At 47.5% G+C, this 71,808-nt stretch overlaps 1 protein-coding gene and 1 pseudogene across 1 annotated transcript; one reads left to right on the top strand and one right to left on the bottom strand.

The window, feature by feature from the left end:
- Positions 1 to 48,048: 48,048 nt before the first annotated feature.
- On the top strand, positions 48,049 to 53,213 carry Rtl6 (retrotransposon Gag like 6). The gene has a single exon (XM_048444968.3). The coding sequence runs from the start codon at positions 48,836 to 48,838 to the stop codon at positions 49,553 to 49,555; it is 720 nt and encodes a 239-aa protein (XP_048300925.3). The 5' UTR covers positions 48,049 to 48,835; the 3' UTR covers positions 49,556 to 53,213.
- Positions 53,214 to 55,816: 2,603 nt separating this feature from the next.
- Positions 55,817 to 56,066, bottom strand: LOC125407194 (NADH dehydrogenase [ubiquinone] 1 alpha subcomplex subunit 3 pseudogene; annotated as a pseudogene).
- Between the last annotated feature and the right edge of the window lie 15,742 nt (positions 56,067 to 71,808).

Raw genomic sequence — 71,808 nt, 5'->3', positions numbered from 1 at the left:
CAGGACGTAGATTATTTGGACTTGGACAACTATGTTGGGGTCAGTTCATGTGGTCTTCCTGTCAGGCTTGGGGTTGTGAAAATCTAAATTCTCCTGAGCTTGGATGTGGCAGCTTGGGGTGGAGGCCCAAGTGTAGGGATCACATCTAGCTACCTGTCCTGAGACCCCCAAGCCATTGCAGGAGCAGAATGGAAAGTCTGGGGTGTGGGGAGATCCTAGGGGCAGAAGGGGAGGGTCCAGAAGATGGGGAGGTCCCAGGGGCAGAAGGGGAGGGCCCAGAAGATGGGGAGGTCCCAGGGGCAGAAGGAGAGGCCCCAGGGGCAGAAGGGGAGGTTCCAGAGGTAGAAGGGGGAGGTCCCAGGGGCAGAAGGGGAGGTCCCAGGGGCAGAAGGGGAGGTTCCAGAGGTAGAAGGGGGAGGTCCCAGGGGCAGAAGGGGAGGTTCCAGAGGTAGGAGGGGGAGGTCCCAGGGGCAGAAGGGGAGGTCCCAGAAGATGGGGAGGTCCCAGGGGCAGAAGGGGAGGTCCCAGAAGATGGGGAGGTTCCAGGGACAGAAGGGGAGGCCCCAGGGGTAGAAGGGGAGGTTCCAGAGGTAGAAGGGGGAGGTCCCAGGGGCAGAAGGGGAGGTCCCAGGGGCAGAAGGGGAGGTCCCAGGCACAGGGAGAAAATTCCTAGCAGACCTTTGCTGGGCAGACTCTGAGGGAGCAGCATCTTTTCTTGCTAACAGTTTCCCCTTTCATTCTAAGTTTTTGAAGGATTCTGTTCCCATGAAATTCATTCAACTTTTCGGAGTTATGAGGTTTAGGTGGCTGCTGTTTGTGTGGGTGTTGGGCAGCTGTCTGTCCGTTTCTGGCCTTCGGGCTGCAGGCGCTCTGCCAGCTCGTCCTTCCCTTCATACTTGCTGGGCTCATCTGGGGCTCAGCCCTGGGCTGTTCTCATTTCTAACCTCATAGCTCTGCTCCGTTCTCAAATTCTCTCCAACCGCTTTGTCTTTTCCCTGGCTGTCCCTGTCTCAGTCTCATCCACTTACCATGTAGCCATCAAGAGCTGACTGTTTGCCATCAAAGATACTCTTGAGAAAGAGCAGGGACAGGGTGTGGACCCACATCCTGGTTGGAAATGGAGACAGAGAGGTAAGCGGGCAGACACAGGGATATAACAGTGAGTGCTTGAGATGTTAGCAGAGCCTCAAGTTGGGTGAGCGCCCCTTTTTTCCTTTATCAGAGGCCAGACATCTGTCCTTGTGCCCTTCCTTGGCCCCATAGTCTCCAGAACTGTAGGTTTGTCTGATCACTAATGCCCCAGGGAAAAGCCCAGAGGGAGAGGCTGCTGGTTGAGGGCAACCTCTGCTGTCAGCTGATACCTAGAAGGACCTAGTCAAGCTTTATCCTTCTTTCTATGGTCAGAAGGGACACCTAACCTTTATGTTCTCAGCCTCCCTTGCCGCTAGACATGGCCATGTAACCCAGCCATTGAGAAGTGAGTAGTCTTTCTCTGGGGGAGAGCGCACCCATCTTCTAATGTAAAGACAAAGGATTCCAGGGAAACACCTCATGACTTGCAGCTTTTGGCTTTTCTCTTCATTCCTTTCAGAAGATGGCTGTGAAATCAGACATACATCAGTTGTGTTTACCCTGAGGAGAGAAAGAGAGACAGACATACATTGAAGTTGGTAGAGTAAGAAGCTAGAAGGAACTGGCTCTGGTGAGTGTCTTGTTAGGGTTTCTATTGTGATAAAACATCATGACCAAAAAGCAACTTAGGGAGAAAAGGATATCTATCTGTCTGTCTGTCTGTCTGTCTATCTATCTGTCTATCTATCTATCTATCTATCTATCTATCTATCTATCTATCATCTGTCTATCTATCTATCCTTCTGTTCTTCCATCTATCCGCCTGTCCATCCATCTGTACGTCCATCTGTCCGTCTGTCCATCTATCTGTCCGTCCATCCATCCATCCATCCATCCATCCATCCATCCATCCATCCATCTATCTATCTATCTATCTATCTATCTATCTATCTATCTATCTATCTATCTATCTAGTTTCTCAAGACAGGGCTTCTCTGTGTAGCTCTGACTGTCCTGGAACTCACTCTGTAAACCAGGCTGGCCTTGAACTTGGAAATCTGCCTACCTCTGCCTCCCAAGTGCTGGGGTTAAAGGTGTGTACCACCACTGCCTGGCTGAAAGGGGTTATTTCAGCTCACCATTTCACATCACAGTCTATCATTCCATCAAAGGAAGTCAGGTCAGGTCAGGAGCTGATGCAGAGGCCATGGAGGAGTGCTGCTTACTGGCTTGCTCCCAGGGTTTGCTCAGCCTGCTTTCTTATAGAACCCAGGGCTGCCTGCCCAGGTGTGACACCACACACTGGGCTCGACCTTCCTACATCTATCATTTATAAATAAAATATTCTGCAGAACCGCCCACAGGCTAATCTGATGGAGGCATTCCCTCAGTCAGGATTCCCTCTTCCTAGATATGTCTAGGTTTGTGTCAAGTTGACAAAAGCAGCCAGCTTAGTGCATCTGCTGAGTCTGCTAGCTCTGTGCCCTCCCAGTCCTTTTGAGTGTGGGAACTGTGCAACTGAGCATGTGCAAGAATGGATGGTGGACAGAGAAACCCTTAACCCATCCTGAGAACAGAAATATGTCTGAGAGGCTGGGTGGTGGCAGCAGGTGAATTCCTGTGAGTTCGAGGCCAGCCTGGTCTACAAGAGCTAGTTCCAGGACAGCTAGGACTGTTACACAGGGAAACCCTGTCTCAAAAAACAAAAACAAAAACAAAACAACACAAAAAGAAATGTGTCTGAGAGTGGGTGGAATTTGGAGGCTGCTTTGGCTCAGTTAGGGTCTACACCTTTCCCCAGAATTCACCACCCTTCTCCAGTACCTACTTCCTGGGCATCCTCAGGGCCTGTCCATTAAAGTCGCTGGCTATGATTTTTGCTGTGGGGAAGCTGGGGCTGGTGGAATGAGCATCCTGGTAGGTGGAGCAGGATGGGAAGTGATGTTGAGGGCTGGGAGTGTGAAGCTGGAGGCTTCTGGGCTGCTAGAGTCACAGAATGGGCACTGTGATGCTGGGGCCTGTGTTGAAGGCCACGAGAGGGTTCCTCGACACATTGTAGGGCTTGGGGAACAGGCGACTGCTTGTGGCAAGGGCCCAAGGAGTTTGGGAAGGAAGCAGGGAAGAGCCATGGGAGAGAATCAAGCATGTGCCTGGAAGGACCCTGACTGGTGAGACTTTGGATGTGTCCCCTGCCACAGAGCGAGCAGACCCCAGATTCAGGCTCTTAAAGTACTTTACAAGACTGTATTCTCGTGGCTCTGCCTGCTGCAAGTCAAGAACACAGTGCTGCTGGTAATCTCTGAAGACTCCAGGCACCTGTAGCTTCCCATGGCCCTGGGCCGCCCCAAACCCTCAACGATGCCACACAGTCTCGCAGTATCCTCTCCTCTTTGAGTGAGGACCCCACTCACCAAATTTAGCAGGCAGCAAACAGAGTCTGGTTTAATTTGCTAAGACTTTGGTTCCAAATAGGGTCAGGAGACTGAGGTCTGGAGTGGCCATGAGTTTGGGGGGGATGTCATTCACCTTACTCCTGGGACAGGGCACGGGGCCACATATGAACCCTAAAGTCTGACGAGCACCCCTTTCAGATCATAAAAGTTGGTCTCTGGCTCTTAGGCTGTTGGCCACCAGGGCTCAGTTCCTGCCGGGAGCTGGCTGAGTGCTGACGTAGGTACTGACCACAGCGGCTCTAATGTTCCCCATAATTGCATTCCCAGGCCCAGGAAACTCTCCCTTGCCTCCTGGAGACATGCAGAGAAGGGCCAGTAATTAGATCTGCCTCCCCAAATCACTTCTTTTTCAGAGTTGAAAGTAATTTTCTGTCTGGGAATAATTAACTTGAGGACCTGGGTGAAGTCTGCGGGAGGGTGAAGGTGGCTAGAAGCCTTACTGAAGACGGCTGGGAGCTGAGCCTCAGGCCATGGGTGGCCCACGTCAGAACTGGGCCCCAGGTATCCAATTACCTAGTGGCCCTGCCTGCCACCTCGTGATGGCTCCCACAGCTTTCCAGAACAGCTCTGTTTTTCAATGTCGCCTCCGGGGACTGCACTCCAGGTGGCCCGGGGCTTAGGGACAGAGAAAGTAGATTTAAGTCCAGGCCAGCTTCAAGGTGGGGCATATGGCCTGCTCCACCTAGCCTCCTTCTAGTGGTGAAGTCATGGGGACTGTGGGGTGTGTATGAGCCAGGGTGGCACATGGCAGCTGTTCAGGAAAAACAGCCGAAATGCCGGTTGTGATGAGGGAGGTGGTAGGATGGATGGGTTGGGGAGAATACGGGGTACTGGCTACTCTCATAATCTCTCAGAGGGTCACGGAAGCGAAGAGACTGAGGAAGATGTGATGATTCCCAGAGGTTCCCAAGACTGACTTCCAGAAGGTTCTGTCCCCCCTCATTTCCTCACGGGCTCTGGCATCCCTGTTCACCTCAGGCAGGCACAGAGACCCTCAGTCAGCACTGCCTTAGGCCCAGGAAGACTAGCCACTGAGCCTTTCTCTCCCTCATCCTGCAAACCGTGGGGTGCATGGGTGCATTATCCAGTGACCCACAGGATAGAGCTGTAGGTTTGCCTTCCATCTGGGACGTGTGGTGTGTTGCAGGCTGATTCCAGATCTTTCTGTCACTAAGTGACCTTTGGGTCAGGATCCTGTCTAAAGAGATGGTTGTAGCTGGGAGCCAGGATGAGTCGTGTTTAGTGGGGTAAGGGTACCTGCTGGGCCCCTGTGGATCTTGGGCTAAGACTGTTTCATGTGGTACCACACAAGAAAGGCTTACGAGTTAACGAAGTCCCGTGTAGCCCATCCTCAGTGGTCACTGAGAGGCAAGGGTTCAAGGCCCAAGGATGAGCGTCCCAGTGCAGTTTCAGACTCCGGTTCGAGTCTCAGGTGTGACTCAACAACAGCCTTCAGCAGGGTTCTAGATTGGACAGTGGCCTCAGCTGAGACGGGGTTCAGGAAGACCCATGATCTTGGGAGACCCAGAGTTCCAAGGAGTTGGCAGCCAAGCAGAGGTCAAGATGTAAGTTCCCATGGTAAGGGTAGGGGCATATCAGCCAGTGGGTATATAGCTCATGGCCATGGCTCCTTTAGATCTGGGTGGTACCAGCCACCATTATGGGGGCGGAGCAAACCAGGAGGGAGCCTCAAGGTGGGAAGGGAGTAAGACGGAATTCAGTGTGGGAGCAAGACTCCTGCAGTAGAGAGAACACATAACCCTCAATATGTGAGCAAGATAGGAAGCTTCCAGGAGAGAGCAGCTGCACCCAGGAGCTGGAGACAAAGCAGGCCACGATGCCACCCATGCCATAATGGTGGGGGGCTGGAGGGTATGGACATTTCCCGCCCCAGAGCCTGAGCCAAGAGCCCACAGGCCTATCTACCTGGCCTCAGACGTATTGCCTTGTTCCTGTGGTGGGGAACTCACTTCTACATCATAGCATAGTCTATGGGATCCCTGACCCTGAGCAGAGTCTACTTATGTGCTGTCCCTCGGGGGACTTTTCTTTGTTTCCAGGGTTACTTACAGAGGTTAACGCCTATCCCCAACCCCCAATGTTTGCTGTGTGTTCATAACAGGGTCTGTGTGTTCATAACTCTGTGTGTTCATAACTCTGGCGTCTGTTCGTTGCGGGAGGGGTGGTGGAACAGTGGCTCAGGGGTTAACAGTGCCGTCATGAGGAGTCAAATTCCAGTCCCAGCTGCTGTGTAGCAATCTGGGTGCCCTGTGCACACCTGTAATCTCAGCTCCAAGGGACAGGTAGACCCAGAAACTCACAAGGGTGTGCTCGCTTCCAACCTAGCCCTGAAAACGTGAGCCCCAGGTTCAGGAAGAGACTTTGCCTCAAAGGACTAGACAAAGAGCGCTGGAAGACACTGGGTACCCTCGCCTAGTCTCTGGGAGCGCAAGGGCACTCAGGCAGACACACAAATGCATATGTGAATAAGCCTTAAAAACTATCACAGCCAGTCCTGGCACCAGCCACCACCAGGCTATGTGAGAGTGAAAGATCGCAGGTGGCCCTGCCTGCCTTTCAGGGCAGAACAGAGGCCCAGCTGGGGAGCCAGAGTCCCTGGCCAGCACTGGGCACAGTCCCTGTGGGCTCGGTTTGCAGCTCCTGCCCCTCCTTTCACCTCCACTACGTGTTTAATTTGATTTGGGGGAGGGAAGTCGCTATTTTCTTCTGTGGCGTTACCACTGATAGTCTATTTCCTGCTTGTAGCTGGATGCTGTGTTGGCATTAATGTAGAAAAATTAGCACCATCAGGGCTGTGTTTGGAGCCATCCCTCACGCTGGAGTCCCTGACGCGTTAATTAAACTTGATAAATGCTTCTGTGTAAAGGTAACTTTTGAACAAAGGATACACTTCACCCTATTATTAGTTGGATACATGCTCCAGTAAATTGTTTGGAAGGCACTCAGTGTCTCGGGGGCAGAATCTGGGGCCCACGGACCTCTGTCATAGGTAGAGGGGACTACCCCACAACCCTGGCATCCAGGCTGGCTGTGCTGCAATGGTATAACCATGGGTCTTGAGGGAGGTTTTAGGAGCCAGGCCCACTGCAACATAAAGCTGCAGCTGAGCACCATGGCTGTGCTGAGAGAGGGGCATGGACGTAAGTTTCTTTTCCGTTTGTGTCAGTTTCTAATCAAGTTCACTTGACAATCCAGTTTGTCTAGTTTCTGAGAGAGCCCATTTATCATGGCTGCATACAGTTAGGAAAACAAGGGATAAACAGGGTTTGGCATGACTCAGGCCTGGAGGTCTTAGGGTTCATACTCTTGAGGACAACTGAGGACCACGGTATTTGTCTCAGCTTAGAGCCCACTTTGTAGGCAGTCCCTCCTCCATCCTCCTTAAAGTCAGATCTTCTCCTGCAGGCAGGAAGAAGCTTAAGGGAGGGGAGACTGTTAGAGATACAGGCACTTAAGAGACTGTCCACCAAAGAAACCCTAAACAGAAATACTAGCTGGGGACCAAGTGTTGAAACACCCCAACCTATGGGGGACATTTTTTACTCAAACCTCTATAACGGCTAAAATGATGGTCAAGTTCCCAGTGAAGACTCTAGCCTCAAGGTGGGCCAGCAAAGGAGAAGCCAGGGCGATAACATTTTGGGAGCCAAAGGTGGGCGAATGAAAGTCCACTGGGTGAGCCGGAGAAGGCAGACACCAAGTTCTAGGTGGAGTCTGGTGTTGCCCTGGCACCCTCCATGCTCACGTTCTGACTTCTACCCTGCTCTCATTAGTGGCCCGGCTATGTGCCAAGGCGGCAGATCTCTGGAGGCAGCCATTCCTGTGAACTCTGCAGCTGCCCCTCGGTGTTCCCACCATGACGGCCAGATGTGCACTACTTCTGGGGGTTTTCTCTTTCCCTCTTTTTGGCTCCTCCCATTGCTGTGCACGGTCTAATTCCTGGGGGTACCCTCATCCCAGATCACCCCTCACACCCCTTTTTCCTAGACAGGATGCCAAGTAAGAGACCAAGTCCAACCATCATCCAGGTACGAATGTGACCAAGGTACCGTACCTGATGGTCGCCTCTTGTGGTCACCTTGTGTGGGTCTTTCTCACTGTGCTGTACTCAGACTCTCCTCCCTGCGGCAGATACCCTGGAGAGCATCTTCACAAGGGAATGGCTTGCTTCAGCTCAGAGTTTCAGAGCGTCCACGGTGAGCTGCTCCATTGCTGTGGGCCTAGAGAAAGGCAGAGCCTCACGGCAGAGCCAAGTTCCTCTCTTCATGGTAGCTGAGAAGCAGGGTGGTGGCGGGGGGAGGGGAGAGAAGGGTATGATGCAACACCCCAAGAACACACCCCCAGAGTCCTACTCCTTCCAGCTTTCCTCATTTTCTAATGTTTCCGGAACCTCTCCAAATAGTATCATTAGTTGGGATCTAAGGCTTTAATGCATGTGTGGGGGAGGGGGTGCTTCACACTCAAGCCATTATAGTCACAAACCCTGAAGATTAGGAAGAAGGGGCCTAGGGAAGTGTCTCAGTTAGCACACAGCTTGCTTTTTAAGAGGTAGGACCTGAGTTCTGAGTTTGATCCCCAGAACCCATTGAAAAAAGCCAGACATGGCGGCATGTGTTGTAATCTCAGCAACAGAAAGGTAGACGGCAGAGATGGGCAGATTCCTGGATGCTTTCTGGGTGACCTGGCTCCACCTTGGCAAAGTTCCAGGCCAATGAGACTCCGTCTCAAGCAAGAAATGGACGGCACCCAAAGGGTAACACCCAAATTGTCTTCTGGTCTCTACATGCATGTGTGTACTCCACACAAACACACACGTGTGCATATACACTCACACAAATTAGTGAGAAGAGCTAAGGAGTTAGTTTAGCTGGTAGAGCGCTGGCCAAGCGTATATGAGTCCCTGGGTTCAATCCCAAGCACCAACTAAATCAGATGTGGTGGTGCATGCCTGTGATCCGGCTCTTGGGAGGTAGAGAGAGAAAGATCACAGGTTCAAAGTCATCCTTGGCTATATAGGTTGCTTGAGGCCAGCTTGGGCTACATGAGTCCCTGCCTTTACATTTGGAAGAAAAATCAAGAAAGTTATAGGACACAGATTACAGAACTCCACCTCAGGAGGAATTCTGGGATGCCTCATGGGATGGTGAGGCTGGCAATAGCCCAGATGTGAGTGCCAGGGGTCAAGAGAGAGCCGCAGGAGAGATGGTGTCTGAGGCAGGACCACGGCTGGAGCTGGGGGAGGGGGCTTAAAATTGGAAGGAGAACAAAATGCAACAAGTTAGGAGTGGGATGCGAGGAGGGGAGAGCACCATGCCGTCTCTTCTGCCTTTAGCTGTCACCAGCCTGCCTGTGGCCGTTAGTCACATGACCACTTCTGATTCTGTTAGAATTGTGAAGGGATCATGGCAGAATGCCAGGCAGATGGCAGAGTACAAGAGGGTATGGTGTCGTGATTGGGAGAGGTCCTTACCTCTGTAATGGGCGTCAAGGGAGGATGCCCAAACCTCACCTTACCAAAGACACGCACCAGGGGATCTGAAATGTCCCCAAAGGCCCATGCGCTAAAGGCACTTGGACCCCAGCTAGGCACTGTTGGGAAGTGGTGGGACCTTTAGAGGGTAGAAGCCTCAAGAGACGTTTTCAGGTCACGGGGAATGTGCCCTGACAGGAGAGGGTGAGATCCCTCCCGTTTCTTGGCTTTGCTCCTCCCTTCAGCGTCCCTTCATGATGTACCATCTGATCACAGGCCAAAACAATGGGCTAAATGGGTCCTGGAGCCAGATAAGTCTCTCCTCCTGTTAAGTTGATTAGCTCGTGTGTTTTGTTGCGGTCATAGAAAGCTGACCAAAGCACCAAGATGGAGGCCAAAAGAGTCACATAAAAGAGTTGGAATAGTTTTTTTGGGGGTGAAGGATGGGGAGGGTGTGTGCGATCTGCTGCTGTGGAGAAACAGATGCTGAAATGACTTGGCTCTTTAACACACGTATGTGTGGGGCTCAGGAAATCACACTGCAAACATCGCGGCAGCCTTGGCTGGTCTCAGAATCTCCGTTATATCCCCAGAAATACCTCTGTTCCCCTGACGAGCACCCAGTGTCAGGCATTAGGCAGAGGCATCTGAACAGAATCTTCACGGACTCCCAAGTTCAACCTTGACCCCCCTTGGACCTGAAACAGAGGATGTCTCCTCCAGGGACCTCCCCGAAGCTGACACTTCACGCCTGGAGCTCCCTCTGTGAAAAATGCACTGGGCGGCATGTGTCCCGCTCCTCCTGCCGCTGAACACAGGCCAATCACCCGAGTCCTCCTACATCTATCTCTTCATGCCCATTGGACCTGTCACTGGGAAATGAGGAGATCTGAGTGCAGACATAGGGTCTGCTACCCCGGGCACAGAAATTATTGTGCTTGGAGGCACAGCTGGTGAGGATGCCAACTGCACACCAGAGTCTGGAGTGGGTGGGGATCACTGTGACGGCGAGGGCACCACTTTCCCCTCTCCCTTCAGGGGAATCAGAGGCTGCCAAGGCAGACAACGCACCCTGATTAGTTTTCCAAAGCCTGCACTCTAAGCAATGCCAATCAGCTAGAGGCCATGCTGATCGCAGTTAAAGAGAAGTGTCCGGTGAGCCACATGGGCTCAGCATGAAAGATTCCAGGAGCCACACCAAAAGAGACAAGGAAATACATTTCAACAGTAAATTAGTTCTGTAACCCCCAAATGTATATTCTCTCTCTCTCCAAAACCTCATAGCTTCACACAAACTTTGCTTCCTGTGAGAAGTGCAGATGAACTAGTCACTCTTCCAGGCCTTGGCTTCTGTGCAACGACCTGGGGGCTCAGCTCGACACTTTCATCTTTAAAAAAAACTAACTAATTAACTAATGTAAATGCAACATGTACTTGCTTTGTGTGTGTATACTTGAGCATGTAGGTGCATATGCACATGCATGTACATGTGTGTAGACACACCAGAAGTTAGCGTGGAGTGCCCTCTTCTATCACTTTCCACTTTGTAAATTTTGTTATTTGTATATCTGTGTATCTGTGTATCTGTGTCTGTCTATGTGCACACATGTGTAGGGCCCCACAGAGTCCAGAAGAGGGCGCTGAATCCCCTGGAACTGTAGTAACTGATTGTGAACTGCCTAATACGGGTACTGGGACCTGACTTTGGGCTCCTGGGAAGGGCTGCAGTGCTGTTAACGGGTGAGTCATCTCTCAGCCACTCCACTCTGTTTACTCTGGAGTTCATTAAGGCAGAGTCTCTCACTGGCCCTGAAACTCAGAGACAGGGTCCCTCACTGACCTTGAGGTTCATTGAGAGAGGGTCTCTCCCTGGCCCTGAAGCTCAGAGACAGGGTCTCTCACTGAGCCAGGAGCTCACTGATCGTCTACAGCGGTTGCAGGCCACTTCCATCTTTAAGATGTAGTCTCCCCAGTCATGGGGAGGAGGAAGAGGATGCTGACACAGTCATGGATATTCCAGCCTGCTGCATTTCACTGGCCAGGATTCAGGAGGGTAACTCCCAGTCCCATGCAAGGGGGCTGCCAGATGCAACCCAGGAAGGAAGGACACTTTCCAGGGAGCTACTTCGTCCTGCCCTTGGACCTCTGCACAATAGTTCTAAGTCCTGCTGATCTTGGGTCAAATGCCACTTCCTCAGGGAGTGACACCAAGGGAGGCCTGGAGTTTGGTCCTCCCGGAGGACTGTCACCTGCAATGGTGACAGTGCAGGCTTTATTGCCTGACCTGTGTGCTCAGCAGCAGATGGGAATCTGCCTTTGAGAAAGACCTCCTGGCTGCCGCTGGAAGAGAGGCCATGAAGACATTTCTATTTTTAAGAAAGGGCAGCTCCCCTGGTGGCATCCCGAGGAAAGGGCAGCTAAGCATGACGCTGTCTTTGATGAACAATGTTGACTCCAGAGAGACATTTCACTAATGCTCCCCGTAAAAGGCTTATAAATTATTCAGCCACCCAGCTGTCTGGGAGAGGCTCCGGCTGCTTCCTGCCAGGCAGCTGGGGAAAAGCCGAGGCCCAGGAGAGGCTGGGAGGGCAGTGGTCAGAGCTGCAGAAACTGCCTGCCTTCATCCAGTTTTAGCCTGCCTGTGTGGGCTCAAGTTATGCCATCTCTAAACCTCGGAGTTTTATAAACTCTCAGGGTGGGGAACCAGTGACCTCTGGAGACAAAGGTCAGCAGCAAGTCTTTGGGTGACACAGGAGAGGGGCTATCCTGGCCGGGGTTTAGAGGATGAGTAAGAGGTCATAGGGTGGGCAGACAGTGGGTGAGAGATCCCCCCTGCAGGGCACAGCTCTGTGGTAGATATGACTGTAGGAAGATGGTCGCTGCTGCTGAGGTCCAAGCAGACCCAGGTCCCCAGGTCAGTGGTCCGCAGTCTCCCCAGGAGTGGTAGCAAGGGTTTCAGAAGAAATGTGACATGGGCCTGTCAGAAAGGATGGCTCAGCCTTTGTGGGGGACCTTGCACTTGATGTCAGGGCTAAACAAGAATTGGCGGTGTCACCCTGAGAACGACCTCACCTCTTTGAGCGAGGAAGGCTGCACCTGTCCTGCTGCCTCCTGAGGGCCAACTGTATCAGCTCCACTCAGTCCTCAGCTGATAAGCGGTGTCCCAAAGCCAACCTGTGTAACTGTTATTGTTTTGCAGGAAGCAGTCCAGCCTGGGTCCGGCTGCTTGGCTGGTTGACTGGGAGCTATGACTGAGATGGAGCCATCTGATGACTGCCAATGGCCCTGCCTCTCTCCTTCTTGCTGTGGCTCTCTGCCCTCTGCTGCTGTTCAGTTGCACTCCCAAGAGTGGGGGCCCCTAGGGGGCTGGAGAGATGGCTCAGTGGTTAAGAGCATTGCGTCGTCTTCCAAAGGTCCGGAGTTCAATTCCCAGCAACCACATGGTGGCTCACAACCATCTGTAGTGAGGTCTGGTGCCCTCTTCTGGCCTGTAGGCATACACGCAGACAGAATATTGTATACATTATATATATATATATATATATATATATATATATATATATATATATTTTTTTTTTTTTAAAAAAAGAGTGGAGTCCTGGGTGAGCAGAGATGATTGGAGGGACACTTACAGCCCTGACTTTACTGCAGTAGCAGGTGTGAGAAAGGGCTGAGAAAGTTGGTGTAGGGGACCCTAGGCGATGTCCTGGCTGACCGTGGGCTCTGGGGGTCTGACTGCCAGGGTTTAAACTTGTCTACAGTTTGTTTGGTATTCCGCTTTGGATATCTGGCTGAGCCTCTCTGTGCATCAGTTACCCTAGATCTAAGCAGTACTCCTAGCTGAGAGGGCTGTACTGGAGTGAGCAGTGTATACCCAGGAAGCACACTGAGAGTATTTTCCAGGGCAGATGAAGATGAACCCTTGGGGCCCCTTCCTTCTCCTCTGTCCAGCAGAGATCAGCCAGGGACAGCGGCCTTGACAGACAATTGCAGGCCGCAGCCCTACGTTCACAGCCTTCTAATTGGCACAGACAAGAAGGGTTTCCAACCCCTGCTCAGGCCCTGGCAGCTTCTGGGTGACAAGCCACTGTCAGCTGCTTTTAACAAGCTTCAGGTTCTGGCCAAGGGACCGCCTGGACCAGGTCTGTGTTAATTGGATCCTTCAGGAAGGCCAACAAAGAGATGCTGATAAGAGCTGCCCCCAGCCAAGTCCCACATCTGGCAGGGAAGGTATGAACCCTATCTCCAGCCCAGGCTCCCTGTCAGCTGCATGGATCGCACCCTCTTGGGCCTGGACCTCCTCTGGGAACACCACTTCTGGGCCTCACAGCACCCTGCCTGGAGGTGGGGGGGGGATGGTGGTAAGGGAGGGACCACATGGGGCTCTGTGCAAGCCTCTGCAGGAAGTCACCCTTCTGAAGGAAGAGTAGGTTCTGGGCTGTTGAGAGACCCCACCACTCGCCGCCCTGCCTGCCGAACTGATACACAGCTGGGGCCTCCTTGCGTCCCAGATGGATCCTGGCGCGGCAGGCGCCCAAAGTTTTCTGCTAATTAAAAGCGGGTTTTGACATTTGGGGCTTTTTGCTGGAGACAAGCTCACACGCCGCTGTCAGCTGAGAATGGAAGTGTCAGCTTCTCCCTCAGCTTGTGGCCCCGCACAGCTGGGCCCACGGCTGTCAGCTTTCAGATACTTTTATTTATTTGCTGACTGTATTTGTTTGCTTCTCCACACTTCAGAGAGGATTTGACCAAACTTTAAGAGCAGATTTGTCTTTATATGGGGCTGAGGGGACGATGACAGAACACATGGCGTTTGAGGACAGAAAGGACTGTGTGTGGATTCTGCGTGCGTGCTTGGGCGTGTTGCTTAGTCTCTCTGGAGGCTCAGAAACAGGCTTGTTCCTGTCTCTGTCCAGTGGGGGCACCCAGTTACTTCTCTGCTGAAGACAAAATTAGAGCGTGATCTAGAAGGCAGTGGCGGCTTAACAAAAGCTTCCAGAACAGGCTTGCGTGTAAAGGTTCACCAGATAAGAACTGGAAGGCTAAACTGGGCAATGGTGGTGCACACCTTTAATCCCAGCACTTGGAAGGCAGAGACAGGCGGATCTCTGGGAGTTCGAGGACAGCCAAGGCCACACAGAGATACACAGAGAATTGGAAAGCTGAGCCAAGGGAAGGGAAGAACAGACTGGGGGCTGTCTTCTGTTGCTAATCCCGCAGCCACTTCTAGCTGCTGCCCAGTCTGCCCCTCCCCAGCCCTGCACAACACCGCAAGCATGCCTTGTCCAAGTCCCACAGCTTCCTATACCTGGGTAAACGCCAAGGCTGAGGAGGCTGAGGCAGGACTCTGCCCTTGAGACTGGGCACTGTTGGTGCTTCCTTTTGCATGGGGAAGGAGGGCAAGGATGGAAGCTGCGAGTGAACTGAGGTCCCGGAATCCTTTCCGGTTGGCCTCATTCTAACTTCTCAGCTTTCCTGAGCTTTGGGATCTTATCCCCCCCGCTTCCCGACCCGTACCGAACACGGAATGAAAAGGACCAGGATGGAAGGCTCTGTGCAGTCCGGACCCAGGCATCTTCAGCAGCCGGCCTGTCTATGTGGCATCTAGGAGCATTAAAGTGACCCTGGCCTACCCAGAAATGCTGACTGGCCAGGAATCTGAGATGGGGAGCAGCATCCTATAGGAGAAAGACAGGAGTGTGAGGTAACTGACTGGTCACATTGCATCTGCAGACAGGAAGCAGAGGTGGACTGTTTAGATGAGCCATTGCAGGGCTCTTCCTGGGGAGGCACAAGCTGACACCTGAAGTTGACTATGCCACCCTCCTGCCTGAACAGTGGCTCCCCCACTCAAGACATGAGGTTCCAGCTCACACCCCTCTTCTCCCTTTGGTCTCCAGTCTCTTTATCAACATTTGATGCTTAAGACCCTTCTCTGGCCCTCCCAGTGTCCAGGGCACTTCATCTTCATCCATGATGCCCTGGCTAAGGGTGGATGACTCCTCACCGCCCTATAAACCCTGTCCTTACAGAGCACACAGCACATCCATTGGCAGAGATGTGCCAGTCTGATGGCATGGGGGTTGTTCTCTGGTATAACCCTGTATCTACAGTGCCTGGCACACAGCAAGTGGTCTATAAATGATTCGTATTAAAGGGAAAGGTGACAGTGACTTGAGGGACATTTGAGCATTTGAGTCACATGCATATGTACCTACATGTCAACAGAAATATTTTCCCACAATGTATCTGTGGAGTTTGTTTAGACATGGAAAGGTGTTCCAGTCCTTGCTATGGCTGGACACACTGTCACCAGCCACGCCTTCTGTCCAGGAACCCAAGAAACCTTCTTTGCCCCTCCAAAGCTGCTCACCCTCTAGACTGCACCTCTTCTGCAGCTCAAATCTCTGGTTAGCAGATAGAGTGATGCTGCCAGGACTGAAGCCCATCTCTGCCACAGGGGAATTAAATGCAGTGGCCACCACGCAGAGCCTGAGCCCCGCACTTCACTGTGCCCACGATGTCTGCACATGAAGAAGCTCACAGATGTAGATGCACCTGGGTGTTTGCGGTGGGGGGGGGGCAAAAGTGAGGGCATCAGTCACTCACTGCCTGTGGCCACGTATGAAGAGAGACCCTGGTAGGTGTTCCCAAAATGGCAACTGTATACCCACAACTGCAGTAGCTCACACTTGAGTGAGAGATAAAAGCCAGAGAAAAGAGCCAGATCTGGCTTGATTGGCAGAGTACCTGTTTAGCATGCACAGAGCCTGCACTTTGATCCCCAGCACCGCATAAACCAATTGTGGAGTCATATGCCTGTGATCCAAGCACTTAGGAGGTAGAGACAGGAGAATCTTCTGTTCAAGGTCATCCTCAGCTTTATAGCTGGTTAAGACCAGCCTGGGTTACATGAGATTCTGTCTCAAGAAAGGGAGGGAGTGGGGAGAAAAGCAGAGAACACACTGAGCATGGCTTTTACATGCAGGGCCCAAACACAAAGAAGGACCTAATGGTGCTGAGTATGTCTCCTCTCCTCTCCCCTCCTTCTCCCTCCTCTCCAAAAAAGAGACCTAGGTCAATCCTACAAGCACCCCTGGAGTCGGAGGCTAGGGTAGCAAGTCTATAAGGATAGCCAGAACCAAGGTCTGGGTCAGACCTTTAAACCTATATGTAGATGGGCCATTGGTTGCCAGCTTCTGGGTACTTGACCTTGGCCGTGGCAGCTCTCAGCAGTCAAGGTCAGTTGGTTGAGAGAGATGACTGGGGTGGGCAGGGCCAAGCACGCTAGCTGAAGGAGCTGCCTTCCTTCTACAGGGAGGAACAAACAGTCCCTGCAACCCCATACCCTTGCTGGCAGCTTTCCATTAATGAGCACTGGCTGGGGTTGGAGGGTTATTATCAACTGTGATTACACATTCCCGGACAGTGTGTTTGCCCAAGGTCTCACTGTTGGAAGAAGGCAGCCAGGCTGAGGCCAAATCTCTTCCACACCAGCAGGACCCTGCTCTTTTCAGCTGTTAAGACCAAACAGAGGTGGGAAGAGGTGGCTCTGCCCCAGACCCCAAAGGACAGGCTCCTCCAGCAGTGCAGCTTGCGGCCGGGCTGGCTGATGTCGTGACTGCTGGGCTGTGGACAGCCATCTCTCTGTGAGCCGTGAGTGCTTAGTCTCTAAGAGGGAAGCAATTTAGAAGATGATTCAGGCAGTGCTTTGGCAGATGTTTCCCAGGGCGCTGGGTTTGGAGAGCAGCCTCATCTCTGAAAGGAGACAAAATCAGTTTTGCCCTGGCTCCCTCCCTACCCAGCTGAGGCCTGTGCATCTTCACAGCCAGCCACATTTACATTCCCCAGGTCTAGGGAGGCAACGTCCCATCCCCACCTCCCCGGGATAGGAACTAGGGAGTGGATCTGTGCGGTTGGGAGGTTTTACACGGGCCAGGGTTGCTGCATGCATGCACCTTGGGCCTTGGGGACACAGAGTTGACAAGGTTTGCATGTGAATGTCCCTACAAGGCTCACGTATTTTTTAAACTTGTTTACAACTGGTGGTGGATCTCTGAGTTCAAGGCCAGCCTGGCCTACATAGTGAGTTTCAGAATGACCAGGGCTATGTAGAGTAACCTGGTCAAAAAAAAAAGTTTATTTGGGGCTTATGGTTTCAGAGGATTAGTGTACATGATGGTGGAGCAAAGACAGAATGGCAGGAAAGCTGAGCACTTAGGTCTTGCTCTCCAAGTAGGAGGCAGAGAGAGAGAGAGAGCTGGAAATAGAGCAGGCTTTTGAACCCTCAAAGGCTATCCCCAGAGACATTCTTCCTCCAGCAAGGCCGGCCCTAATCCTTCCAAGACAGTTCTACCAACTGGGAAGTATCCAAACATATGAGCCTATGGGGACCATTCTCATTCGGACTACCACAGATAGTTTTGGTGATTTCTCTGAAGAGTTGACCTTTGACCTGTACGTCTAATGGTGTGTGTGTGTGTGTGTGTGGGGTGCAGTTCTTGGTAGAAGACATTCTACACACTCTGGGGCCTGGCCTCGGCCGCACTCACCCAACCCACAAATACCTACTGTCGTAAAGTACAGGTGAAGAACAGACCCCCCCTCCCCTGCTGAAAGTCTCTCATGCATAAATCTGAGACACTAGATTGTCTTTCATCTCACAGGGAACTTTGAAAGACAAATTGCTGAAGGGCCCCTGCGGAGAGATCCACAGAGATCACAGGGAAGGTGGGGATGGCTTTCTTGGTCCTGGATGGCAGGACATTTTGGTAACTCGGATACGGCTAGCACGCTTGAGGCAATACACACAGATCAAAGGGATGGCCCCTCTAGCAAATGTCATCCACATCCCACCAAGGAAGAGGCCCCTGTACCTGCGGTCCTGCTCTTGGCTTGCATGGGTTCAGCTACAGGTAAGCCATTTCCTGATCTGATTGCTTAGCTGGAGAGGGGAGCATGAACTAGCTGGACTCTATTCGGAGTAAGCCTAGCAGGCTGAACAACATTCAGTTCCAAGGGGCAGAAATCTAACAAGGGGATGCCACATGACCTGTATCTGGAGAGGGCTCTATTCCTGGTGTTTGGTTCTCCTCTTGTCATCCCAGTGTGGCAGGACGGAGTGGAATAGGGAGGCTGGTGGCCTGGGTCTCTTTTGATAGAGGTAGCCAAAAGTGGTCACAGCTCCTAATACCCTGGGAGCAGGGTCTCTGTGGAGGCTGCCATGGTAAGAGCCCTGGCTTTGCCCAGGATCCGCAGGTGCCACCATGACCACACAGCAAGAGACCTCAGCAGATCTACATCTGCCTCATATCTCCTTCACACAACGTGAGGAACAGGAGTAAGGGGCTGTAGTGTTAGGAAGATTGAGAACCACGGCCTTAGAAGGTTACCATGTCTGCTGCGGATCTAAGCAGGAATCTGACCCAAAGTTTAAGCCAAAATTTTATTTCCATTGCCACTTCCTAACTATATTTTTGCTACTGTTATGAACCATAATGTAAATATCTGTGTTTTCCGATGGTCTCAGGTTACCCCTGTGAAAGGTCTGTTCAACCTCAGAGGGCTCGTGACCCACAGGTTGAGAACCATTTTCTAAAGGGTGTTCACATATCCCTTCAAGACTGATGACACCAGGAGGAATTTTTAAGTTTGTGGGGACACCATAGCACAGAATGTCAGCTCTTGGCTTTGACATCTTGTTCTCAACCACAGAAACTGTGCCGGGGTGTCTCCAGCCACCTTTCTAAGTCTATAGGCATTGCCACAACAGATTCCATCTTGCCTTTCTCTCTTGATCTCTCTCTGCTCTCTCCTGCAGTCACTGTGAAATCCAGAAATAACAGGTCTTGGGATAAGCATTTGTGACACATGTCTGGGCTGGACGACTTTCTCATCTCTCTTATCAGCTTCCAGAATGTTCCTGAGATAATGATCAGTAAGACCAGTTTTAGCAAGACTACCTGCTGCTGGTGAGACCTTCTTGTCCCTCCCCCACTGCCTGCTTTGTCTATGCAGCCATTGTGGGTACCACAGAGCCAGGGCTGAGGATGCAGATGCTGGTCCCTAGACTCAGCAAATTCTCTGAGATTATCAATGCTTTTCTGCTTGGATCTTTGGAATGACTGACCAGATTGGACCTGTTCCTCTCTCTCTACATCCAGAAAGCCAGTAACACCATAATTGTTGGTGACTGAGGTTTTAACATAGGATTTGGGAGGGTCAACAATGCTCAGGACCTTAGCCTACTCTATTCAAGTAGGTTCAAGAACTAACTGGTCCCTTGATGCCACCTGATCTTTCTCTGACCTTCCCCTCCTGGAACCCTTGTTGTGCTCAGCTCACTTATCAACTAATTAACCTAATATATTTATTTTGAAGTGATGGGATTGAAGCCTATGACCTTGAGCATGTAGGCAAGCTATCACAAAGCCTCTATTTTTTTTTTCTTGAGGTACACAATACTTACAGGCAAAGCAAGATCTTGAATCCAATCCGCTTCAATAAGTAAATCAGCAGAGCAGGGAAGGGCTCAGAGGGCCCCAGTGCTTGCCTAGGGTTGATCCCTAGGACTGTGTAAGCTGGGTGCTATCTCAGCACTTGGGAGGAGATGGAGGTAGGAGACTGGAAGTTTATGGTTTTCCTTGGCGTAGTGAGTTCAAAGCTAGCCTGGACTGCACTGGACCCGTTTCAAGAACAACAACAACAGCGTTCTCCTTAGCAAGGGCAATACTCTGTCTGTCTATATGATCCCATCTCAACACATCCATTTTTTGGAGACTCCCATCAAGACCTGCGGCCAAGGTCTTTCCTTAGACTTCCACATCCTGGATCAGCACACAGTTTCCCAGCACTGTGAAGCTTTCCTCCATCCACCATGCTGTGGGGTGGGCTGCAGGGGTAGACATGGGCCCAGGAGTCTGGGGTCAGCCTGCAGCAGCAGCTCCATTTCATCTCCATAACTGAAACACTTATCTGTGGTTGCCAAAGGCCATGGCTGGAAAATAGCCAGGCAGGAGGCACGCTGGACCTGGGCCTCTGGCTCATGAGCTGTCTTCCTGTTAAATGAGGAATTCGATTCTCCCAGCCCTATCCAAGTCTTGTGAGTACTAGAAGCTATTCTGAGAGATTTGGCAAGTCACCTGCCTTTAATGCCTTGGCAGCAGGGTTGACAAGAATGGGTTCTACACACAAAATTGATTTCCGTTCCTCTTTGTGCTTTATAGTGGCTCAGAAGTAAACTGGTAGAATGTGGAGGTTGTGGAATGGGTTGGTGTCAAATACAAGAAGGCATGACAGTGTGTGGTGATGTGGTGTGTGTGTATATGTGTGTGTGTGAGCGGTGATATGGGGGTATGAGTGCGTGTGTGTGTGTGTGTGCGTGTGTGTGCGTGTGTGAACAGTGATATGGATGTGTATGCATTTGATGGTGATTGTGTGTGTATGTGTGCATGTATGGTGTGGTGATATGGTGTGTGCACTTGTGTTGGTGATGTGGGAGAGGGTGGCACCTCAGAGAGAGGCAGTCATGGTCCGGGACAGCTGAAATAGAGGTTCTGCAGCAAGATCTCATGACTTATTCCAAAGCAGGAATAAGAAGGGATATAGGTTATCATCTTTGTCCTTGGCTCCCAGCTGGAGTTCCTAAAACCTGTGATTTTCTGGGCAGTGAAAATTCTAGAAAGTCTTTATTTTTTTTTTAAATACTTGGTCTGTGTCTGAGTTCCTGACCTAGAGTTTCTAAAACTCTCATGGTTTCCCAGGTGACAGGAGCATCTTGTTCTAGCGAGGCCAGTCTTGGTGGCTCCTAGGTGGGGACTGATCCCCAGAAGAACTAATGCACATGGGAAGCTAGAACCATCAGCTCCCTGGTCTTCTGCAGAGAGGCAAGGTTGGCAACTGGGGCCCTTATCCATCATGGCTTCGTCTGACAGCTCCATAAAACCCCATGGCCTAATAACCAGATATTAACATTAGAAGAATGAAAATGGATCCATATTCATTGCCACACACAAAACTCAAGTCTAAATGGATCAAAGACCTCACTGTGAAACCAACCAGGCTGAACCTCATAGAAGAGAAAGTGGGAAGTACAGTTGAATGCATTGGAACAGGAGATCACTTCCTAAATACAACCTCAGTAGCACAGACACTGAGAGAATCAATTAATAAATGGGACCTCCTGAAACTGAGAAGCTTCTATAAAACAAAGGACATGGTCAACAAGACAAAATGACAGCCTACAGAATGGGAAAAGATCTTCACGAACCCCACATCAGACAGAGGACTGATCTCCAAAATATACAAAGAACTCAAGAAACTGGTCATCAAAAGAACAAATAATTCAATAAAAAATGGGGTATAGATCTGAACAGAAAACTCTCAACAGATGAATCTAAAATGGCTGAAAAACATTTAAGGAAATGCTCAACATCCTTAACCATCAGAGAAATGCAAATCAAAACCACTCTGAGATCCCATCTGTTAGAGAGGCCAAGGTCAAAACCACTGATGACAGCTTATGCTGGAGAGAATGTGGGGTAAGGGGAACACTCCTCCATTGCTGGTACAGTCGCTTTGGAAGTCAATATAAATCAGTATACCTCAAAATCCAGCAATACCACTTTTGGATATATAACCAAAGGATGTTCAATTGTACCGCAAAGACATGTGCTCAACTATGCTCATAACAGCATCCTTTATAATAGCCAGAACCAGGAAACAACCAAAATGCCTCTCAACTGAAGAATGGATAAAGAAAATATTGAACATTTACACAATGGAGTACTATACAGCAGACAAAAATAACACCTTGAAGTTTGAAGACAAATTGATGTATCTAGAAAGCATCATATTGAGTGAGGTAACCAAGACCCAGAAAGACAAATATAATATGTACTCATTTGTAAGTGGCTTTTAGACATAAATCAAAGAAAAACCAGCCTACAATTCATAACCCCAGACAACCTAGACAACAAAGAGAACCCTAAGAGAGACATACATGGATCTATTGTACATGAGAAGTAGGAAAAGGAAAGATTTCTGGAGTAAATGGGGAGCATGAGGATCAGGGGAGAGGGTAGAAGGGGAGGGAAAAGAAAATGAGGGGAGCGAAGAAAAACATATAGCTCCATAAAAACAATAAAAAAAGCCTATGGCCTATGGGCACAACATGGAGGGCTTCTTGACTGACTGACATGCCACAGACCACAAGGCTGGCCAACTCCAGCCCACAGGGACAGAACTACGTTCAGACATTGCCCTGTGAACCTCTGCATCTGGCTGATCATCTGTTTCCTGAATGATGGATGGATAAACGTGAATTCAACGTCCCAGAACAAAGCCATACCCACCACTGACCCCCTTATAAGACTGATCAACTGATCAGTGATGTAAGACTAGAATGTTGCAGGTCCAGAGCCAAATTACAATCTATCTTAAGTTGTCTTTAGCCCACTAGTCATTTCTTGTCTGCCTCTGTGTCAGACATACTATTTTGTGATTGACATGCAAAACCTCTTTGAGTGCATTGACTTAGCAAAACCCTAGTTTCCACCAATCCAAGGGTTAAGAATGCTATCAGATACGATCTGAGGCCAATGTCTGAGATTTTCCTGCCGTGCTGTGACCACTTATTTGATGTTTCCACTGATACTTGTTTATTTCAAGACAGGGTTTCTCTGTGACCACCTTACTTGATGTTCCACTGCTGTTTTTTTTTTTCTTTGAGACATGGTTTCTCTGTGTAGCCTTGGTTGTTCTGGAACTCACTCTGTAGACCAGGCTGGCCTCAAACTCACAAAGATCCACCCGCCTCTGCCTTCCAGGTGCTGGGATTAAAGGCATGCACCACCACCACCCAGCTTCCACTGGTGTATTTTAAAAACACCTAATCTATGACTTTCTTTCTTCTGTTACTATAAAATTCTATCAAATTGTTACCACATTGGAACATGGACTCTGGGATAAACTATGTCTGTGTTTCTGGGCCATAACCACTCATGTTGGCTTTAGAATCATTACTCCCTCTAAGATAAGAGTTATATTTTGGGGCTGGAGAGATGGCTCAGAGGTTAAGAGCATTGCCTGCTCTTCCAAAGGTCCTGAGTTCAATTCCCAACAACCACATGGTGGCTCACAACCATCTGTAATGGGGTCTGGTGCCCTCTTCTGGCCTGCAGGCATACACACAGACAGAATATTGTATACATAATAAATAAATAAGTATTAAAAAAGGAAAAAAAGAGTTATATTTTATGACAACAATGTCAAGAGTTTCTCTGAGTGCTGTGAATAATCAAAGCTGAGGAGAACCCCAATTGACAGCCAAGTGGGGCAGAAATGTGGGGGCTCCTTACTTGGCATTGGTGTCTGCCATGGGTAGAGTCTGGCACCTCTTAGCCCTTAGCTTTGCGGTGAACAGTGTCTTTGGTGGTTGGAATGAGAACCGCCCCCATAGACTCACATATTTGAATGATTGGTCCCCACTTGGCAGAACTGTTTGGGAAGGATCAGGAGGTGCGGTCTTCTTGGAGGTGTGCCACTGGAAACTTTGAGGTTTCAAAAACTCACACCGTTCCCACTTGGCTCTCTTTCCACCTCTTACCTGTGGCTCAGGATGTATGCTCTCAGCCACTGCTCCAGCCCCATGCAGGCCTGTCTGCCACCATGCGCTACACCATGAATGATGGTCATGGACCAACCCTCTGAAACTACAAGCAAGCCCTCAATTGAATGCTTCCTTTTATAAATTACCTTGGCCATGGTCTTTTATCATAGCAGTAGAGCAGCAACTAAGACATATTGTGTCTATGGAGTGGGCTAGCAGTGCAGGGCTTCTGCTACTAACAGAAAGAACATCAGCTGGAGTGGCTCCTGCCTCTCCAGCCTGGATTCACGCTGCAGTGCAGAGCTGGGCCTCAATCAGTCACAGGCTTGTGAGAGAAAAGAATGATGTTACAATCATCCTCTGCATTTCGGAACAGTTTTTTACGCAGTGGTGTTGCACACATAACTGAAACTTAGCTGCCAGTGCAAGCCTCTAAAGAGGCAGTAAGGAGTTCAGCGAAGCGCAGACATCGACTTGTAATGAGGTGCCCAGACAACACTGGGCTTCACTTCCCCGGAGGCAATCAGCCATTTTCCCAGGTAATGTGGGAAGCCAGGTATGAGAGGGACTTCATCACCATGTCCTATTTGAACCAATTTTATGCTAAAACCTGCCATGCATATATGGCCCCTATTTTTTTATTTTTGAGACAGGGTCTCACTGTGTAACCCTGGCTGGCCTAGAACGCTCTATGTAGGTCAAACTGTTCTTGAACTCAGAGATCCACCTGCCTCTGCCTCCAGAGTGCTAGGATTAAAAGCATGTGCTACCAGGCTACAGCTTCACTTCCAATATAAATGCTGTGGTATCACTGATGCCCACAGTCAACTGAGGTGACAAAGTTGAGCAGTGTCAGCAGTCTGAGGTCACATCCTCTGGTCTCTGCATCCTGGGGAGGGCAACAAACTTGACTTCTTCATGTTTTGAGTTGCTGGAAATGGAGCCCTGTGCCTTGTGCATGCTGGTTAAGCATCCCATCAACCCCTTCAGCCACATGCTAGGACCCTCCCTTAGTCCACAGGAAGGTGGAACAGTCAGCCCTGTAGCCGGGCTACAGTTCTGGGAGCTTCAATAATGGCTGCACGATGAATTCATTCAATTTAGAAATGTTACCACTTTGAAAAGTTTGAAATTATGAAAGCATTATCCCCACAGAAAGCAAGAATTCATTCATCCAAACAACAGGATGGAATTTAGTCTGTAAAGACGGGAAATAAGTCAGCCGTGGCAGCTCGTCAGGAAAGCGGAGGTAGGAGGCTCGCCACTCACCTGAGGCTCATCTGGGCCTCAGAGTAAGGCTCTGTCACAAAAAAAAAACCAAAATTAATTAATTAAATTGAAAGACTAAAAGAAAGGAAGGAAGAAAAAGAAAGTGGGGATTTAATCAGTTGGGAAAGCTCTTCTCTAATGCTCTATCTAGTATTCCTGAAGCCCTGGCTTCAATCCCAGTACCGCTCACGTCGACTGCGGTGGCAGAGGTCTGCAGTGGTAACACTCATGTGGTAGAGGCAGAGGTCACCTGTGGTTCCATGTGTATTTTGATATCAGCCTGGACTACGTGAGACCCTGTCTTTAAGAGAAAGGGGTATATTAGGCACACACTACTTCTCCCTCCTCCTTCTAAACCGCTGCTGTGGCAGTCAGGAAATTTTACAAGATGCAATCAAGAAAGACAAAGATAGCCTGAGAACAGAAGCAAGCGGGACTCCAGAAGCAGGGCGAAAGAGGGCTGCTTGCAGACCTGTCCCCAGGGAATCTTCAGAAAGCCGAGCAGCTGGTGTCTCGGGAAGGGGGGGGGGATGGGACAAAGGACACCTGCTAAAGAGGCAGCTAAGCCTCTCCGCCCAGCATGGGTGCCTCCCTCCCACACGCTGAGGTTTCTGTTGGCAAAGGAAGCCGTTTGGTTTTAGTAAGAAGGGGACTTGACTTTAAAGGATTGCCGCAGATGGGCTTGGACGTGGGCAAGCTTCTCCAGCGGAGGCAGAAAGAGGTTCCTTGTACACAAAAGAGCAAGCACAGTTAGACAAGAGCCTGCCTGGGTCAGCCGGAAGAGGTGGCAACTGGACTTGAGAGACGCACCAGCATCCCCAGAGGGATGTGAGCCAGCTGAGGGGAGGCTGGGATGGTGTGAGGTTCAGGGACGCCTTGAACTTTGAGGGAGACATTTCAAAGTTTGGTTAACAAGTTTAGATTCATCAGTGGGGACAAAGTGGTCTAACTGGTCCCCATTGTGACTTTGTCTATCTATCTAGAAAGGGAAAGAAAGCCAGAGAAGAAAGTTACTCATGACATCCAAAATGAAGAACTTGGGTTTCTGGATTGAAAGCCGCATCAAACTTCCAGGGCAAGCAGCATAATTTGGAATTTCAGAACAACAGAGCGATGCAAGGCTACCAGAGGCGTTGTTAGTTAGAACAGAGGAAAGTCTTCAGAATTCCGAAGGGAAAAAACACACAAAATAACATCACCAACAATGAAAACTAAATTAACAGGAGATAGTAATCACTGGTTATTAATATCCCTTAATATAAATAAACTCAACTCATCTATAAAAAGACACAGAATAACATATGAAATACGAAAACAGAATCCATCTTTCTGCTACATACAAGAAACACACGTACCTCAACCTCAAAGACCGACATCACCTCAGAGTAAAGTGTTGAGAAAAAATTTTCCAATCAAACGGACCTAAAAAAAAAACTGGTGTAGCTATCCTAATGTCTAATAAAATAGACTTCAAACTAAAATCAATCAAAATAGACAAAGAAGGATATTTCATATTAGTCACAGGAAAAGCCCATCAAGAGGAACTCTCAGTACTGAACATCTGTGCCCTGAATACAAGGGCACCCTCATATGTAAAAGAAACACTTCTAAAGCTTAAATCATACATTAAACCCCACACACTAATAGTGGGAGACTTCAACACTCCACTGTCACCACTGGACAGGTCAGTCAGACAAAAAATGAACAGAGAAATAAGGGAACTAACAGATGTTATGACTCAGATGAACTTAGCAGACATATACAGAACATTCCATCCAAACATAAAAGATTATGCCTTCTTCTCAGCACCTCATGGAACCTTCTCAAAAAAATGACCACATACTTGGTAACAAAACAAACCTCAACAGATACAAAAAAAAATTGGAATAACCCCATGTATCTTATCGGATCACCATGGCTTAAAATTAGAAATTCAACAGCAACACTAATTCCAGAATGCCCACAAACACATAGAAATTAAACAATATTCACCTGAATCATCAATGGGTCAAGGAAGAAATAAAAGGAGAAATTAAAGACTTCCTAAAATTCAATGAAAACGACCACACAACATACCCAAATTTATGGGACACAATGAAAGCAGTGTTAAGAGGAAAGTTCATAGCTCTAAATGCCTACATAAAGAAGCTGGAAAAATCCCACACTAGTGAATTAACAGAACATTTGAAAACTTTAGAACAAAGGAAGCAAACTCACCCAAGAGAACTAGATGGCAGGAAATAATCAAACTGAGAGCAGAAATCAACAAAATAGAAACAAAGAAAACAATATAAAGAATCAATGAGACAAAGAGTTGATTCTTCGAGAAAGTCAACAAAATAGACAAACCTGTGCTCCACAAAATTGGAAAACTTAAAAGAAATGAACAACTTTCTGGATAAACAGTATTTACCAAAATTAATTCAAGACCAGATAAGCAAATTAAATAAACCTATAACTGTTAAAGAAATAGAAACAGTCATCAAAAGTCTCCCAACCGAAAAAGTACAGGACCAGATGTCTTCAGTTCAGAATTCCACAAGATTTTCAAAGAAGAACTAATACCAATACTCCTCAATTTGTTCCATACAATAGAAACAGAAAGAACATTGCCAAACTCTTTTTATGAGGCTATAATTACCCAGCTACCCAAACCACATAAAGACATTACTAATAAAGAGAATTGTAGACCAATCTTACTCATGAACATTGATGCAAAAATATTCAATAAAATACTGGCAAATCGAATCCAAGAACATATCAGAACCGTCGTTCACCATGATCAACTCAGTTTTATCCCAGAGATGCAGGGATGGTTCAACATAAGGAAATTTGCCAACAAAATCCACCATATAAACAAACTGAAAAAATAGAAACCATATCTCATTAGAGATGAAAAAGCTTTTGACAAAATATAACATCCCTTCATGATAAAGGTCTTGGAGAGAGTGGCGATACAAGGAACATACCTAAACATAATTAAGGCAATATACAGCAAGCCAACAGCCAACATCAAACTAAATGGAGAGAAACTCACAGTGATCCTGCTGAAATCAGGAACAAGACAAGGTTGTTCACTCTCTCTATATCTATTCAATATAGTTATTAAGGTTCTAGCTAGAGCAATAAGACAAGAAAAGAAAATCAAGAGGATACAGCTCAAAAAAGGAGTCAAACTCTCACTATGATAGTTTGCTGATGATATGATAGTTTACATAAGCAACCCCAAAAATTCTATCAAGAAGCTTCTACAACTCATAAACACCTTCAGTAATGTAGGAAGATCCAAGATTAACTAAAAAAAAATCAGTATCCCACCTTTACACAGATGATAAACGGGCTAGAAAGAAATCAGAGAAATCACCCTTCACAATAGCTACAAATATCATAAAATATCTCGGAGTAACTCTAATCAAACAAGTATAAGATCTGAATGACAAGAACTTTAAATCTTTGAAGTAAGAAATTGAAGAAGACACCAGAAAGTGGAAAGATCTCCCATGCTCTTGGGTAAGCAGAATTAACAAATTAAAAATGGCAATCTTACCTAAAGCAATCTGCAGATTCAATGCAATGCCCATCAAAATCCCAGCAAAATTCTTCACAGACATTGAAGAATTACTCAACTTCATATGAAAAAGCAAAAAACCCAGGATAGCCAAAATAATCCTGTACAATAAAAGAACTTCTAGAGGTATCACAATCCCTCACTTCAAACTCTACTACAAAGCTACAGTATTGAAAACAGCCTGGTATTGGCATAAAAACAGACAGGAGGACCAATGGAACAGAATTGAAGATCCGAATATTAATCCACACACCTTGAACACCTGATTTTTGACAAAGAAACTAAAAATATAAAATGGAAAAAAGAAAGCATATTCAACAAAATTTGCTGGCATAACTATATATCAATATGTAGAAGAGTGAAAATAAATCCATATCTATTTTCATGCACAAAACTCAAGTCCAGATGGATCAAAGACCTCAACATAAAACCAACCACACTGAACCTCGTAGACGAGAAAGTGGGAAGTACACTTGAATGCATTGGCACAGGAGACCACTTCCTAAATATAACCCCAGCAGCACAGACACTGAGAGAAACAATTAATAAATGAGACCTCCTGAAACTGAAAAGCTTCTCTAAAGCAAAAGGCATGCTTTGAACTTCAGTCTGATGTCCTAGCGTGGGACTGTACTTTATATATAAAGGAGTCCACTAAACTGGTGTTGTTTCATGTTCCGATCTGCCGGAACTCTTTCACTGAAGCATTCAATAGGTGACTGCCAAGGATTTCTGGCTTTGAAGCCCCAGCCCGCTGTAATTATTGGAAGCAGTTCTTGCCAATAGAGAAACACTGGAACCCAACTCCACAAAGGAGAAGGAGGAGACGGAGATATTAAATGCTGAGCATCCCAGTGGTGTAGGAGACCTGACCCTTAAATCCCACCTTTGTGCTTGGAATGTGTCAACACATAGGGAGGATCTTTTGAGGAGGTTCCTGGTTTCAATTGGGAAAATGTGTATTTTGTGCTGAAATGAAAGAAAATTTTATTTTATTTTTTTTGTTTATTCAAGTATCCGAAAACACTCTTTCCACTTCCTCCCCTCCTCCCAATACCCTCCCGCTCCCCCTATTCCCTCTCCTCCTCCCTCACCATTCCCAAGAATAGTCAGGGTTTCCTGAGGAAATTTTATTTTTGCAGTATCAAAATTTGACAAAAAATTCAAAAGAATAATTAGCCTTTTTTTTCTGGGGGTGAAGGATAGCTTTTAGCTTATAAAAGTATTCATTGATCAAAATTTCCCCGAAGAGAGGTAAAATGCCTGAGCTTAGATATATATATAGAGAGAGCTGCATACTCACACTCTTCTTTTTACTTTGTCTTTTTTGTATATTTATTTATTTAATGACTTAAATAAGATTCATCTTTGCTTTATGTGTATGAGTGTTTTGCCTATATGTGTGTATATGAACCACAGGCTAGCAGTGTTCATGGAGGTCAGAGAGACATCAAGTCCCCATTGGGAGTAGAATGACAGGCAGCTGTGTGTAACAAGCTTTCTTGTTGGACTTTCTTTTGGGACTGCCAGTTCCCCAATAATGACCTGGAGACTTATTATTAATTATGAAAGCTTGGCCTTTAGCTTAGGCTTGTTTCCAACTCGCTCATAGCTCCAATGAACCTGTTTCTATTAATCTACATTTTACCATGTGGCTTTTCCCTCTTTCCCATTTCGTGCGCCTAACTTGCGGCGCATCTTGCTGGTGTCTCTCTGCCTCTCCTCTTCCTAGAGTTTTTCTTTCTCCCTGGAAAACCCACCTATTCTTTCCTGCCTAGCTATTGGCCATTCAGCTCTTTATTAAACAAATCAGAAGGTGCCTTAGGCAGAGACACATCTTTACAGTGAACAAAAAGATTATCTCAGGACAATTTTAAGCTGTCATGTGGATGCTGAGAGCTGAACCAAGGTGTTCTGCATGAACAAGTGCTTTGAACTGCTGAGCCATCTCTAGCCCCTACCTATTTATTTATTTATTTGTGTGTGTGTGTGTGTGTGTGTGTGTGTGTGTGTGTGTGTGTGTGTGTGTGTGTGGTATAAGAGTGCCTTCTGTTTGAGTGTTGCTTTCTTTGGTTAATGAATAAAGAAACTGTTTTGGCCTAGCTGATAGGGCGGAACTTAGGTAGGCAGAGAAAACAGAACTGAATGCTAGGAGGAAGAAGGGCAGAGTCAGAGAAGCTGTGGATCCTTCACCTCAGACAGCCGCTGGTTAGAATCTTGCCGGTAAGCCACAGTCACGTGGTAATACATAGATTAATAGAAATGGGTTAAATTAAGATGTAAGAATTAGCCAATAAGAAGTTAGAGCTAATGGGCCAGGCAGTGTTTAAATTAATACAGTTTCTGTTTGGTTCTTTTGGGGCTAAGCAAGCCAGGTGGCCGGGACAAACATGAGGCCCCTCCTATAACATGTGTGCACATGCATTTATGCAGACTCTACTCTCTACTTCCCCCGTGCGGATCTTCGGATTGAACTCAGGTTGTCAGTCTTCTGCACCAGGAACCTTGGACCACTGAATCAACCTGGTGGTTCTAATTTGTTTTTGAGACAGAATCTTTTTACATAGGCCAGGCTGGCCTCAAACTGATGACTGTCTCACCTTAGCCTCCTGGGTGCTGAGGTGAGAGGTGTGTGCCACCATAGTTGGCTTGAATGCTTACAAATTGCAATACAAACACAAGCAAACAAAAAACTTAGAATTGAGCTCATTTCTGTTTAGGGAGTCCTCCCTGAACCCATCTAGGTCCCCAGTCCCTATAGCCATAGGGTCCTTCATCAAAATATGGTCTACCAAAAAGAGTCATAAGGATATTAACACGAATAACTCATCATCACAAGACACAGCTCTGAGGGAACTCCTGGCAATTCTGTCTCAGAGGAAAAACCATAGTTCCATAGTGAAGACCAGAGGACCAGGGACGACAGAGGACTGCCACCATCATCGGCTACCGTGCTGGGCAATCGGCGATATTTTAGGAAGCACACCTTGGTGATTTGAATGAGAGATGACCCCACAGGCTCATGGGCTTGAGCACTTGGTCCCCAGTTGGTGGTGTTGTCTGGGGAGGTTGTGGCATATCCAGGAGACAGCGCTTTGCTGGAGGAAGTACCTGAATGGGGGTAGGCTTTGAGGTGCTAGAGCCTGACTCTACTTCATGTTTGCTGTATCTCCTGGATTGTTTCTGGGATAGCCTCATGTGTCTGGATTGCCACTGGGCTAGCCTCACACTATGAACACCTTGCCTTCCCTGATGTAACCTTTTTGGAACAATCCTTTTCTCCCCCCATAAGCTGCTTGTGCCGGGGTGTCCATCTCAGCAAGAAACAAACACTTCTGTTTCGCATTCTCACTGGCAGTGGCTCTCTTCCAAAGTGGCTGACCAATGAAACTCCACGTCCCACAGCAGGCCACAGCTCTTCTTTCCTATAGACACTCCGGTCTGAGGCCCTTGGCTGCCTGCTTTTCTCTCCCAGTTTGCTTTGCTGCCTCCCCCCTGCCCCACTCCAGCTGCTGACATCTGAACTTTGGCCTGCCCAGCCCTTAGCCCTCTCCTCTCCCAGTTGACACCCTTTTCCTGATAGTGGCACACTTGGGTTTTCAGTATTGTTGCCTTGTTCATGGCTCACCAAGGGGTTGTTCTCCAGGGTTCCCAAATCACAAATCTTACCATCAATACTCCACTGGGACACATCTAAAAAGGCTCACCTATGGTTTGAACAGTTGGTTTTTCATCAGAATTCACGTTGAGAAGTGGTTCTCCACGGTGAGATATAGTTGGATAAGTGATGTAGTCTCGAGGGTGGCACCTTCATGAATAGACTCATTCCTCTCTCTTGCATGAATTATGGTTCTTGTGGCTCCCTCAAGGGTAGTTTTTCATGAAGTGTTTCTGTTCCCTAGGGCTTGCCTCTGCTGCACACACCTGCTTGCTTGTCCATGCTCTACTGTGAACTAAATCAGCGTGCACACTGTCACCAACACCAGGCTAGTAGGCAGTTCGGGTTTCACAACTGTGAGTGTGGGGGGTCCCTGAAATCACCAGAGCTGGCACAGGAACAACCTGCGTGAGGCAAGTAGGAAATCCATTCATCACAATCTAGTAAGCCGGCATTGGTTCAAACCTCATGAGCCTGACACTAAACAGCTTATTCTAGACATATTTAAGTACAGTAAAGCTGTAGCAAAAAGTTTCCTGGTGACAATGATCTCAATCCCTTGTGCACAATAAAGCTAAGGTATGACTACATCAAGACTCTTTTCCAAAGTGCATGTGACTTTCCATAATGATAGGTTCTATAGCTTAAGGACCTAGAATCTGGTGTGGTCTCGGTCGTACAGATAGCATAGGGGTCACCAGACTGTAAAGTACATGGGATCTATTGACTGAGAAACAAAGTTAAAGATAAAGGTCTAGGGAGGAAGGGTCTGAGATAAACATAATAATCTGGGGGATCCAAGTGTGGCCTGACCCTACATATAGCACAGATCACCAGGCTATTAACTACATCCACCCCAGCTGTCCGAGCGGAAAACAGGTATATATTCCTTCCATTGAAGAGACAAATCTATGCGTCTAACATTACTGATATCCCTAGTGCTTGTCTGTGAGTCCTCTACATGGGAGCATAAGCAAACTGCTTTTCTGTAACATGAAGGGCTGGCTTGTTGGGGTATCTGTCCCACCTGGTATCCCACAACCGGCAAGTCCCAAAGATAATTACACAAAGTCTACATTAGGTTATAAACTGATTGGCCCATTAGCTCAGGCTTCTTGTTAACTAATTCTTACATCTTATAGTAACCCATAATTCTTGTCTGTGTTAGCCATATGGCTTGGTACCTTTTTCAGCTGTCAGCTCACATGTTGCTTCTCCGGTGATCTGGGCAGGAATTGCTGAGGGAGCTTCCTCCTCCCTAGCCTTCTCCTATTCTCATTGTCCCACCTCTACTTCCTGTCTGGTTGACCCACCTATACTTCCTGCCTGGACAATCAGCATTTTATTAAGATACATGATTGACAGAATACAGACAATTCTCCCACACCATTCCCCCCCCTTTTTTAAAACAAAGGAAAATACCCATAGTCCATTTGTTGGGAATGTGGGCGTAGTATTTCAGGCTACTTCCTACTGGTTAGGGATGCTGATGATCTTATAGGGACCTAAAGAAAATTTAGAGTTATAATCAAGTCCTGACTGGAGTATCCTGTGAGTCTTGATCATCTCAGGCAGCAGTCTTGAACCTGTTCTGGATGAAGAATTCTGTCATATGGGCCATCTGTTCCTATCAGAGATTTCTCAGGTGATCTCCCTTGGTCAAACTGGATTTTTCTTAACTCAGAATGAATAAACAGCCTCTCATTTTCTGTGGAAACAAAAGCAAAATCTCTTCTCCAAAGTAACATACCTTTTGACTTCAATTTTGAAGCCAAGGTATTTTCAAAATACCTATCTTGGGTTAGTTCAGCAGCATTTATAAACAAAAGTCTTTTAGCAGCTGTTGCTCCTTCCTCAGCATTCAAACAATTCAAAGAGAGCATAATAGCATACAGTATCAAGATTCTCTGTATATTTTCCATCTTTATTTTAACCTCTATTTCTTTTATTTTTACTTTTACTTTTTGAGACAGGTTCTCTGTATATCTTTGTCCTGGAATAAAGCTGTAGACCAGGCTGTCCTTGAACTCACAGAGATCCACCTGTTTCTGCCTCCCCAGGGCTAGGATTAAAGATGTGTGCTACCACACCTTGAACTCAGAGATCTGTCTGTCTCTGCCTCCCAGGCATTGGGATTAAAGGTGTGAGCTACCACAACTTGAAGTCACAGAGGTCAATCTACCTCTGCCCCTTAGAGTATCAGAGGTCAATTTACCTCTGCCTCCGAAGTGTTGGGATTAAAGGTGTGTACCACCACACTCAACTACTTTCTTTCTTTCTTTTTTCACTTTAAGAACTTTAACTTTTATCCTGCATATATTTTTAACACACTGTAAACCATTTAGAGGTTTTTGTCCTCTTTGAATCTCTCTTTACTGTATATTTCTCTTTTTCTGACTACATGAGTCGTTAAAGAGAATATTAGAGCCAAGGCTTTGATAGCTGAATCCAGTCCATTCCTTAGCTTTCCAGCCTCATGGCAGAGGTACTGCTGGAGCCATTTTTATTGCCACAACTCAATAAATATCAATACATAAACAATATAGGAGTATCTTAATCAGAGGTAGAAATGTACACTGCAATATGGTATACATATATCAATACAATATATATCAATACATAAAAAATGTTTTAAACAGGTAGAAGCATGCATACATACAATACTCAATATAATTTAATTTTGTATCCATATACAAAAATCTATGCCGATGTAATTATCTATAAATAATAACTCACAAATACCATTATTATCTATCCAATTTTCCCTCTTTTTTATTTTTTTCAAAAAGATCCCTGAGCTTATAAAATTCCTTTCCCAACTCTCAACTGTATACTAATTATAATCAATCCCTAAATATTGCTCCTAAACCTGAGGACAAACTTTGCTGAGAGAGGAGACATTGTCCTCTAGAATTACTTCAAGCTGTCATGGAGGTGAGGTTCTTTCTGGAGGATCCTGTGAAAGTAAAATGATGGTTAAATTTCAAGATCAATGTCTTTTAAAATTGCAAACAGTCTCTGAGTATTTTGTGGAGGTCTGACCAGAATGTTGTACAAGATGTGCACCATTTCAGCTAACCAAGTTGGAATCATCTGTGCAGCTGATACCCGAAACAGGACTTGTAGTAGCACTATTGGTATCATGACGTCGTATCAACCGAGTGGAGTTGTTGTTATGGGGGTCCCATCTTCTTCCTGGAAACTTCAAACGTCAGTGCAGGAAAAACTCATTGTTCATTGTGGAAAACTTAAACATTAATTATATAGAGATATACAAACATATATTCAATGAAAGGTATGATAGACATATTCAATAAAAAGTATGATAGATATGAAGAAAAGCAAAGATGTTTTCTAAACTCATATTTCTTTCTGTCTCATATCATGGCTCTTGACATAAGGCAGAAACTCCAGAAACTCTGGGTTTTTCTCTTAACAACAGGCTTGGAATTAGAGAGGGACCGAGCCAAGAGTCCAACTCAAAAACCAGCTCTATAAATTCAGAAATATGATTTAGTATATTCCAGAGCTTCATACTCACAGAACCTATTCAGTTTTCTTGATAACTATCCATATTGGGTAGTTATTTTTCCATCTGTCAGTATTCAAACATCCAGGGTCCCTTGAATTTTTCAAAGACGAGTGTTTTCCTGTGGAGACAAGAACAGAACTCTGCCCCCATTCTTTGTTCTTCTTACCACCTGTATGGTCATCATCAATGTAGATGCTGTCTTTTCTCCTTTCCAAGAGGTTTCTTCTCTTCAGATCTAACCTTTATTAATTTTGATGGTATCCACAATTTTTCTTCTCCTGTGGAAACAAGAGTAAAACCCCTTCCCCAACATAGCACATCTCCTGGCTTCCATTGAGAGGTCAGCACATCCTTTGTATAAACCGGTTGATTTAGTTCAGCAGACTTTTCCATTACCCAATGTCTTTCTGTCGCTGTTGTTTCCTTGTCATTAGTGTTAAGAAAATTCAAGGTTAATAAAGCATTATGTAATCTATTCCTGGGAGTATTTTCCACCCCTTTCTGTTTGTTCAACATATCTTTTATAGCTCGATTTGATCTTTCTATAATTGCTTGACCTGTAGGATTGTATGGTATACCTGTAACATGCTTAATATTATAATAAGCAAAAAATCGTTTCATTTTCCTATAGACATAAGCTGGACCATTATCTGTCTTTATCTGTGTAGGTATACCCATGATGGCCATAACTTCTAATAAATGAGTGATTACTGAATCAGCTTTTTCTGAGCTTATTCTGGGCCATCCTGCCAGGGCAAACTCTGACTCTTTCAGACAGGCAGTCCAACTATGGAGGATTTGAATATGGTCTGTGAGCAGAATGCTGCAGCTTGCTTGCTGGCAGGGACCTTGAAACGCCACAGAGTTGTGGCAATAAAAATGGCTCCAGCAGTACCTCTGCCATGAGGCTGGAAAGCTAAAGAAAGGGCTGGATCTAGTCGTCAAAGCCACGGCTTTCCGTATTGCTTTGTAAATTAAAGGCTCATGTGGTCAGAAAAAGAGAAATATACAGTAAAGAGAGATTCAAAGAGGACGAAAACCTCTAAATGGTTTACTATGTGTTAAAAATATATACAGGATAAAAGTTAAAAGTTCTTAAAGTAAAAATAAAGAAAGAAGTAGTTGGGTGTGGTGGTACACACCTTTAATCCCAACACTTCGGAGGCAGAGGTACATTGACCTCTGTGACTTCAAGGGGCAGAGGTAGGTTGACCTCTGTGACTTCAAGTTGTGGTAGCACACAACTTTAATCCCAATGCCTGGGAGGCAGAGACAGACAGATCTTTGTGAGTTCACACTGGGGAGGAAGAGACAAGGGATCTCTGTGAGTTCAAGGACAGCCTGGTCTACAGCTTTATTCCAGGACAAAGATATACAGAGAACCTGTCTCAAAAAGTAAAAGTAAAAATAAAAGAAATAGAGGTTAAAATAAAGATGGAAAATATACAGAGAATCTTGATACTGTATGCTATTATGCTCTCTTTGAATTGTTTGAATGCTGAGGAAGGAGCAACAGCTGCTAAAAGACTTTTGTTTATAAATGCTGCTGAACTAACCCAAGATAGGAATTTTGAAAATACCTTGACTTCAAAATTGAAGTCAAAAGGTATGTTACTTTGGAGAAGAGATTTTGCTTTTGTTTCCACAGAAAATGAGAGGCTGTTTATTCATTCTGAGTTAAGAAAAATCCAGTTTGACCAAGGGAGATCACCTGAGAAATCTCTGATAGGAACAGATGGCCCATATGACAGAATTCTTCATCCAGAACAGGTTCAAGACTGCTGCCTGAGATGATCAAGACTCACAGGATACTCCAGTCAGGACTTGATTATAACTCTAAATTTTCTTTAGGTCCCTATAAGATCATCAGCATCCCTAACCAGTAGGAAGTAGCCTGAAATACTACGCCCACATTCCCAACAAATGGACTATGGGTATTTTCCTTTGTTTTAAAAAAAAAGAGGGAAATGGTGTGGGAGAATTGTCTGTATTCTGTCAATCATGTATCTTAATAAAACACTGATTGGCCATGCAGGAAGTATAGGTGGGTCAACCAGACAGAAAGTAGAGGTGGGACAATGAGAATAGGAGAAGGCTAGGGAGGAGGAAGCTCCCTCCGCCATTCCTGCCCAGATCACCAAAGAAGCAACATGTGAGCTAGAAAAGGTACTGAGCTATGTGGCTAACGTAGATCAGAATGATGGGTTAAGATAAGTCATAAGAGCTAATAAGTAGCCTGACCCAATGGGCCAATCAGCTTTATAACTTATAGAGATCTCTGTGTGATTGATTTTCTCTGGGACTTGCCGGCTGTGGGGTACCGGGCGGGAACAGATACCTCAACAAGCCGGACTTCATGTTACACTTTTCTTTGTGAATTATTTAGCCTCAACTGTTCTGTTACAACAATGGAGAATGGAGAGTCTCTCACGACTAACAACCTATGACATCCTTCTCCTTTAGGCCCATGTATCCCATATTCTCTGTTCCAGTCAATGTGGTCTTCTTTACAGAGTTTGGGGTGGTCTCAAGTCCCTGCTCCCCTTTAATATTTCATAGCCATCTGTCTTAGTTGATTTTCTTTTGATATGAGCAGATACCATGACCGAGAAAACTAATAAAAGAAAACATTTAATTGGGAGGTCATTTGGACTTTAAGAGGGCTAGCTCATTTCAATCATGGCATGGAGCAGGGCAGCAGGCAGGAAGTCATGGTGCTGGAGAGATATCTGAGAGCTTATAGATGATCCACAAGCAAGAGGGAGGGAGGGAGAGAGAGAGGGTGAGAGAGAGAGGGAGGGAAACAGAGACAGACAGAGAGATAGAGAAACAGAGAGACAGAGAGAAACAGAGAGACTGGGCCTGGTTTGGGTGTTTGAAATCTCAAAGCCCACCTTCACACATTCTCCAACAAGGCCACATCTCCCAATCCTTCCTAAACAGTTCCACCAACTGGGAACAAAACATTCAAATATATGTGTCTTGGGGGGGCATTCTCATTCAGATCACCACAAGCATCATGTTAGGGAGCATCGCTGCAGGCAGGCAGGCATGCGCTGGTGTGGTAGCTGATTGCTTATACCCTTACTCGAAAGTAGGCGACAGAAAGAGGCAGAGAAAGGCAAGAGACAGAGACACTTGGAAATGGTGAGGGCTTTTGAAAGCTCAAAGCCTACTCCCAGTGACACACATTTTCCAATGAGGCCGCATCCTCCTAATCCTTCCCAAACAGTTCCACCAGGTGAGGACCAAGCATTCAAATATATGAGCCTATAGGGACCATTCTCCTTCAAGCTACCACACCATCCCATTGATTTCACCTTCAAAATAGCCCTAAAGTAGACACTTGAATTGTGGATATATCTCAGTGGAAGAGCCCTTGCCTAGCATGCTTGAGATCCTGAATCTGATCATCAACAATAACAAAGCGGTACCTTCAAAATAACAAACAAGGTACTTTTTTTTCTGCAGCATTAGCTAGCTAATACAGCCAGGGGTGGTGGTGGTGGAATGTCCATGTTTGGGTTGCCGCCATCTCTCTTACCTACTTTCTATCTCCTCTGTGCTCCGTCAGGACTTTCTTGTAAGTCACGTCTTTTTGGCAATGTCTACTTTAAACTTTGTTTCATTGTGTCATCTTTGTGACAATGATCACATTTTCATTCTTAAACTCATTTTTTTTTGGTTGTTGTTTTGCCTTGGTTTCTACTTCAACTCTTTTTATTTCTCTGGGTTTGATCTTTGACAGTTTTGTATATGTATAAATAGTCTTCTGATTACTGTAGCCCTATGCTCCCTAATTTATTCCCTTTCGCATCTCACCCCTCAATCTTTATGCAAGTTCCTTTACTAAATTCATGCCTTTTAAAAATACCCATTGAGTTTTAACAGGATCATCTGTGCGATAATGGGTTTGGAACAATATTAACCTGCCAGGCAAAATATTACCATTAGTGCAATAGTGGCATATGACTGTTATAGTGGTAACCAACCACTCTTTGTTTAAACACACACACACACACACACAGAGCTGTTAAATAATGCACCTTCCACTGAAATTTCTCCTTACTCCCTGGAAACACTGACTTATTCATGTTTTTTATAGCTTTATCATATGGAGAACATTACCTAAGAGAAATTTTATCTCTTGGAACTGACTATTGTCACTTTGTGTCATACCATTTTGTTCTGTTCAGGCTTCTGTCTGTATTAATAGTCTGTCCCTTTTCACTGCAGAATTGAATTCCACAGCAAGGACAGTTCACAGTCCTCTAACTGTTCTTTTGAAATGCTTTAAAAAAACTTCAAGATTTTGGTTATTAGAAATTAAATCATTGGAAACATTTGTGCACATGAGTTAAATTAAAAATATTTCATTTTTAATTATGTGTATGTTTGTGTGGGAGTATGTGCACATAAGTACAGGGTATGTGGAGGCCAGAAGAGGGTGCCCACCACGTGTCCTGGAACGGCAGTTACCATTGGTTGCACAGTGCCCAACTGGGGTGGTCGGAACAAAACCTGGGTCCTCTGCAAGAGCAATGTCACTCTTAACTGCTGAGCCACTAACTCAGACCTGTGTACGTGTGTGTGTGTGTGTGTGTGTGTGTACATGTTTTTATATTCCTGGGGTGAAGGCCAAAAGATCCAAGCCTGCAGCTGCCAGGTTGCATGCTTTCCTCATAAAGAAGTTGCCCTGCTGTTTTTAGAGTAGCTCACATGCTCCCCAATTATCTCCCCAATTTCTCTACATTTCTAATCCCAACAGTTGGGATTAGTTGGGATTTTGGTTTATGTTGTTTCAATTTTAGCTATGTATATCATGCGATGGACTCTCACTATGGCATCAGCTTTTGTTTCCCGAGCAGCTGTCGTCTTGACCGGCTTTGTGTGTGTGCTATCTGTCGTTGGCATTGACTTGTCAGCTGGCTGGCGTTATGTGTGTGCCTATCTGCCCTTTGCATCAACTCTCTGCTGAAATACCTGCTCACATCTCTTACCTGCTTTATAACTGGATTGCTGTTTGCTGTTGAGTCCCACCACTCTTTGTGTGTTGCAGAAACATGTCACACACAGGGCATGTGGTCTGCAAATATGTCCTTTAGTCTGTAGCCTGCCTTTTCATCCGCACTACCTTTTTTTAAATATATTCATTCATTCATTCATTTCATTTCATTTATTTATTTCTGAGAGGGGGGTCTCACTCTGGAGCCCTGACTAATAGAACTCTCTGTATAGACCAGATTTGTTCCAGACACTAAGAGATCCCTCTGCCTCTGCCAGCTAAGTGTTGGGATCATGCTGTTCACCAGCATGTCCTCTCTCAAAGCAGAATTTTTCCAGTTGTGACGGGTCAAATGTCTCATTTCTCTTCTCATGGATTGTGTTTTTGGTGTCAACTGTAAGGATTGTCTAGTTGCATATCCTAAGGATTCGTCCCACATATAGTTTGTTCTGTGTACATAATTTTATAGAGTTAAATTTAGGTCTGTGACTCAGATTGAGGTTTTTTTTTTTTTTTGAGATGAGAACTTAGATCAAGGTTGTTCTTATTTTTAATCTCTGATGCCCAGCTGTTCTGTTCCAGCATTGTGTTTTGAGACGATTACCTTCTGCTAAACTGCTTTTTCTTACAAGTTGGTGAAAAAGTAAAAACCGTTGCTGAATCAGTGAGATGGCTTCACCATTTCAGCCCCCCTAACACCCCGAGTTTGGTCTCTGCAATCTGCATGGAGGAACCAGATAACTGCCTCCCACAGGCTGTCCTCTGACCCCCACACCCCACCGCCACACGCAGATAATGTGAAAACTTTTTAAAGAAGTAGTTGGGCATATGTGTGTGGGTCTATTCCTGGCCCTCCGTTCTGTCCTGCTAACCTCTGAGTCTCCGCCTCCACTTGCATTACAAGGTCTCCACTGGTGCAGCTGTATGAGGCTTGAAATAGGACGGACCATAATGACCCGTTTTATCTTTTTTCACACAGCATCAGCTCTCCCTGTTCTTTTGTTCTCTTTATATACTTTAGAAAGAGCTTCTCTCTCTACAGAATCTACGCCGAACTCCAAAGACTGCTGCCAGCCTCCTGCCGACTGGGAGGAACGGACGCCTTAACCAGGCTGTGGCTTCCTGGGGCTCACATCTTGAACAGCAAGCAGGAAGCAGAGAGTACAAACTGGGAATGGCATGACCATCCGTCTCTTCCTGCCTTTAATTCGTTTTCGCTTGCTTTCATTTTCATGGTTGGATTTTGCACAAATGCTCTACGCATGTCATTTGACTTATATCAAACGTTCTACACACATGCCATTTGATTTATATCAGGTGTTCTACATACATGTAATTTGATTTATATCAGGTCTTCTACACACATGTCATTTGATTTATATCAGGTGTTTCTTTGATTATGAACAAGACTTAGTGTTTTATTGTTCTCCCTGTGTGCTCAGTGTATACTAACCCAATTAACTTTGATATTTATTTTTCAGTTGTTTTTTTTTTCTTTTGGTGAACCAATCAATGAGTTTCATTTGGGATGACTGACAGGAACATGGGTAAAGGGTTATTTACAGCAACTTATCAGCATCGACGCCACTGAAGAGAATGTCTCTCTGTGGTGATGTGAACGAGGTGTCTCCCATCGTCTGTGGCATTTGAACATTTGATCCTCAGCTGGTGTGTGTAGGCTTGGGAGGTGTGGCCTTGCTGGAGGAAGTGTGTCCCTGCGGTGGAATTTAAGGTTTCAAAGCCTCCTGCCATTTCCGGCTTGTTCTCTCTGCTCCTTGTTTTTTGTTTAAGATATGAACTATCATCTCCTCCAGTTGCCATGCCTGCCGTCTGCTGCCATGCTGTCCCCATCACTATGGACTCCAATCCTCTGGAGCTGTAAATGCTGTGGAATAATCCTGCTGTGTACTGTGTGACTATGTGCTGATATGATTGGTTATTAGACAAGCTGACTGGCCAATAGCTGAACAGGATACAGTTAGGGAGGAAAGTCAAACTAAGAATGATGGGATGAGGAAGGGGAAGTCGGGAGTTGTCAGTCAGACACAGAGGGAGCAGGAGATGAACGTGCCATGCTAATAAAGGTACTGCCACATGGCGGAGCGTAAATGAGGAATATGGGTCAACTTAAAATGTAAGAACTGATTAGTAATAAGCCTGAGCTATTGTCTGAGCATTTACAATTAATATTAATATTGAGCCTCTGTGTGTTAATTCAGAAGTGGCTCCTGGGATGGGAAAACTCTGTCTATAGTAAGTCAAACAAACTCTTCTATAAGTGGCCCTGGTCATGGTGTTTTACCATAGAAACAGAAAAGTATCTAATGATTCTCTTTCCTCAGAAACATAAACTGTTGTTTATGTTATGTGGAGTCTCAGGAGGCGAGGGGCCTCCAAAACCTACCTCGAAGGAGAAAACAGACCCCATTGATTCATGGCTGGTTTTGTCCACTTCATCACGACAAATTTGGTTTTTGAATGTCCATCTTGTATCCAGCACCTAAACTCACCTTATGCAAATAAGGTCGATTTGATTTCTCACCTTCCAACCTGGTGTCTTTAGTGGTCAGAGTGAGATGTCCCCAGTACTCTTGGTTGTTTGAACACTGGGTCCCCAGTTGGTGACATTGTTTGTGGAAGCTTAGGAGGCATGGCCTTGCTGGAGGAGGTATGTCAGAGCATACTTTACAACTTCGAACGCCATTTGCTATTCCTAGTACACTCTCTGCTTCCTGCTTATGGTTTAAGATGGGAGCTTGCAGCTTCTGTTCTAGTTGCTGTGACTACACTGTGATGGTCATGGACTTGTAGCCCCCTAAAACTGTAAGTCAAATAAATGCTTTCTTCTATAAGTTGCTGTGGTTGTAGTGTTTTTTTTTTCTACAGCAATAGAAAAGTGATCACAACAGAGTCTTTAGGTTTCATTCCCTGACTACTGCACTAGTTAAACTTGTCAGCACTATGCTGAACACAAATGCTGAGTGTGAATATCACTGCTTGCCCAGCCTTAGGATGAAAGCGCTATCTCCTCAGCCGCTATACCAGCTTTTTGGTTGTGAGCTACACTTGCCTCTTCTTTTAAACAGTATGCATTTTCAGTGTGTGTGGGAGTCATTAACACAGTGTGCATGTGGAGGACAGAGGACCACTTTGCAGAGGTGATTCCCTCCTTCCACCTTTTCCTGGGTTCTGGGATGGAGCTCTTGGTCACCAGGCTTGTGTGGTAAGTGCCAGCTCACCAACCCTGTAGTTTCTTCATATGCAGTCAAGAAGGTCTCCCCTGTGTCCATATTTCTGTGAGTTTTGATGTGAATGGCCATTGTTTGCTTTAATAATAAAATTGATAATGCCATAAAAAGATCTCCGTGTAGTTTTTCAGTCTATTCTCCACGTTGTGAGGTCAATCAAAACTAACTCCAGAATGTGTTCATCACTCTCTACTTCAAAGAAACCCTGTACTCAGCTGTGCCCTGCTACTCTACACTCCCTCCTTCCCCCGAGACCTTGCCATGGATCACTCTTTCTATCTTTGGGAATTTCCTGTTCTGGGTGGTTCTACTTCATGTGGACTGTGAGCCTGACATCTTCGATATAGCACAGTATTTTCAAGGTTTGTGCACCTTGTACCACAAACCAGCATTCCTCTCCTGCAGCTCATAGACTTTGCTATCCATTCATTGTGGACGGGTGTGTGTGTCCATTCTTTACTGTTGGGAATGATGCTTGCTTGGAAACTTCAGCACATGTACCTTAGTTAGCTTCAATTGTCAACTTGACACAACCTAGACTCCTCTGAAAGGAAAGCCTTCATTGAGGAATTGCCCAGATCAGGTTAGCTTAGGGTCATAACTGTGTGTGTGTGGGGGGGGTATTTCCATTACCAATTAATCCAGAAGGGCTCAGCCCACTGTGGGTAGCACCATTCCCTGGGCATGTGGTCCTGAGCTATATAAGAAAGCTAGCTAAGCATGAGCCTTGAAGTAAGCCAACAAGCATCATTCATCCATGATTTCTGCTTCAAGTTCCGGCCATGACCTCCTCAATGATAGACTGTAACCTGGAGGTATAAGCCAATGGACCTCCCACCGCCCTAGGTTGCTTTTGATCATAGTATTTTATCACAGCACAGAATGAACTAGAACTTCCACTGTGTGAGTATTGGGCATGGACTCAGGCTGTCAGGATGGGCGGTGCCTTTTCCACAGCTGTCTTATCTTGATGGCCTCTCTGTGTTGGAGGAGGCCACTTGTTTGTTCCCGGCCGCCAGGCTAGCTTAGACCTGAAATAATCACACAGAAACCATATTAATTAAATCACTGCTTGGCCCATTAGCTCTAGCTAACTCTTATATTAATTTAACCTATTTCTATTAATCTGTATGTTGCCATGTGGCTGTGGCTTACCGGGTAAAGTTCTCAGCGTTTGTCTCTGGCGGCTCCATGGCTTCTCTCTGACTCCGCCCTTCTTTCTCCCAGCATACTGCCTAGCTTTCCCTGCCTAGTTCTGTTCTTTCCTGCCATAGGCTCAAAGCAATTCTTTATTCATTAACCAACAAAAGCAGCACATCGACAGAAGGACCTGCCACACAATCTCTGTTTTCTCTGTAAATCGTATTCACTCACTATTCTCAGCAAACGCCCACGCGTGCTCAGTTTAAAGGGTCTTCATTGTTCCAACTGTTTAATTTCATCTGGAGTTAATTCATTTTATGAATGTTGATTTTGTTGCCATCAAGTTAGCTCTAGATGTTTCGGGATTTGAGTTTTCTTATTTGTGGGTGAAAGCCCCCCCCCCCCACTTCTTCCCAGCACCTAACACTTGAGGCCTGGTTTGCAATGAAGAACATGATTTTGACTTGGTGATTCTGAGTCTCAGAATCAATCAACCAATTTCTATGGTCTGTTCATCCATCCAGGTGACACGGGCTCAGGAGATGGTGTCTGTGTGGCTCAAGGTCCACACCTTCACACATGCTGCCACCCACACCCCCACGAAATGACTGAGATGAGTTCCTTCTTTCCAAGTGACTCGTTTCTCTTCTCACCTCTGGCTTCAAAGGACGGCCTGGCCCTATCACACGAGAGCCTGTGTCTGTGGCCCACAAGGAGGCTGATCCTGTCCACAGGCCCAGATACATCATCTCGTGTTTCCTCCCGTGCTCACAGAAGAGACCGTGCTTCATATCTGGAATCACAGCAGCATCTGGACCTGAACCGAACCCAAGTGCTCTCCCTCTGCTTTTCCGTTTTTAAAATGTCTTTCGTTTTGGTGGTTAGAGCTGGAACTCAGCTGGCAGAGTGCTTGCCCAAGTTGGCAGAGTGCTTGTCCAAGTTGACAGAGTGCTTGCCTAACACGCATGAACACTGGGTTTGCTCTCCATTGTAGAAATCCCGGGATGCACTGAGGAGGTGGGGGCTGCGGGACCAGAAGTTCAAGGCATTCCGCATGAAATTCAAAGCCAGCCTGGACTACACGGTCTAGTCTCCAAAACAAACAAACATACTTCAGTTTTTGCACTTTCATTTTGCTCCTTTTTTTTTTTTTTTGACTACAACTTTTATTTGCCTCTTTGAAATGAGGCAAAGTATAAGCAAATACCACGGTCTAACACTTCCAAAATTAGGGTGAGCCTTCTGCCTTCTGTAACATACATTTTATTAGCAAATTGTGACGTGTTGTTTAAGGTTACTGCAAGCCGACTGGGGTGGGGGGCTTCCTTGCTGCCAGACCCTAACATGTTTATTTCAGAGGATCTCTCCCTTCCAGGGACAAGTTGGCCCTTGCCTCTGTCTAGGAGAAAGGAAGAAAGCCTACAGCTACAGATCTTAAAATCACTGCACCCTGAGGACAGCTAGAAGGCAAACTGTGCCCAACAGAAGTTTCTTTTGTTTGTCCCATGGCTTGTGGTGGGAGTGGGAGCCAAGAAGCTCATCGATGGCAACCGGGAATTCCAGCTAATTGCGTTTCCCCCCAGCCACTCTGCTGGGCTTCCTCAGCCCCCATTGGGTGCTGTCCCCTGGGCCTGCTGTCAGTCAGGTTACTCCGGCCGCCTGTGCTGGACGCTGTGAGCACTGACTTGATGCTGCTTTGCTTTCTGCCTGCTCCTTGCTAATCGTTCTTCTACGTTCCCTACATGCTTAATAAATTCGCTCATTTGAAACCGAAGAGTGGGGCTATTGTGGATTGTTCTCGGCACCATAGGACACACCTTCCCAAGGCACTGGGGAACCTCAGGTCTATACTGTCAACCGCAGCGGAACTACAGCACGCCCCCCTCAGTAGGCCCACAGCATCTAGGGACCTATGGTGCCACTGTGATACTAGGGCTGACTCACAGGGGATGCCCAGGTGTGTTCAGAAACACTGTGCAGGGAAGGGGGTGAGTTCAGTCCAGAACCATTTTTGATTTTTGAACTCACTGTCTTCAGTCAAGGTTAATGTAGCTCTTGCCTCCACCTGATTTTGGAGACCTCACAGAAATGGTGTAAGGATATACTTGTCTTCCTCTTGACCTCTCTTGCTTGGAGTTCTAGCTGGTCACAACACATACAGTCTGGCACAGCGGAATGCAAGTGTTCTCTCAAAGTGTGGGTACCCTCAGCTGAAATCTCCCACCCCAAGACCAAACATTGTAGGTAGCATGAACACATTTCCACCCCAGGCCTGCCTCCTACCTTCAGCAGGATGACTGCATCCTGGAACAACTTCACGGAAGACATTTTCTCTCCCAGTGCACCCCAGTGTAGAACTGACCATGAAGGAACAACCAACCCAGGGTAATCTAGAAAACGCCAGGATCCCCACTCAAATCCTTTAGCCCAGTGCTTCTCACCCTTTCCTGATGTTGCAGCCTTTTAATACAGCTCCTCATGTTGTGGTGACCCTCACCACTCAATTGTTTCGTGGCTACTTCATAAATGTTATGAATCGCACGGCTACATTGTGAGTTCAAGGCCACGCTGAGCAACATAAGACCTGGCTTCGTCTGAACCTGGTGTAGTGGTGAACTCTGCAATCCAGCAATGGGACAGTGGAGGCAGGAGAGGTTCAAGGTCATCCCTGGCTACTTCCTGAGATCCAAACCAGTCGGGCTTACAGGATACTGGCTCAAAAAATTAAAATAAAAAGTAGTTTTCTTCTTTGTCAAGATTTGCTATCATGACCTACAATGTAGTTCATCCGAATTGCATTCAAGATATAGCAAGGAAAGTCAACCTAACTTAAAAAATGACATCACCACTGAGAGGTTCAGTATGATGTCTCGGGAGGAACCAGAAAGAACCTAAGCTTTTCAAGAGTGAGACTCAAAAGCAGAATCCACGCTCCTCGTTGATAGGCTGCTGAGAAAGGCGCATGGCCCGGGAGGCGGGGCTGCGTCACTTCCGGAAGGCAGAGCTGCTCGGCAGGCGCTCCGGGAGCGGGCGGTCTCCATGGCAACCAGCAGGCCCCGACCCAGTTGCCTGGTTCCCCGCTGCTGTCTCGCTGGCCGCGCCCGCACAAAGACTGTGCGGTGACCGCGCAGTGCCACGACCCCGCCATTCCAGCCCCGCAGGAACCGCAGCCACCGCCGCCCGGGAAGCAGTTCCGGCGGTCGCCGTGACGCGCAGGCCGGGTGCGGCCCCGACCCGCGGGCCATCTTGGCAGCGGAAGGAGCAGCGGAGCGACAGGTACACGCGCTGCCCGGCCCAGGCCAGCTCAGGTGCGGCCGCCTTTGTTCTCCGGCAGGTAGTCTCGTCGCACCCGCGGGCAGCGCTTTCACTCGCAGCCCGAACTCCGGCAGGTGCATCCCGCCAAGTCTGGGCAGCGCAGGTCTGCGCATCCTGTAAGGCCTGGGCAGGTCCAGCCTATGCTTCCTACAAGGCTTGGGAAGGCCTAGCCCGCTCATCCCTCAAGGCCTGGGCAGGTCCTGCCTGCTTGTGCTGCAGGCCAGAGTAGGTTCAGTCTGTGCATCCTGCAAGGGTTGAGCAGGTCCAGCTCGAACATCCTTCAAGGCCTGGGCAGGTCCAGTCAGCGCCCCACACCTTGACCCTACAAAGCTTGCAGAAAGGAACTGACTGCATCCAGGACAGGATCAGTGTCCCCAGGCTTGTTCTCCCAGATTCTGCCTGGGCGCACCTGCTTCAGCACCCGAGGCCTTTTGCTCTGGTTCTCCAGCTCTCTGTTGCTTGATCTTTGCCAGAATGGTCCAACCTCAGACCTCCAAAACAGAAAGCCCAGCCTCTGCCTCTGGTGCCAGCGCACAGATGGATGATGTGGCCGAAACCCTGACCTCCCTGCGACTCACCAACTCTGCACTGAGGCGCGAGGCCTCCACGCTGAGAGCCGAGAAGGCCAACCTCACCAACATGCTGGAGAGCGTGATGGCGGAGCTTACACTGTTGCGCACTCGGGCGCGCATCCCTGGCGCTCTGCAGATCACTCCGCCTATCTCTGCCATCACCTCCAATGGAACCCGACCCATGACCACGCCGCCCACCTCGCTGCCTGAACCTTTCTCTGGAGACCCCGGCCAGTTGGCGGGGTTCCTGATGCAGATGGACAGGTTCATGATTTTTCAAGCTTCCCGCTTCCCGGGTGAAGCCGAGAGAGTGGCCTTCCTGGTGTCCCGACTGACTGGGGAGGCAGAGAAGTGGGCCATTCCCCACATGCAGCCGGACAGCCCTTTGCGAAACAACTATCAGGGCTTTCTGGCCGAGCTGCGCAGAACCTACAAATCCCCGCTGAGGCACTCGAGGCGTGCCCAAATCCGGAAGACTTCTGCATCCAATAGGGCTGTGCGGGAGCGGCAGATGTTGTGTCGCCAACTGGCCACAACGGGCACAGGGCCCTGCCCAGTGCATCCAGCCTCCAACGGGACCAGTCCGGCACCAGCCTTGCCCACCCGCAGCCGGAACCTTTAGGGACCCTATGACCACCCAGGTAGCTAGACTGTTTCTGAGAAGAATTGTCCATAAGGTAGCACTGTCCTGTTTGCAGACACCTTTCATGCCACTCCTGATCTATGGGAGGCCATCCTGCCATCCTCATTGGTCATCCACCCTGCTGTGTGTTTTTGCTGGCTTTACTTGCAACTCGGTGCATGCTCCCCTTTCTGTTGCTTGCAATCCCAGCTTCTCTAGTAATCACAACACAGCCCCTTGGATATGCGCCTGCCTAGGAGCCATTTGGCTGACCACCTCTGCGGGCTCTGCAAGCCGACATTCAGCTTCTGTGCACTCCTACATATACCCAGTCAGTTCCCTTCCTTGCTGATGAGTTCTGAATAGAAAGAAGCCAAGTTGGTCCTGTAGGTGGCTGATGTATACCTGAACCAGCCTGCCCACATCTGATCGCTTGGCAAGGTTTCCAGGTAGTCACTCTGCATTCCGGGGGATTCTTTCCCTTCTGGGGGAGCCTGTATTCCAGCATACCCCACTGCTGTTGCTGGGAACATCTGGTCCTTCGCAGACATTCCTCTTGCCTCTCCTGTCCACAGGAGACTCGTCCACAGCTGTCTGTGACTGCCAACGTTCTGATGGCGTCAAGGACATCTAGCATTCATCTGCTAAATTAACCGGGGGCCTGGGACCCTGGGCAGTTCCATCAGGCTGCCACAGGCAGCAGATTCCTGACATCCATGTGCCAGCTACGACAGACCAAGGGGGACCCTGGGAACCCCATTTGCCGCCTGGATTTCCATTGAGAGACTCCCAAGCGTCTGCTCATTCCTGCTCATGTGGCTCCATGGCAGGCCTTACCTAGCCGCAGACTTTTCCACCCAGGTGCCATGTGGCTTTCACCTCTGCCTTTCAGCCACCCACACCATCTCTAGGGGGTCTAAGGAGCCCATGCAACGTATACCTTCTCTGTGCCTGGGCCTAATGTGTAGCCTTTGTTCAAGAACAAAAGACTGGCTGGGAGCCAGTTCCTCTGGGAGACACCATCGAGCGCCTTCGGTAAGGGGTGTTGGCCTCTTGCTGAAGAATTGGTTCTGAGTGGTTAACAGCCTTGGTCTTCATGTGGCACACATTCCAATTCTGAGGAACAAAGCGTTGGCTTCTTCCCAGAAGGATGACCTGGAAATCATACTCAGACTCAGCCGAGCCCTGGACAGTGACATCTGTCACATTTCAATGCCAAATTAACTGTGTTTACATGCCCACTTGGCCCCTTGGGGGAGATGGGTGCCTCTCCTGGGTTCTCCTGCCCTCCTCTGCATGGTCTTGTCTTGACCACAAAAGATCACCTCTGCACCCACCCAAATATAGCCCTCCCTTCTTGGGAGTCCAGAGGCTGGGACATGGCCTCTTTCAGAGACTTCCTCTGACATTGGGAAAAGTGATTGATTCCAAAGCAGCCACCCTTGCAAGGCCAGGGATCTCCAGTGCTTGCTGGGCTCACGGCCCACAGCCACCTGCTTCTTGTTAACTCTGTTAGCTCAGCAACCTTGCTGAACAGCCTAGACCGAGGCACCCTGCTGGCACCATGGTGCTTCACAAGCAGGCAGAAAACTCCGGGGGCTCCATTGAGGGTACTTACTGGTCCCCAACAGCTGAGTCTCAGAACCTTCCAGTAGAGGGGTCCCCAGGTGAAGCTATAGCTTCAGCAGAAAAGTGGGGAGGTGTCTGTGGAGGCAAGAGGCACCTGGAACATTTATTTGTGGCCTTCTCAATCAGGATTAGAGACCCGATGGGCGACATGTCACCTGCCCTGGCTCCTTGGACCACTGGGTGATGTGTTTGTGTTAGGTTCTGCTTCAGCCCTCAGCTGGTCCTGGAGCCAGAGCCGTGCAGGCTGTCTCCCTATGTGGCTTCACTGTCTCCCTGTGCCGTCTGGGCTGATTCACCCGGGTCACTCTGCTGCAGTGGGTCCACACTGCTGCTCTGGTGGCATTGGCTCGGTGATTGTTTTGTTGTTGTTTTGTTTTTTTCTCAGTGTTTGTGTTTATGGAACTGGGGCAGTGCTGCCCTGTATTTAGAACCATCTTGATAGCTCCCTGTAGCTTGGAGCCTGGAGCACATGAGAGGCGTCTGACACTGCCCTCCACCTTGGACCTGGATGAACCACTTTGGATCTGTTGCTGAGGAGCCCACTGTGGCTCCAGTGGGGGGACATGGTTAGTCCCCAGCCAAAAGGACAAGATGCAAGGCCCATGCGGCTCCAGAGGGAGACTATGCGGGGAGGCTTTGTACATATCTTAAGGTTATAGTTTCTTGAGCTCAGAAGAGAACAGGGCGAAGGGGAGAGGAGCTGGTATATGAAGGAGTGGCCTTCCTCTTGGCATTGACTGTTGCGACAGTACTGCGCCTGCTCCCCAGACGCTGTGACACCCATCTGGTAAGCAGACTTCACTGTATTTAGCACCTAACTGACAATGGGACCTGGCCTGGCATAAGGGTGACTTCCCAGCCTGGTGTGTAACGTGACCTTGGAATTATCTTCACGTCCCAAAGCATTTAGTGACTTTGAAGGACCCCAGCTGAGTATGTGGCAGGTGTGAATGCCGTCTGATAGTACATTTGGGCTGGTCTGAGACAGGTGCCTGTTGTTGCAGAGGACGGAGCCTCTACTGGATGCACATCAGCCTGCAGGGGAGTAAATGCAGCTGGGGAAGCTGCCGTGGGCCGAAGGTGACTCAGGGAGCAAGGCTGGGGCTTAGCTGGAGCACACTGGGGACAGGGCCTTAGGTGGCAGAGGCTCTGCCATGTAGCATGCGTGCTAATTCCCTTCTGTCACCCTGTGCTCGGAAGGTGTCCATCAGGAGCTTTGCTGGGATGTCATGACATGAGGCTTGGGTTAGGAAGTGAGCTGGAGGCTGGGCTGGTGGGCAAGCTTCCCAGGGTTGGGGAAGTCCTAGCCTCCTTAGGACTTCACGTTGGACTTGGTGACAGCTAGTCCAGCACGGAGGGGAGAACTGAAGAGAGGAGCCCCATTCAGTGCCACCAGCAGCTGGACCCGGGCTTCCCATTCTCCATGGCAGCACAAGCCAGGAAGTATAGGGGACCAGGGAGGAAAGAAAATGATCAAATCCAGTGTTTTGGTGTTTCCTTCCTTCCTTCTCTGGCCCCATCTTTCTTTGCGTCTATACACCCATGGTGCTGGAACCCCACAGCTGTCCCGCATGCCACCAACCTTATCCTGAGTGACTACGAACTCTCCCCTAGGCAGAGGGACAGTGCTGTGTCAGAGATTGGTGGTATGTCAGATTTTCCTCCTAAGGCCAAGTTACTTCCTTGGAGTAGATTCTCAAAGGTGGGATTGTTGGATTAACGAATACGGGGCCCTCTGAGACTTTTATTACCTACTGACAAAATGGTTTCCAGAAATTTCTGTGTCCAGTCCGCTGCCACCAGCAAGGGTAAGTGTATCTGATCAGGGTCCTCGGCCAGGACTGGAGGATGAGGCCAGCAGGACAGCAACAGCATGCTCCTGCTGCCTCCTTCGGCTCTAGCTCGTTAAGCCTCCTTCACACCAAGTGATTGTGTTTCCTCTTTTGCAGACTGCTGATGTCCTTTGCCCCACTGACGGGCCTGGCCAGTTTGTAAGAGCTCCGTAATGGAATTAAAGATACTAACCTGTTGTGTGTCGTATCTGCTATATATGTTTCTGGGCTTTTGCTGTGTTTGTGATTGACGCTGGGACACAGGGCAGGAGGGATGGCTGAAGCACAGCAGCGTCTTGGGAGACATTGTGAAATCCTTTACACAGATAGGCATACTAGGCCTTGGGGCCCAGGTGTGGTAGAAGGGTCCCTGTCTCAGTGTTTATGCCCCAAGCAGCTCTTACACTTTGAGGGACAGGTGGTTCTATCAGCTGTGTCCCCGGTGTCTAACCTAGAACATGACCTATACAAGACAGGCGCCATCATAGAGCAGACATACATGATGGGCGCCCGTGTCACAGCCCATCCTGTGGCAGCCATGTGCTCCGATTGTCGTTCTGGCCTCAGGATCCCCTGGCACGTGTAGGCTTTCTGAGCACATGCCACGTCACGGTTTCAGATGTCATTTAAGCCATGAAAGGAATCGGAGGACATGGAAGCTTGAGTTTTAATGAAGACTTACTTTTTCTGAACAAAATATTTCTAAACAAAGTAATGGCCTGTTTCCATCTTGGTGGGTTTCCAGGAGGCAGTGGGGAGCTCAGACTGCTCCTGTCTTAGTCTCTGGGACACCGTTGTGAGCCTCTGAGGAAATCTACTGCAGGCTGCTGAGATGGAGGAACGCAGAGTGGCCTTGTGCGCCAGGCACTGCTGGGCGAGGAATGACTAAGAGCAGGCAGCCCTGACCTAGAGCCTCTGGGACGGCTCTAAGTGCTTCAAAGCTCGGGTCCCCTCCCCCCTTAATAGGCAGTCATTTCTGGGATTAATTTGGTATGTCTTGTGAGATGTGTCTCCACACCAACACTGCACAGCGGGCGGCTTTCTCCACATGGAGGCTGGCCTGCCCCATGCACTGCCCCGTTCTGGCCCGTGTCATGTCTGTGTTTGTACCGAGATCTGGTTCCCACTCCACATGCTCTTGTCTCTTACTACTCAGTTTCTTTTTTTAAAACTTTTTAGATTTATTTATCACATATACAGTGTCTTTTAGATTTATTTATTTATCACATACACAGTGTTCTGCCAAAGGGGACACCAGATCTCATTACACACGATTGTGAGTGACCATGTGGTTGCTGGGAATCGAACTCAGGACATCTGGAAGAACAATCAGTACTCTTAACCTCTAAGCCGTCTTTCCAGCCCCACCACTCAGTTTCTAAGGTTTCTCTTAAAAACCCTGTGACAGGTACAGCTTGGGGGTGGGTGCCATCGCTCTGAGGGTTGCTGGTGGAGCCAGGCAGCTGCAGAGCCATGTCATGAGAGACTGGACGGCCCCTCGTCCAGCCCGCAGCAGACCCAGTCCTCACTGCCACCGTGTGCCTGTGTCTCCGACGTGTCAGGGTCAGGATCTGTCCCATTATCTGTCCTCTGCTATACACAGGTTCAGAGTGCTTAGTGGCTTCCTAGGGGTCGCCGGTTTCAAGGGCTTACCATCCCCTTTAACCCGACAGTAGAGGGATCCCTCTCTGGCCCAAGTCAAAGCTGGCAACCATGACTGCAGGGACCTGGGCCCACATGCCAGTGACTGTGTGCCTCCCCTAAGCTCCTCCACTCCCTATTGTCTGTCCATGTTTTCCCCAAGGGAGTGAAAATGGTATCAATCTACCGATCTCCAGCCCACACCTGCCCATCACCCAGGCCTGACACTGACCTGTTGTGAGGCCAGCCTAGGTCCTTTCCTGCCTCTCAGGCCTGAAACAGCCCACCTTACTTTTCATTCCAACTACCCCTGACACAGATTCAAGGTTACTGTTAGATCTTCCTCTGACCTGGTTAGGTTTTCTTGGTTGCCCCTCCCACAGCCTCTCATCTGTCAAATAGTTTCTATTTCCACTGAACTTGGGTCTTTTCCACCAAATGGTACATCTCAAGGGCAGAGGTTCTGCCAAAAGTGTCCCCAGTGCCTGACTTGCTCAAGGCAGCTGTGATCACACAACAGATATGGCGGCTGTCCTGGTCAGAGCCCGTGCCAGAGCGGCAGTCTGCCTTGCACTCTGGGGAAGCCCACAAACCTCACACTCCGGCCTACTTACAAGGTGAGGTCATCTGTTCAGGCGCCTCTTGGCCCACTCAATAGGCCAGGAGGACGGCCTTGGGGAGGACAGGACATTGTCTTTGGGAATTACTTAACAATAAACAACATTTTATCCCCTGGTCTGGCTACTTGATTAAACATTCGCATTCCTTTGCAAATGTAACTTGCTTGCAGTTTCTTTTATCACAGGCAGTGCTGTAGCAACCCTAATAGCCAGTTTTCCTGGGAATGCTTTCTCTCTGGTCAACAGGACCTTGTTCTCAGGTTCAGCGGCTCCTTATCTGCTTAATAAGGGCCATTGCCAGTACAGAGGACAGAGGGAAAGCATTGTGTGTGGGGGGAGCAGTTTCTCAGTCCTTCTGCAGAATGCAGCTTTTCCAGTTTGAGGTGGCCAGCATTCCCCGGACAGCAGGAGCCTCTTTTTCCAACAGTTTCCTCAGTAGAGATCAGTGTGTTATTTTTTTTCATTTATGTTTTTACTTTTATTTTTGTGGGGTTGGTTTTTACATTGCTATTGGGGGGCTCTTCAATCAGCAGGAATATTCACAGGTTCTTCAGCCATTCCAGGCTTGGACCCTGAGGGTCCTGGGAGTGGCTGGGCACATGGGGCCTTTGCCATTACCTCACACAGCCACTGGGTAGTTGAAGGGTGTGGCCTGGTTTATCATGGAGCATACTTGGTGTGGGGGCTGACTATGGGTATAATTATAGCGAGGCCACAGATAGAGGACACCACCAGCACTGGCTCCTTTGCCCAGGCAATCTTAGGAAAGGCAGAGAGCATCCCGGCCATCTTGGTCTTGTCCAGTGTGTTGTTTTTTGATTACTGCCATCTGCAGTAGAATGTAAGTGTGTCCCTAAATTCAAATGTTGAAATCTGCACCTTCATGTCATAATGTTGAGAAACAACCGTGCGCTGTTCAGGTCGCAGTCTAGGATACTGAGGTGGCTTGAGAGGATAGTCATCGTGGCTCACGTATGCGAACGCTTGGACTCCAGTGGACTGAGCTGCTTGGGAGGTTATGGGACCTTTAGGAGGTGTAGCCTTGCTGGAGGAACGTCAGCGGGGGTGGGCTTTGAGGGTTCATAGCCTCTCCCCCTTCCTATTTTCTCTCCCAACTGCTTGCTTATGAATGGAGAGGGGATCTCTCAGCTTCCTCTTCCAGCTGCCTGCTAACTTCCTGTTCACGATGGCCTCTCGTCTGGAACTCTAAGCCAAAGCAACGTCTTTGCAAGTTGCTTTTGATGGTGGTGTTTTGTCACAGCAAGAGAAAAGTGGCTAACACAGACACCTCCTCAAACACACCTGAGCTGGAGTCTGCCACACTGCCATCTCAACCCGCTGGCAATTTCTGCACCTGACTCTGGGTTCTTCACAGATTCACATCTCTTGATACAGTGGTATTTTCTATGATGGCTGTGCTGGCTAGTTTTGTGTGAACTTGACACAAGCTAAAGTCATCTGAGAGGAGGGAATGTCAATTAAGGAAACGCCTCTTCAAATGGACGGCTCTAGAAAACATCATACTGAGTGAGGTAACCCAGACCTAGAAAGACAAATATCCTATGTACTCACTCAGCAGTGTCTTCTAGACATAAAACAAAGAAAAACCAGCCTACAATTTGCAACCCCAGAGAACCTAGCCAACAAAGAGGACCCTAAGAGAAATATACATGGATCTAATCTATATGGGAAATAGAAAAAGACAAGATCTCCTGAGTAAATTGGGAGTGTGGGGATAATGGGAGAGGGCAGAAGGGGAGGGGAGAGGAAGGGAAGGAAGTGGGAAAAAAATATAGGTCAATAAAAATAAAAAAAAAGGGGAAAAAAGAAAAAAAATGCCTCTATAAGATCAGGTTGTAAGCAGGCCTATAGGACATTTTTTTAAGTTAGTGATTGATGGGGGAGGGCCCAGGTGTGGTGCCAGTGCTGGTGGCCCTGGGTTCTATAAGAAAACAGGCTGAGCAAGCCGTGAGGAGGAAGCCAGTAAACAGCACCCATCCATGGCCTCTGCATCAGCTCCTGGTTCCTGCCCTGTCTGAGTTCCTGACCTGACTTCCCCTGATGATGAACAGTGATGTGGAAGTGGAAGTCGAAGAAGCCCTTTCCTCCAGCTTGCTCTTCGGTTCTGTTGTTTCATCACAGCCATAACGACCCTAACTAAGACAACGGCAACATTCAGTAGTGGGCTTTTCTTCTCTCACTGCACTGGCAGCAGCCCCGGGTGTCCCCTTGCATGCTTGCCATCCTCCCACTGGTACAGATGTTTCTCCAGGCTACCCATGGGTCCCAAGTACCCCTGAGAAGGGAACAGGGTGTTTTTGGTTCCTTCCTGGTTTCTAGTTGACCCTCTACTTTCCATTTTCTAGAATGTCTGCTGCCCCGAGGAAGGTACTTGAATCTAGGGACCACCATACTGCAGAGAAGTCCAAAGCAGGGCGCATGGGAAAACAGGTGCATAGCACTGGGTGGGAGAGGATCAGGGACCAGTAGGCCTAGAAAGCCCAAGGGTACACTTGAATGTCCTGAGCTACAGAAAGAGGAGGGCAAGTCTCGCTCTCTCCCTGACAGGAATCCTTGCTGCTGGCCTCTTCCTCTGAGCCGATCCCCACTTCAGGGCGGATGTGGCCTTGGGTGGCTAAGCGCAGGCTAGCATCAGTAGCCGGACCCCTTGCCCTGCCAGAGCCCAGAGCCACAGAGACCCAGCCACATTCTGGGTTGCATTAAGTTGATCGTAAGTAGACATTACATGCTAAGAGACCACTCTAAAGACAAAAGCGACAGGACAATCTTAGAGTCGGGAGGGGACAGAAACACAGACTCCATTTGAACTATGTTTGCTTCTGTATGTTCCCATCGAATTGAGCTTCCTCAATAAACCAGTTATGAATAATTCACTTGGTAACTCAAGGAGCTGTGGGTTCCCAACTGGGAGAGGCAGAGGAACAACGTGTGGAGGTGGTTTTCTCAGGGAGGAGGAAGATTCGGGAAAGGAAAAAGCAGCATGGCACAGCAGTGCCAGGTTTGCCATGCCAGCTGCCCAGAGTGTTTGGAAGGAACTTCAGGGTCTCAGCAAGAGAAATGTCTCCAGGGCCACACGTGTGCCAAGCTCCTGCTGAACCTGGCTGGCACCGTTCTGAATGTTGCAGGTGAGCAGTGCCCGGCCAGTCCTGGATCTCACACAGTTCTTTCTGGAGCAGGCCTGGTCACTGATGTGTGAGCAAAGAGGATGCAGATTGTAGACAGCAGGTTTCAGACCTGGCCTGGAGGGCTGGCACCAGCCCAGAGGCCTCTGCAGCTGCTGGGGTTATAGCCTTGAACCTGGGATATAGCCCAGTTAGGAAAAGCTATCAAAATAGCCTAGCTTTAAAATCAGCAGTGACTAGGGCACGAACAAATGATTTTTTTCATGTTAGGGGTGTATTGAGTACACCATTTAAACATGTTTTGAAGATTTATGAAGTTTTTATTTTATGTCTGTTGAGTGTGTCGCTACGTATGTATGTATGATCACCACATGTATGCAGTGCCCGTAGTGACCAGGAGAGGGCTTTGGAGTCCCTGGAACTGGCCTTAACAGGCGTTGGAGCCCCTCAAATTGGAGTTCCAGATGGTTGTGAGTCACCATGTAGGTGCTGGGAATCTATATTGTCTTCACTGGAAGAGCAGCCAGTGATCTTCACCACTGAGCCTTCTCTCCAGCCGCTGTATGTATTATTTTTACACTCATAAGATGGATTTTGTAGAATACACATTTTACTGTTGTTTAAAATGTTACTGTAAAAAGATAGTTAATGAATCTACAACATGTTGTTACATGGAGGTATATGGCTTCTTTTGCTATTCCTCCCTGGTTGGTGAGATATGTGGTTATTTTTTATCTTTTAAAAAATTAAATTATAATCTACACACTGTGAGTTATCAGAACTGACACGGACAGCTTGAGTGTTATGATAGATATATGTGGTGATGCCCAGGCATGCTCAGATCACTGCTTTGAAGGCTCCATCCCACAGACATGCTGTGTCGCTGGTCCACCCAGACACCTTAAAGGTTTTTAAACTTGACAATCATCTTCTAAAATTCTATATTACAGACCTTTAACCTCTTTTTGTTTGCTAGAATTTCTTGTGCATATACAATAGAATAAGAGTGCACCCTTCCCACTTCCTCCCTTCCAGCCCTCCCCATACCTCCCGAAGCATTCCTCTCTCATATCTTTTTTGGAAGGACAGCACCGTTTGAACAACTGAAAGTGACAATTCTCTCTCTGCATCTGCTGCAGCCGGCTTGGGCACCATGTGTGCAACTCTTAGATGAATTCCTGGGGTTACCCTGAGTTACAACTGACAGATGTTTAGTGTCATTGCCTTCACCCGAGTGAGTCATACGTAGCACTGGGGTTCGCTACATTTCCTACGTGTGTATAAAGGGTTTGGGTTATGTTCCTGTTCCCTCCCACCTGCTGACCCCTCTCCCCACAACTGGACCCCTTTCTACTTTCTTTTATTTTTCTTTTTCCGTTCCACTCTTTCTGCCACCCAGTGAGTTTCATTAGGGTTGCTTACAGGAACGTGGGTAAGGAGTTATTTCAGGTGCAGGAGCATCTTGCCAGTGGCTACACAGCTGAAGAAAACACCCTCCCTTGGTCAACCATGAACTTCTCCTAGCTGTCAGGGGCACTTGTGAGCTCCTTCTGCAACATGGCAGGAGGTCGGTGGCTCCAGATGTTCAGTGGCTCCGGATGTGGATCTCCCGCAGGTCCTCTCAGCATCTGTGAATTCAAGAGCACAATGGCTGCTTTGCGCCTGGAAGATCCACATTTCAGGACACTCCGCCCCTTCCTCTGACTTTCCTGCTCCTTCCACTGTCTCTTCTGGAAGGTTTTCTGGGCCTCAGATAGGATGATAAAGGTACCGGATTTAGGGCTGAGCGTTCATTTCTGTGGCTGCACTGTTTTGTGCGAGCTTTGGTTTGCTCGTGCACCTCTCTGCTGCCTCAGGGCTTCCTTTGTGCTAAAGGAAGATGAAGGCTCCAAGGTCCTACAACAGTGGTTCGCAACCTGTGGGTTGTGACCCCAATAGGGGTTGCATATTGGTTATCCAGCTTGTCGGATATTTACATTATGATTCATAGTAGTAGCAAAATTACAGTTATGAAGTAGCAACAGAATCATTTTATGGTGGTGGGTCACCAGGGCATGAGGAACTGCATTAAAGGTTTGCAACATTAGGAAGCGGGGAGAACCACTGCCCAACAACAGGCATCTCGCTGATTAGAACTCAGCACCTGGTAGCAGTTCTTTATAATTCTCGGCTTAGCAATTCGTGTGTGGTGAAATTCTTCACTCTCAGATGTACCAGTAACCGTGGACCCTGTCAACATGAAGATCACCAGCATTCAGAGCCCCTACGACACCCGAAAGTTTTGACAATGTCAAGGACACAGTAATACTCTGTATCTTCTAGAACACAGTTTTGTTTTTATTTGTGTCTCTCTGTGTGTACATGTGCACACATGTGTGCAGAAAGGCTAGAAGAGGGCATTGGATCCCCTGAGCTGGAGTTACAGGCAGCTGTGGGCTACCTAACTTAGGTGCTGGGACTTGAACTCGGGTCCTCTGGAAGAGCAGGAAACAGTCCCAACCTCTGAGCCATCTCTCTGGCCCCCATAGAGTAAATACATTAGTATTCACTTGTGGGTTCATGACTCAGCTGAGCTTTCATGTGTGAGGTGAGGTGGGCAAACTTGGGGTCCATTCCTGTACAGATGGATGTGTCAGTTCCCTCACTGAGGGACTTCCTGGGTCTTCAGTTGATTGTCTGGGTGACATCATCCAACTCAGATGACCGCATGCAGTGGTCTCCACGTGGAGTCTGTGTTTGTCCCTCTTCAGACTCGCGCCGTTTGCTTGGATCATCTCGACTGCCCTCCGGTTTTTCTTCCTGGGCTGCAGATCCAGGCTCAAGTTCTGTTGGGATTCTGAGTCTGTGCTCTCCAACACAGCCAGTCACTGGAGGAAGGCGAAGACTGGAGTTTAATTTATTAAAATTAAGTAAAGCTAAAGATTTAGCTCCCCGGGTACAAGGGGCACATTTAAGACACACACTAGAACATTTCTATTCTCAGAGAGCATCTTACAGCATGGGTATTTTTAGGTCCTTCGCATCTCAAGTTTTAGACCGGTTCCATCAATTTCCACAAAAGAGTCTGCTGGGACCATGGCAGGAAAGACATTGAATAGAGCAGTCATTTGGAACTGATGTTTAAGTGAGACCCAATCCTCAGCTAAATGAATGCGGCTTCTCTCATTTTGTTTAATTTCTGCGGGAAATGTTTCCTAGGTTTTAGTTAATAATCTACCAAACCCTTCTGTAAATGGCTTCCTGAGGATTTTGTTTCTTGATGTTACAGTAGATGGATTTTTTAAAAAAAAATGTTTCCTCTACAATTATTTGTTGCTTTTGTAGAAAATGAAGGCTAATTTAAAGAATTAAATTAAGTGTCCAAGGACACTCTAGGCTCTCTTCTTCTACCATATGGGTCTCAAGGATCGAACTTAGGTCACTAGGCTTAGGGGCAAGCACCTTCACCCACTGAGCCATCTTGTCTGCCCGCCCAACTGAGCTGTCTGTACTCATTGTTATTCTGTGACCTGTCCCAAGTCACTTACTAATTCTTAGACAATTCTTGGGTTATTTGGATTTCCAAATACAAAGCTGTGTTGTCTGAGTAAAGGGAGTTAGAGAGCTTTATAGCCAGGTGGACTGGCATGTCTGCCGTCTCAGCATCCAGGAGGCCGAGACAGGAGCTTGAGTTCAAGGCAACTTGGTCTAAAGAGAAAAACCTGTTTTGCAGAGAGGGTGAAGGAAGAAAAGAGAAGGAGGAGAGGAAGAAAGGAAGAGATGAGGGAGGAGGGGCAGGAAGGAGGAGAGTAGAGGAAAGAGATTTCTAGTTTCTTCTTGTGTTTTTCATGACCTCGTCTGTCCTGGCTTCCAGATGACAGTGGCACCATCACGTATGTGCCCCCTTCTGGCCGCTCACCTGTCAGGGTACCCGCTCAGTGTCTTACTGTAGGGATGGTGTCCATGCTGGTTGTCCTGCTCAGATTCAGGGATTTCCCGTCTGTCTCACTTCCCTCCTTGCCGAGAAGTCTTCAAAAATGATTTTCAGTTGTGTTTTTCTGAGTCTGTCTGAATGAGTTTCTTTCTCTCTTTTACTCTGTTAATGCAGTGAATTGAACTGAGTTTTGAGTGACAAGGGAGGGAGCCTGGACCATTGGAATGAGTTGGACTTGGTGACAGAGCACCCTCCTTGCTGCAGACCTCCACAATGGGTTCATTTGATTGGTTCATTGATATTTGTGGCTGCTGTCTGCAGGGATGTTGTTATACCATCTTTCCTGTCTCTAGGAGAGGGTTTTGCAGGCCTCCAAAGGCAGCCATGGCAGACATCTGGTCTCAGTTTTCTGAGACAGCCTGGGCAAGGTTAAATTGTTTCTTCCTTCCACAAGCTGTTGAGTGACACCATTCTGGGGGGAAACATTTACTCTCCCCAGAGAGTGAACCTAAAGCAAGGATACCACCAAAGTCTAACTCGGTGAACTGCTGAGTTGTTGGGGTGACTTATGGGATGGTGGGTGAGGGGTCACTTACAGGATCAGGAATCACCTAAAGGCAGAGGCATCATCAAATCCCAGCACAGCACAGCTGGCAGATCACGAAAACTGGAACCCTGGAGCTCTCTGCACAACTCTTAGGCTCAACAGGTCAGAGACTTTCCTCAGCAGCCCTTACTGCTTATGACCTTTGGGAGGGAGGGACCTAGCATATCTGATCAGCTTCAGGGATTTCCTGAGACTTGAGAGTTGTCATCTTCCTTAAGGTCTTAAGGAACTTTCCTCCAGGATGGAATACAGCAGCTCAGAGAAAATGACATTATAATGCCAGCTTGTTCCTTATTTCTGGCGAGCAGCAAGTGGACCGTGGAAAGAATCTGAGTGTTGGGGCTGGAGAGATGGCTCAGTGGTTAAGAGCATTGCCTGTTCTTCCAAAGGCCCTGAGTTCAATTCCCAGCAACCATATGGTGGCTCACAACCATCTGTAATGAGATCTGGTGCCCTCTTCTGGCCTTCAGGCATACACACAGACAGAATATTGTATACATAATAAATAAATAAATAAATATTTTTTTTTTAAAAAAAAGAATCTGAGTGTTGGTGCTTATCCTCAGGGAACACATCTAGACTTTGAGAATGACTGCCATGCCAGTCCTGTCTCTATGACAGTCCCCTGGAAACTAAAGGAGGTACAGTCCCGGTGAGCCACCTGCCCCGCTTTTGGGAGAAGTGGCCTCATTGCTTGAAATGTACTTCATTTTGTTTCTATGGGGTCTCTGTGGCTCAAGAAAAAGATGAGCTGGGAGCTGATGCAGTGTGGCCTCGTTGCTAAGTTAGGAGTGACAATCTTGAGTGACTTTCTCCATCCTAAGCCTCCTCTGGCATTTTAACAACAAGAAAAGTGGGGAAAAATAACTCTTTCTATTCTTGATTCATGCTGCTGTCACTTTCAAATATTTGCAAGTTGTCCCTCATTGCTGTGGCTTTTCAAATATGTCCTTGCTATTTATACCCACTTATTATTTTTTTTTGTATGAGCTTAACTTTTAATGACGTTTATTGATTTGTTCTATTTAGAAATGTGGCCCATGTTCTCTGGTGAAAAAAGAAAAAAAGAAAAACCAAACCTGTAGAATTATTGCAGGATCTTCTACTGAAAATGTGATGATTTTAATATATGCGTTTCTCTTTTTAGTTTTAAATAAAACGACTTATGTACAAAATAATCCGTAAGTATTAAGCATCCAAATGCAGAAAAAAATACAGAGTAAAATGTATAAGTAGCTGTTGATCCCTTGAGCTTTGTGCTGGTTTGAATGTGATTTGCCCCCACCAGAGCCTGTGCTGAGCTTTGGTTCTGGTGTCACGGTGCTGCAAGGTGACAGGATTCTTTGGATCAGGGGGGATTAATGCTGTTCTTTCCGGACTGGATTAGTGACATCAGAGCTGACTGTTGCAGAGGAGTCCTGTCCCCTCCCCCATCACACACACCTGTCTGCCCTTCTACCTTCCACCTTCCTGTCTTCAGGAGTCGAAACCTCACAAAGCCACCGCTGGTTCTATACAGCGTCTGGAACCTTGAGTGCAAATAACTCTCTTTCCTTTTAAATGACCCAGTCTCAAGTACTTCGTTATAGCAACAGAAGACAGACTCAAACCCTTGGTGATTTCTCCCCTGGGATGGGAGCCCTGTGGGTATCTCTCAGCCCTGGTCCAGCATGAACACGCAGCATACTACACATGCGCATATACCCCGTTACACATGCTTGAATGGGGGAGGGGGACCATGCTCGCTCTTTTCTGAGAGGGACAGCGTTCTTAAACTGGTTTCATCTCGGTCTCAACCCTGATACTGTGTGTTGTCCTTAAGATGAGTTGGCCCTGCTTCCTCTTTGTCGCAAGCTCTATTCCTGAGCAGGCATTCTGCCCTTACTTCGAGGTCTGCAAACAAATACTCAGGATGACCACAGTCTCTGTTCTAGGAACAAGTTTATTATGCCAATAATAAAATCTCCAATTGTTACTATAGCAGATATGAGCAAACATCAAAAACTATAAGCAAACATCAAAACTATAACAATCATTAGCCCATCAACCACATCACACATTCCACTTCCATCAGCAAGCATTCCTATTCCCTAGGCAAGGCCTTCTACCCTATTTTACTGAGGCATTGGTGTATACAACCTGACGATGGTTCATGGCTCTCGACGTAGACCTCTGGATCAGCAAGTCTTGATCCGCAGGCAAGAGCTAGTTCTCTGGCTCTTGGAAGGTCTCAACTGTCAAGCTGCTGGTTCGTTGGATTCTCTATTCTCTGTTGTCACTGCTTCTGACAGCGTGTCTAGCAAGTCATTTTGAGAACGTCTTCTGGCTGTGGGCCTCGAGTTTTTATACTGTTTCTAGCTGCCTTGCCTCCTTACTTCTAGATTAACACGCATGTCTGCTTATCATATAATTACGTCACACTTGTTCACTCAACTCAAACTTCTTATCATCACTGCACACATTGCTTCATACTTTTTCGTTTCATTTTGTGTGTCACTTAATATTGCTTCTTAATACTTCTGGACTTGTTTGTCCTTACAGACTCATAACACTCTTCCATTCACCCTGTTTATCTGCAGCCCATCTGTCTCTGTGTTCTCTGGCTGGGGTCACTGGGTACCTTTGCTCCCAGTGCTGTGACTCCAACTCTCAATCTCATGATTCCAGGGTCTTTCTGTGGTAGCTCCAGGGTACCTGAGCTCCCACAGGTGCTGAGCACATTCCTGCCTCACCTTGGGGACTCAGCTCCCATGATGCTCACTCCCCACCCAACCTGACTGCAACTTCTGACCCATGTAACCAAGATGACAGTGACAGCTGTCATTTCTATCCTAGACCGCATACCTCTACTCCCAACATCTGGGGAACTTCAGTTGAAATTATCCATTTCTCGGAGATTTTAAGACTTGTCAGCATTAAACTATGTGTGTGTGTTCTCTCAGGCTGTGGAGCCGCCGCATCTGCTCTGTCTGGACTCCTCGTTTAGTCTGCTTTCTGTCTTTGTGGCAACTTCTCAGAGTGTGACTGTTATGCTTATTTAGTTTAAAGGATAAGCTACTGGTTTAAACCAACATCCCGTCATTTTTCTATGTTTCTTTTTTATTCACTAGCTTCTTGTTAAATCTTCAGCCCAGCAGCCCAGCTCAGCAGCTGGAGGGGGAAGCCACGGGCCAGCCTCGCTGCTCCCCCATGTATGCCTGAGCTGTTGCTAGGTGTGGGGAGGCAATAAGGCTCCAGGGTAACTGCATCCAGAGGACAGGACAGCATGAAGCTCAGTTTTGTGTCTTGGGCTAATTTTCCGGAAACAAGAGACCCGCACCTGCTGCATCACCTGTTCACCTGCGTCAGAACTCATCGGGAACACTGAGTTCAAAGGACCCTGGGTGTCACTGGAGAAGTGACCACTTCAGGTGAGCCACTCAGGCAGGCCGCTGCTTCCAGAATCTTGACTTCATCGTTGTTTAGAAAGATTACTAGAAGGCAAGCCAGGTGGCTCAGTGGGTAGAGACACCTGGCAATAGGCTCATGACCTGGGTTCCAGCCTTGGAGTCTACATAGTGGGGAGAGAACTAACTCTTGAAAGTTGGCCTCTGACCTCTACATGTATGCACATGCAAGGTACCTATGCATACTAAATTAACTAATGTAAAAAATTAAAAACGATAGTTTACTCTTTAACTTTTCTTAAACAATGCCTCATGTACACGTGACACAATCATACTGTCTTTTTGTTCAGGCAGGCGCCTTCTTCAGTGGGCTGCGAATGTTCCAGGCTAGTAGCAGAATTTTACCAGGATGCCTTTCGAGCTTTTGTCCCCAAGTCTGAGTACAGGTGACGGGAACTGTGTGACTCAGAAGACACGGGAGGAGGAAAGGCGCGCCCTGAGAAGGTTCCTAGGGTAGCGAGAGCAGAAGCCCTTCGCCTTCACCCAACAGAGTTCCAGCAAAGCGGGTCTCAGACTCGGGCTCTATGTCCTCTGAGTAACACAGCAGCACCAGCGACCCGGTGAGGACAAGGGCGTGGCTGGACAGACTTGGAAATCTCTCCTAGAAACCTCAGAGAGAAAAAAGGTAGTGAGTAGAACCTGAGCCAAGAGTAAATAAAGTCTGGGGAGATGAGGTCCTGCAGCCTGGACTCCCGCCCGCCCTCTGCCCCGCCCTCTGCGCCGCCCCCTGCACCGCCCCCTGCACCGCCCCCTGCCCCGCCCGGGAGAGCAATGGTTCTGGAAGGAGGTGCTGACAGGCACTGATGGCGGGAGGTGTAAGTAGGGCGATGACAAGCTTCTCCACTCCGCATTTAGGGGCGGACTCCAGAAGCTAAGTAGTTAAGTAATGGATACTACAGCGGCTTTCCTGAGTGTTGAAGGTGGTGCTAACATCCCCCCGGGCAGATCAAATCAGCCTTGAGAGCTGCCGGAGAAGTAGAAAAGTTCCCCTTAGAGGGGGTTAAAACCATCTAAAGCATTTCCGTGGAAACTTTCTCAAATACAGCATCTGATCCATCGCCACAGATGATTTAACAGAGAAGAAAATAAAACAATAGAAAGGAGACAGAGGCAGCACCAAACACCCCGCCGACGTCCAGACAGCAGAGCAGGCAAGACCCGGTCTTCAAGCTGGCTTTGGTGCTAAAAGTAGAACTTAAAATACCAGGGTTGGCAGAAGGCTGGAGAGATGGCCCCATGGTGAAAATCTGAAGAACACTTACTGCTTTTGCAGAGGTCATGGGTTCTGGTTCCCGACCCGCACATGGAGGACGGGCTCACAATCACCTGAAAATCCAGTTCCTTTTCTGGCTTCTGTGGGCACGCACACATGTGGTAAATGTGAACTTACACAGGCACACACATATGCATAAAAAATTCTTTAAAAAAAAGAAAGAAGAACATTAAAAGCCAGCGATATGGCTCAGTGGGTAAAGAGCTTGCTGTGGCAAACTTGGAGGCCTGTGTTTGGTCACCAGCACCCATAGTGAAAGGAGAGACCAGAGTCCTGAATATTATCCTCTGACCTCCACAAATGCGCCATGGCATGCCCATGCCTACATACACTTACACGCATACACATTAGTATGTATATAACTATATGCATATATACGTAGAGGAGTAGAGTAGACACGGGAACAAATACATTGGAAGACATCAATTAACTCTGACTGTGACACCAACAACCCACAATAAGGAACCAACAGGGAGATTGATTTAACAGTGTCAGGCCTCAAAGAAACCTGGGAGGAGTCTCACTCAGAATCTGCAGCTCCTCCAGGCTCTCCTCACCCCACCCCCTACCCTCAACCTCTCCAACCCAGGGGTTGGGCTTCCCTTCCTTTCCCCAGCTTCTCTGACTCCTTTATAACCCATTCATTTTGGTTACCTCTTATCTTGGTTCCTGGTTTGTCTCTCTTCCTCTCTCACCCCCACCCCTCCTCTCATGGCCTGATTCAGTCTGCTGGCTGCTTCCAGTCTGGTCTCTTCCAGAGACCTCTACAATAAACCTTCTCCTGTATCGTACAGAGGAGGGGGTCGTCACAGCCTCAGTTTTCCATTCGAACAGCAGAAGCAGAAACCAGAAATTCATGTGCAGAGTGAAGTCTTGAGGAATGGAAGGACAGGAAAGGAGAGGGGGCTCTGGAAGAATGAATGGAGTTTCAGAGGGAGGAGAAAGCACGGCTGAGACCTGAAGTGATCACCTTTGGGGGATGTTCTGCTGATGCAGACAGAAGTACACCATCAGATTTGCGTAGCTCACAGTTGTGGGGGACATTTTCTGGGGAGATGAGAATAGATAGCTCTTCTCCCAGTCGGCATGGATCAGGGAAATCATCCGACTGCAGTCCAGGGTGGTCTGGAAACTTCTGAGTCTTCCAAGTCCCTCCATCTTTCCGGGAGAGATGGTTCTGTCTCATCCCATAGGGAGGTAGTCTGTCCATCTTGGAGACAGAGCTTCCGGCTAATAAAGCCCTAAGGGAGAAAGCTGCAGGCGATGTATGAACACACCCAGGCTCCCTGTTCTCAGGTCCAGAGGCTGAGCGCTCACTGTGCCATGCATCAAAGGAAACCCATTGCTCTGTGGAAATTTCCAAATTCCTGTCTAACCTGAACAAAGAGCACAGTGCCTCTCAGCCTAACCTGATGATGTCATGTGACCTTGGACCTGCTTTCCCATATCACCACCTCCTTCCCAAGGGATCTTGAAAGAAATGCCCTTTGGGGGACTGAAGAGCTGGCTCAGTGGTTAAGAGCACTATCTGCTCTTTCAGAGGACCCAAGTTCAGCTCTCAGTACCTATGTGGTGGTTCTCAACCACTGTCACCCCAGTTCCAAGGGATCCAGTGCCCTCTTCTGGCCTCCAGGGGCACTGGGCATGCATGTGGTGCACATATATACATGTATACAAAACATCCACACAAATAGAAAAATTAAAAATAAAAAGAAGAAGCGAAATGCCCTTTTGCTTTTCCTAAGCAGGCTGGGGTTTTACATCATCTGAGCAGTGGTGCCGACAACATTAATAAATGTTTTGCCTGAAGGCAGATCCTGCTCTGTGGCTTCCTGAACTGGGTCTCACTCTAAACTAACAACTTCAATTAAGAAGAAACTCCACAGCATTAATACGTCCAAACACAATCTGCAGAGCCTCATGGAGAAGCGCATGCGCTGACCACAGCACTGAGAAATCTTGCTTGTACACGGGAGGGCCAACTAAAGGGCTCACTGACGGGGTCAGGGTCCCCTGAGAAAGGTCTTTCCAACAGCAGAGACAAAGCAGACAAATTGAAAGCTAGGCATAGTGCAGAACTATAACACTGTAACCACCGATCTAAAGTTACAAAAATAAAAAACAATTAAGGTGAGACTCTGTACCCAGTAGAGCAAGCCCCTCCTCCCAACTGGAGGGCAGAGACAGACAGATCACTCCTCTGGCCCCCCACTAGCCCAGTGTCTTAGGTGTTCCCACACATTACATTACAAGATCCAGAGTCAGTCTCTCTCTCTCTCTCTCTCTCTCTCTCTCTCTTTCCCTTTCCCTCCCTCCCTCCCTCCTCCCTCCCCTCCCTTCCTCCCTCCCTCCCTCCCTCCCTCCCTCCCTCCCTCCCTCCCTTCCTCCCTCCCTCCCCTCCCTCCCAGCAAGTGGCTTATATGGGGGAGATTTGTTGTGCATATTTTTTTCATGCTATTTTTTTACTTATCTTTTTATTGATATTTATTGAGCTCTACATTTTTCTCTGCTCCCCTCCCTGCTTCTCCCCTCCCCACTTCAACCCTCCCCCAAGGTCCCTATGCTCCCAATTTATTCAGGAGATCTTGTCTTTTTCTACTTTTTACTCCCCATGTAGATTTGATCTATGTAAGTCTCTCTCAGTGTCCTCATTGTTGTCTAAGTTCTCTGGGATTGTGGTTTGTAGGCTGGTTTTCTTTGCTTTATGTACCTATGTACTCATGTACCTATGAGTGAGTACATGTGATAATTGTCTTTCTGTGTCTGGGTTACCTTACTCAAAATAATGTTTTCTAGCTCCATCCATTTTCCTGAAAAATTCAAGATGTCATTATTTCTTTCTGCTGTGTAGTACTCCATTGTGTAAATGTACCATATTTTCCTATCCATTCTTCAGTTGAGGGACATTTAGGTTGTTCCCAGGTTCTGGTTATGACAAACAAAGCTGCTATGAACATAGTTGAGCACATGTCCTTGTGGCACGATTGAGCATCCTTTGGATATATACCCAAGAGTGGTATTACTGGGTCTTGAGGAAGGTTGTTTCCTAATTTTCTGAAAAATCGCCACGCTGACATCCAAAGGGGTTGTACCAGCTGGCATTCCGACCAGCAATGCAGAAATGTTCCCTTCTCCCCACAACCTCTCCAGCATAAGTTGTCATCAGTGTTTTTGATATTGGCTATTCTTACAGGTGTAAGATGGAATCTCAGAGTTGTTTTGATTTGCAATTCTCTGATGGCTAAGGATGTTGAACATTTCCTTAAGTGTCTTTCAGCCATTTTAGATTCCTCTGTTGAGAGTTCTCTATTTAGGTCTGTACTTCTTCTTCTTCTTCTTCTTTTTTTTTTTTTTTTGATAATGTGATCTTTTGGTGTCCAATTTCTTGAGTTGTTTGTATATTTTGAAGATCAGATCTCTGTTTGATGTGGGGTTCGTGAAGATCTTTTCCCATTCTGTAGGCTGTTGTTTTGTCTTGTTGACCATGTCCTTTGCTTTACAGAAGCTTTTCAGTTTCAGGAGGTCCCATCTATTAATGGTTTCTCTCAGTGTCTGTGCTGCTGGGGTTATATTTAGGAAGTGGTCTCCTGTGCCAATGTGTTCAAGTGTACTTCCCACTTTCTCTTCTATAAGGTTCAGTATGACTGGCTTTATGTTGAGGTCTTTGATCCATTTGGACTTGAGTTTTGAGCATGGTGATAGATATGGGTCTATTTTCATTCTTCTACATGTTGATATCCAGTTAGTGCATACCTTTTTTTTAAAAAAAAGATTTATTCATTTATTATGTATACAGTGTTCTTTCTGCATGTTTGCCTGCAGGCCAGAAAGAGGGCACCGGACCTCATTACAGGTGGCTGTGAGCACCATGTGGTTGCTGGGAATTGAACTCAGGACCTCTGGAGGAGCAGCCAGTGCTTTTAACCACTGAGCCATCTCTCCAGCCCTATTGTCTATAATTTTAAAAAATGCATTCTGTCATTAAATTTTTTTCTCTCACATATATTATGTCCCAATGGCGGTTTCCCTTCCCTCTTCTTCTCCCAGTCCCCGCCCCCCCATCTCCCCTCTCTCCTCCTTTCTCTTGAGAAAAAGGCAGACCTCTCAGGGATATCAACCAAAAATGGTGTATCAAGTTACGGGTGTGTC

The sequence above is a fragment of the Myodes glareolus genome, chromosome 19 (assembly GCF_982192425.1).
Source record: "Myodes glareolus chromosome 19, mMyoGla1.1, whole genome shotgun sequence".
Lineage (NCBI taxonomy): Eukaryota > Metazoa > Chordata > Mammalia > Rodentia > Cricetidae > Myodes > Myodes glareolus.
The sequence above is the reverse complement of the archived record's forward strand: the minus strand, read 5'-3'. Positions and strand labels throughout refer to the sequence as shown.

Excerpts from the sequence above, each read along its gene's own strand:
- Rtl6 (XM_048444968.3), top strand. The coding sequence starts at position 48,836 with ATGGTCCAACCTCAGACCTCCAAAACAGAAAGCCCAGCCTCTGCCTCT.